Source organism: Pieris brassicae, chromosome 9 (assembly GCF_905147105.1).
Source record: "Pieris brassicae chromosome 9, ilPieBrab1.1, whole genome shotgun sequence".
NCBI lineage: Eukaryota > Metazoa > Arthropoda > Insecta > Lepidoptera > Pieridae > Pieris > Pieris brassicae.
The window spans coordinates 18,663,366-18,735,454 of NC_059673.1; the positions used below are offsets into that span (position 1 = coordinate 18,663,366).

The 72,089-nt window shown below is 34.7% G+C and overlaps 1 protein-coding gene across 2 annotated transcripts; it reads right to left on the reverse strand.

Moving 5' to 3' along the window:
* Nucleotides 1-33,459: 33,459 nt before the first annotated feature.
* Nucleotides 33,460-47,147, reverse strand: LOC123714693 (netrin receptor unc-5-like). Of its 2 annotated transcripts, none has more exons than XM_045669075.1 (10): nt 46,995-47,147; nt 46,095-46,547; nt 41,006-41,184; nt 40,306-40,384; nt 38,972-39,142; nt 38,364-38,507; nt 36,755-36,886; nt 36,126-36,246; nt 35,455-35,528; nt 33,460-34,865 (listed from the first exon to the last, which is right to left on the reverse strand). In XM_045669075.1, the coding sequence occupies exons 1-10, from the start codon at nt 47,062-47,064 to the stop codon at nt 34,708-34,710; spliced, it is 1,581 nt and encodes a 526-aa protein (XP_045525031.1). In that variant the 5' UTR covers nt 47,065-47,147; the 3' UTR covers nt 33,460-34,707. The 2 variants fall into 2 exon arrangements, with proteins under 2 accessions (XP_045525031.1, XP_045525030.1); XM_045669074.1 differs by having other exon boundaries at nt 35,425-35,528.
* Nucleotides 47,148-72,089: the final 24,942 nt, after the last annotated feature.

The window sequence follows — 72,089 nt, forward strand, 5'->3', positions numbered from 1 at the left end:
ATTAATTGAGTTAAATTTTTGTTGTCTTTAGCTTTATTTATTTATACAGAAATCGATTCTGAGTAAACTGAACGTAAATAACAAAAAAATATTCAAAAATCCGAACTCGTCACCTGCCGAAGGCTCCGGCTCAGGTTACCGAGAAATTTGTGATTAAAGTTTAAAAATCGACGCTCAATTATGTATTAATTTTCTTTATTTCTCCATTCGCTTCCACTATATGTTCTAAGCACTGTGTTTAGGGCTCCCTTTTGGCCTTCTTCCCCTTGGTCCAGTTCAAGTTCTAAACATATGCGTCATTATATTATGGGTCATTTGAGTTCAACATTTATTGGTAACAAACGGCTATTTGACAAGATTTGAAACCATTTTAGATTATAATTAGTGTACTACAAAATATTATTTTTAATTCTGTAAAATATACATATTAATCATGAATTATTTCATGATCCCCCAAAATTTTGTCTAGGCATGATGGCGTTGCAACAGTCCCTATGATATACCATGCTAGCCTGTCAAGTCAACGTCATATTAAACCGAAGTTTCTTGTGTGGTACTTATTAAATACCTGTTGGAGACAATTATTGTACAAGGTGTGGTGATCTTCTTTCTACTGACACATTCAGAAGACTGTGTACAATAATGGTAATAAATATGCAAACGACAAATTTCATTTTCAAGTATTCATGTAAGATAAACGTTTTTATAGCGAACGAGGAATACGAAAAATCGATAAGGTTCAAAGAAAAGTAAATAGCACTCTTCAAATGAATTTTTAAAGTTTCTCTTCCCCTTGTTTTTCCAAGGAAATTGTAAGGAACCCCTCAAACATTCATCTGTTTATAAAATAGAATTTTCTAATAATACATTAACATTTGATTTGTAGATATAAATACTGAACACAGAAAAGAATTTAAATTGAATTTTAAAATGAGATACGTTTTTGTTGCAGTTGTGTTTTAAATTACTTTATTTTGTTTTCTTACCTATCTATGTTTAAGACAATTTAACACTGAGTAATAAGATCAATAATAATGTCTTATATTATAACAAAATAAATATGTAATCTATAATGCGTTGTCACGCACCGTGCCACAAATCAATGAAAACGGCGGCAAAATTCATTGAATAGGGCTTCAACTTGCTTCCGCATCCACCATATTCTCCAGATTTGCCTCGAGCGATGTTTCCCTGTTCTCGGACCTAAAGAAAATTCTCGCCGGTCAGAACTGTGCGCTAATGAACAGATATTAGCCGAAACTGACTGAAATTAATTGCTAAAGATAAATCGTACAAAAAAAAGTGGTATCGAAGAATTGTATGACCACTATAATCGTTGTAACGCTCTTGTATAGAATCAGCAAATCAAAGTCTATTAATAAAAGGTATTTTCTATCCTACCTACTTTGAAAAGTTGGACCACCAATATAAGACAAAGAAACAATTGCCGCTACAACCTATATATATATATATATATTAAGTCTGGGCCACAGATTATATATCTGTTTCGTGGTAATTTGTTTCTCTAATAGGCAAGTAGGTCACTCGACACGGGCACTCGGCCGACTATTTGGGCCTAAAGCTTGTCAGTTTCCTTACAACATGTTCTTTCACCGTACCAGCGAGTGTTAAATGCACACATATATAGTCCATGGGTGCACAGTTCGAACCTACGACCTCAGGGATGAGAGCCGCAGTAAACCAACATTGCAACAATATATATGAATATTTTAAACTTTTTTTAATTATTTCTCAACTCTGTGATTATTAGGAAATTCTTAATTAGATGTTTTAATTAAAAGACAACACTTGTGATATTGTACAACCTGTCAAATTATCCCTTACCCTTAATTATTACAAATTAAAAGTGGTTTTGTGGGCGATCAAGATGAAACCAGAAAATCGGTTTCGTTATAATTCTACGACAAAAATATATTTTGGAAGAGCCTAAAACATTTTAAAAGGAGATTCAATATTCATCGTATATCTATAGGAATTAACTTACGACTCTGTGAATTACTTTTTATACATGTCACAGCCAACTAGCTTAATCAGCCATTTAATTAACGGCCTCGTCGTTTAACTAAACGGCGCCGTTTAACTAGCAGCCTCAAAGATATTCAGCCAGTTGATGAAATAGCTAGGGAAATTACTTGGATCGTTGAGGTTTCATTACTTGCCTAGCCTGTTGACTGTTAATTTAAAATTAATTCCGCTGCCACTCTCAAACTCGAAACGAAATTCTTCAAACTGTCAATATGGCATCGGCGAACCACAACTTTGTTGGTGTTTGCCAAAGCTTCATGAAAAACAATAAGTACAATGGAAGTCATGTGACAATAGTAATGTGAATTTGACTTAAGCAATTTCATTTTAAAAGAAATACATTTTATGTCATATGTTTCGTGTTTTTTTATTTCTGCCAAATAATGGCCCGGGCATTAGCCAGCCAGTTATGCGTATATTAAATGTAACAAATGGTACGGCTGAATATCTTTCAGGCCGTTAGTTAAACGGCGCGGTTTAGTTAAAAGGCTAGGCTGTTAATTAAACGGCTACTTAAGCTAGAGTGAAGAAACGGGCTCCTGGTGTTATTGAAGACGAATTATTGAAGAGATGGTTAAGACTAAACTGCACTGAAGGCTGATTTTAATGTTAAATTATTTAAAAGCAAAATCTGCATCTAGCAGAGGTGTAACGGACTCAGATAAAATTGTCAATGTCTTAATAACACACACACTGTAGCTAGTTCTCGCAACTCGGCTGTGCAAAAATTAACTTTTCTCACCGTGTGCGCGTAGTACCGGTACGGCGAGAAAACCAGCATGACTAAAACTCAAAAAGATGACAGCCTGTCACACAGAAGGCTGATCACCTGCCTATTAGAAAAACCGAAACATAAATGTAGGGTTATTGCGCCACTGGCTTTAATACATTATAATTCGAATTACTAACTTTGCTCAATCAATGCTAATATAATTAACGAAACAACCGTTAAGGAAGATAACATCAAAAATAAACACTCATTCAACTGTCACATATCATCGTTGCACCGTTAGATGGTAATATTAGTAGTTTAAGCTCTAATACCCGATAAATAAAGCTTATTTTTGATTTAACGACGACTTGTGACAACTTAATGTCATCTAAGATTATGCAAATCACAAGGCATACGTTAGTGCATGTTTACTGTTAAATCCATGAAGTTTGATTATATACGACCTAAATGCGAGTTAACTAGCTCTTAAGACAGGCGGTATAAAGTCTAACATATAATAGTATATTATGAAGTAACGGGGATAGCAATAAAATAAAATTATACGCATTTTTTATGGGATAGGGGGCAAACGAGTCAACGGGACGCCTAAAAAGACATCCATTTTAGTAGATGCGTTGCCGGCCGGAAATATACTCTTCTTTAAATAATTGGAGTTCGTTTATCAATATTGGTTCTTCTCTGATACGTAGGATGGCTCCTGACACCGAAATGTACGTGAAATATTTTTTGAACTTAACTCATACCAATGCCTAGACTTTTCTATATCTGCTGATATGTCACTCTCTTACCTTCCTCTATCATGCGTCGCACAGCACTGATGTTATCTTCAGTACCTAGTCGCTGTTAAAGGACGTCTGTCACGCGGATCATAGCTGAGATTTCTATGTCCACGCTTAAACTCGTTAAACCAATTTTAAATAGTGGCACGAGATGGGGCTTCATTATAATATACTAATCGCAGCCTATCATAGCTTTGTTATTGAGTAAGCCAACCAACGAAAGTCATAATAAATCGCACAATAAAGAAACGCGAAAACTTTCTCGCGTTAGGTTCATTTTCACGTGTAACAAACAAATGACAAATGAATGCAATATTACGTTACCTAAAGAGTTCTAAAATTGAAATTCATAAAACTTTTCATTAGGAATGTTTCTGACTGGCCAGTTCTAAACGTTTTCAGTGTTACCCACGTAAGAAAATAATTCATACAAAATCAATCAAAATAAAAAAATAACATCACATATATATTTTAGGAATAAAACGCGAGACAGACATTTAAATGTGATATCCAAGCCGTTTGTGGATGCAACATCTACCTTGACTAATGGTGGCATCACTCGCGCCCAAGATGTCTTCATAAATAATCGTCAAAGCGACATTCGTGGAAGTGTAACTGATTTATCCCTGCTTCGTCGTTTTGGTCATTTGTAAATATGATCGGGAATTACATACTTAAATGTCTGAGTATCTGATATAAAGTGTTGTATCTTTATCCGAATATGATAGAAAGAGACTAAAATTGGATTGAGATTGAATATTAGTTTTGGCCGTAATTCTATAGTAAAATGGTAAGACTGATTCTTTATTAGAAACTCGCAGGGCCGGATTTAAGTTCTGGACCTCGGGGCAGCGAAGCATTGGAGGCCCCTGGCCTTATATTATTTTCCAAATAAAATTATCATAACATTAAAATATGGATATCAAAATAAAAGTTGTTTAATAGTGTTTACTGGTCGGAATTGATATTATGATGGGGCTCTCCATTTGTGGAGGCCCCAGGACTCGTAATTAAATATGGCACTAAAAGATTCCTACTACCACTGGTATAAGGCAATTTTAGAATAAAAACAACTTTTCACGTCTAAATTATTATCATATGATTTGTCTTGAGTCCCCAAGAAAAACGTCTTTAACGTTTTAACGTTAATTGTACACTATGTGGTGGTCATGTTCTGTGGTGTAGTGGTTCGATGTAGAAAAACTATATCACAAAGCACCTTATTGGTTAAGGATGAGATGTGAATGGCAATTCTTTTGGCTACTGTTCCCGTTCCCGAATATATGTCGTTATGCAATTATTGCTATTACTGATTTAATATAACTACAATATCATTACTATTATTATTATTACGATTATCTCATTGATCTTAAAAAGGGACAATAGGGACATACATAACTATATCTAATTTTAAAAAAAACACTGTTGAACGTGGCTTGACAAATCTTTAGAGAATTTTCTTTTATCAAAATAAAAGCCATCTGTATTTCCAATTCGTTAATTACCGCTTAAAGGCACGTCACAATAATTAAATTTAATTAAACTCGTATCACTCAGTGGGAATTTTCCAATTTTGTCCTCTAATTAAAAACAGGGTTTTTGGAGAAAGAAAGCAATTCTTTGTTTCGCAATGTTCTATTGATTTCTTTGGTACTGTTGAGAAATGTCGTTTAATTAGTGGTATTACTATAACACCTATATATATAAAAATGAATCCCAATTTCCTTTGATCACGGCATCACGCGTGAGAAGCTGGATCGATTTCGCTAATTCTTTTTTGTTGTGTTTGTTATTGTCACTAGAAGGCGCTTATGAAAGAAAATTGCGCGGAAAGTTAGACCATTTAAGAATATTTAACCACAATATTAAGCAATCATGACTTTTGTTACGAGAGATTTTTTCTATTTCAGTGCATAGCTCTGTTACAATTCAAACTTTTTTCATGTAATCTTATGGCGTTTGACATAACTTTGACAGAATGCTTGCTGCAAATATGATCAAGGAGCATGTAAGTAAAATGAATATCGTTTAAAATAAATGCTTCGATCGGTGTTATTATATTGATAAAATATATAAAAAATAATTACAGTCGCTAATTGTTTGTGGCATCCATCTTGAAAATCCATGTTTTTCACATGGCCTGTTCCATGGCATGTATGTCGCCTGTTCCCATGTCGGAATGCTCCAGAAAAACAAACAAAGAATGTTGTATATCATAAAGCCATTTCAATTAATTATACTAATTTGAAATCAATATTCATAGTTAAGACAGTCAGTACAATGTCTTACGGGTCCGCTTGTATATGGATAAAATGTTCTTTCTGTGGGTAATGCCTACACTACTTTATCGTAATGGCGTATTTGTATTTTGAGGCTCTAGCTGGAACCGTTTGAATGTTTATAATTAATTTTCATTTATATTTACAATAATAACTAGGTAACTTTGTTTATGATTAAGACATTACCAGAACAGCATATATCATCTTAAGTAATATAAAGAAATCGGTCTTCTTTTATTTTTTTCATCTGCTTCTGAATCAAGAGCTGGTTAGTAATTTGTTAATAATAGCCTAGTAGTATTGTTGGCCTAGTGGCCTAGTGGCTTCAGCGTGCGACTCTCATCCCTGAGGTCGTAGGTCAAAGCCCCGGCTGTGCACCAATGGATTTTCTTCCTATGTGCGCATTAAATATTCGCTCGAACTGAGAAGGAAAAGAAGGCTTATCTACTTGCCTCTTATATTGTGAAAAGATCATGTATCAGAACTAGAAATCTGAGGCTCAGAGATAAAAGGTTGTAGCACAACTGATTTTAATATTCTTATTTAGACTTAGGTCGTATTTAACCTCCGCAGCGTTAAAAAAGCTAGTGATAAATAATACGCTGAAAAATAAGAAAATTCTTGATACTAATTTATTCGTTTTAATAATTTGTAATACCATACAAAACTGCTTACAACGTATGAAAGTCTGCATAATGTAGTATTTCCCTTTTTCATAACTTTTCTGACTAACTTTCTCCGTCTGGACAGTTTATATCAGTGTCTGGACAGCCTATACACCTCATCAAACATTTAGATAGACTCCATACAAACTGCGTAGCATTTAACATTAACCTCTATTCTGATAAATTTAAGGTTGAAAATCAAGTGGTGATACGTAAGTTACAGTTAGATTATAAAATTTAATGGATCAAAATATAAATAAATAATTTTCAACAATGTAAGTTAATTAAATTGGTTACAAAACCAAAATCAGACTGATACGTGCTCTAAAATTCCCTATATTCCTGTGGACGTGACACGTGACTCGATACATGTACTATCTTGGTCGATAAAGGCAAAGGATTGATGTGGTGATGGAATCGAATGCAAACCATGGACGGCGAAGCTCTCCAATGCATTACCCAACTCCGCCTATAGACTCCTCTGTCTACCATATGCCGACTGCCAATTATATCTTATTTCGGCCATAGAATGCGCAGAGGCTATGAGAACTTGGAGAAACTGATAGGTATGTGTACCTATCACGATCAGCTCTAAGAGTGGCGCTGGACAGAAACCAGAAATTGTCTGCTCCGGTTTTGACCGTGGTGACCACGACGCGACATGCAGACATAAAGTTAATTTAACAAAATTATTCCTTATTTTTTTTAATCTACTAATCGTAGAAGTCTCCGAGTATAATATAATGAATATATTAGGAATATAATTTTATTTTATTTCTTATTCATTTACTACCAATCGCAAAGTGTGCTTGTCTCTTAATTACAGTATTTTAAGTTTCGCCTTATAGCTAAATGGCGGTCGGTAAACCGTCCCATTGACTACTGACAATTTCCAAACCTTAGCGGTAACGTATAGAAGTGGACAAGCAGTGAAACTGTTTGCTTCGATTTTGAGGGAGACTTGAGAGCTATTAAAATGTCTACGACTGTTGAATGCACTCAGCACAATGCCGTGAGCGTATACGCAAATACTTACCAGTACAAAGAAGTCAGCACATTTCACCACGCTTTTACTGAACGAAACCGTTACTTTTTGTATAGATGTCATTATGTACTTATCTTTATAGAGCCAGTCATATACGATATGTGTAAAGCTGTGATCATGAACTACATAAAAAAATATAACTAAAACAGAAGTCTTGAGTATACCTACACAAATGTGGCGCCACTAGCATAATCTTTCCACAACTGAGCGTTATTTACGGAAGTTTTTTCCGCGCACCACGTGGAACCACTTGCCCACTGATGTATTTCCGAACCGAAGTGTTAAGATATACCTAGTCCAGCCGTAATTTCTGTTACAAATCAAAATACATTTTTTAAAATTAAGTAATGTAATATTATAAAAAATTATACCTACATATTTATAAAGGTCTCAGCGTAAAATAAAATAATATTCTATTTGGCATGGCAACCTTTGGCGATGAATCTATGGATTTACGCTCTGTCTTTAAGAGAAATTTCGCTACTGCTTGGTCCAAAGATTCTTTAAGAGACTCAATGTCGCCGTGTCGTTCACGGCAGGCCTTGTCCTCTAATAACTCACCATAATTTGAAGTCTAAAGGCTTAAGATCTGGGATAAAGTCTGGAACGTTAGTTTCAAGCCAGGCTTGGGTAGTTCGTGACTTGTGACCAGGTACAATATCCTGCGAAAAATCCAAGGTATATTTTTTAAAAAGTGTATTGCCGAGAGATTTCACAATATGATCCAAAACTGTCTTGATCTGATTGTCTGAACTTTTCACTCCTTTTTCACAAAAATGTAGTTTTGTGACTCCTAGCTATAAGACACGCCGCACGAAACCATCAGTGAAGCAGTATGATGACCACGTTGTACCTTTCCGACCACTTCAGTAACTTCTTTAGAACTTTGAGCGTACACTTTATCATTTTGCTTATTGTATTGTTCTTCAATCGTAAAATTTGTTTCATCAGAACACGAAAAACTGTGTGAAGTGGCGCAGAATCGAAAGAAGTTATGAAAATAATGTACGTGGTCCTAATTCAAAATAATTAAAAAGTTGAAAAAAATACATTTTCACATGTAACAGAACTTGTGGCCTGACTAGTTAGTTGTATTTCTCTTTCGTTCCAATGCAACGCCCGTACTGGACTGAATACTCGATCAGAACTGTCCTGCATTCCTTGAACACACTGGTTTTAACAATATTCGTACTTTTATTCGTTAAGTAACTATTCCAAACTATGAAACAATTAAATGATAATAAAAGAAATCGAATTAAAATAAATAAATCTTTAAAGTAATAGAAGAAATCTCAATAACCAAAACAATAATTCTAGTAGAAGAAGTAATAGAATTGACTCGATCAGAACATTTCCTGATAATCCGAGAATATTTAATCTTATATATATACAAATTATTATAATTTGTTACAATTCAATTCGATCTTTAATTTATATAGGTGACCCCATTGATAATCTGCTTAGCAGATCTATTTGAGTAAGCTATTTGCGCCCGTAAGCGGCTGACGATACTAATCCGTTAATTGACTACGCCCGTAAGCCTGTCATTGTAGCACTTATTGCAACGTTTTTGCATTTAAAGGCTTTAGATGTGGAAAGGCTTTGTTTATATTACCGATATATAAACGAAAAGCAAATTACCATAAATGAATCAAAAGCGCATGATAAATGGTTAAAAATGTTATTCTAAAAGATCGCTAGGGAATCTTATTGCTACAGCAGCACAGCAGACAACAGCAACGGTTCACAGCAGAGAGTAGAGAGCTGTTGTAAACCCTACCTCATGACTAAGATTGTTTTCACAAGTCGATCAAGCAACCATCTCATATTACAATATCGGCGAAATCCATTTTTTATTTAAGTTTAAAATGTATTATCTTAAAAAGAATATCCTTCTTAAGCCTGATATTAAGTATAAAAATATCCTTCAGGACTTGGTGTGTACATTTTTAAAGTGAGCCTTCTGGCATGGTGTGAATGTCCAGTGGTTAACTAAAAATTAGGTAAGCGTCATGTCCATTTCCCTCCTGTTCTTAAAAAAAACATTAACAACAAATACAACTTAAAAAGAGATGTATGCCACGCCGCCATAACATTGGATGACGAGCGTCGCGATACAGAAGTCTCGCGGACCAAGATATGGATGTTAATAATGGCCAATCCACCACTGACTTTAGTAGTTCTACCAAATGAGAAAAAGTTATCTAAACTAAACTACAGATTTATGTTATTATATACAGTATCCATAGTATGGATGTATTATGGATATTATATATGTAATGCGATTTTTAAAGTTTACAAAGATATAGTAATCTAACGATTACGTTATACCTTTAGAATTTCATATATAAAGCAACATTAGTGTCAAATTAAAATTAATATTGGCAAGTTTACTCTATGTAACCGTCAAATCACACTTAAACTCAAGTGGTTTTAATCACCTAATAACATCAAGAGAATGGTTATCCGCATCCAAAATAACCACTTGCCACAGTGAACACTTAGTTCTACCAGTTATCAATTATCATGACACTATCTTAGTGGCCATTAAATACGCAATTTTTATTGTTAATTACGTCTTTGTCCATTTAGACATTCCTAGTTCACAATTTTACAATCAAGTAATTAATTTTATTTTTGTTCCCAAACATGACACTTTCAAATGATTATATGAAATATTTATGAATAATGTTATACATGTGTGAAAATGACATGAGAACTTAAGAAGGCGCAGCCTTAACCAGATCCATGTAACTTTCTGACAATCGATTAGCCCGCAATATCGCAGCACACGACTCACTATAAATCCTACACAATCTGATAACAGGAACAATAAATAATGAGAATATTTTGATAAATTCCTTCAAAATTCCTGCTGCAATTTCATTAGTACATAACAAACCAGTTGTTAAATTAACATGAAAGAAAAAAGTATCCTTAATCCTATTTAATTGTTATTTGCATAAAAATAAAATCAATACGGACGGACACACACAAAAACAATCACGAGACGTGTTATGTCTTCAAAATTCCCTTTTAACTAAGAATAAATAATATTTACCGCGTCGAGTGTTAACGAATATAATATAAAATTAACAGGATTAAACGATTATAGGAGTTTTTATTAAATTAAAACACACACACATTTTTTAAAATTATAAATAATTTACTAAGGATTTATTTATTATATCGTCTATTCTCTGGCCACACCACATCACAGCCGAGAGCGTTAATTAGCGTAAGTTGCCAATTTGCGCGCCTCAAATTGTCCGGCTCGTACGCTCCGCAGCACTACTGACTACTGAGCAAGGGCGGATTTACGCTTCAGGCGAATTCCGTTTTAAATGCTTTAAATTAGTGCTGTTAAAATGGAGAAGAAATTGCAGAATTGTACTGCATAGTTCTAAGACATGTTTCGTTTTATATTTAACAGTGGAAGAAATGTTTTATTTCCTGAAAAAATTATAGCAAGTTCCTGTAGGTTTTTCAGTTTCAGAAATAAATATATGTCTGCAGCGTGGGGGCGCCATTTATTTATAAAATTAACAGTACCTAGCAAGACATTTTTATGGACCCGGACGGGAGACCGGCACTATGTTTAGCGATACCGACAGCGATCCTGATCTCAAAATGAGATTTTTTTAGCTTGCCACTACAAGGTGATATCAGCACTATGGGTATTTAAAAAATTATACTGAAATTTCATTAAATAACAGTGGGATCAGATCGGCAGTAGTTAAGTTGATCACCGTCTACGAAAAATCACGAAGTCCGTCTGACTTACGCGAAAGTGCGGCTTTTATAAAATGTATATTCTTGATACTGTTAATCGTTCTTTGTATTAATATTCTATGTATTAATACATTAATAGATGACCCTGTTAATTTCATATCACCTACAAATATTTGTGCCAGTCATATTTTTTTTTCAAAACAGATCGGACCTCATATTACAACTAAAATTAAAAACAAACTTCTGTAGGCAGTCTATAAATATATGACAACCAAGTGAAAGAAGATATTTATTATCTAAAAAGACATCGAATATTTTCCAGCTAGAATTTTATTTTTTTAGTATTTTAGTTAAACCCTACTCTGAACTTCCAGAAATAGTTCAAGTTCATGCCAAATTGGTCCTTCAGTTCCTAGTTTTAGAGAGACAAACGAACAGGAATTCAATTTAATATGCATAGATTTGCTCTATTTGTCTATTTGGATGTTGAAAAGGATACCAGGGCCATCTTGCACGATTAGCTACTTAAAGAAGTTAGTGGGGGATTGGGAGAAAAATGGTCAAGTAATGGAGAACCAGTCGGTGGACGCCTATGCGAAGTCCTTGTATCTTTTGTAAATATGGATGAATGTTTCAAAGAAAACAAAGATTACATGTGACAGACTCAGTCCAACAAAGGAAATTTCATGCACCTTAAGAAGAATTGAAAAGTGTCGATGCAAATCTCCCTTAACATTAGCAAATCCAATCTACCTGTTAAAGTTTCCCCCAGTATCAGTCACAATACTAAAAACCGTCGCAAATGCTAACTGCAAACAATAAACAATTTAAAACCGAATCCGTCATTTTATACTCCCCTATAATTTTCACCCTTGTTAAAACAAAATGACTAAACTCTAGCCCATTGCGATACGGTTCAAAGTATCCAGGCAGGTCATGTCTTCAATTATCAACTTTATACTAAAGAATTACATTTGAATTTGGATTGTAGAGTATCCCTCTATTGAGAAGACGTTAACTTAAGTGTCGCAACGATTTCGGACATGTCAGTTTCGAACACAAAATGTCACGTCACGCTGGTTGAAGTGCGAGGCTATGAAATTGGCGATACACACTATCTATCTATTTGTCAGAATATATGTTGGTTTTGTCGCAGTTTCGTTGTATTCTTCTGAGCTCACAAAATTAGCTCCTTAAACTTTTGAATCTTTTTATATTATTTTTTGTTGTGGCAAATAAAATCAGATCGTCAGCAAACCATAAGTAGGCCAATCTTTCGCCGTTTAGCTTTCTGAATATTCAAAGCGCATACAAAACTACAGGTGTGTCAAAGATTGATGGAACGATATATAAGGTACGGTAAGGTATGATAGGTCAAGAAAACAATTGAAAAATAAAGAATTTCAGCTTTAAGAAAAACAACTAAGGTAAGAAATATTACTATAATAATAAATAAACTAAAGTGCAAATGGGCGGGCACATGGCAAGAGGAACAGAAAAGTGGATTGCAAAAGTACTAAGCTGGTGTGCCCAGGGTACAGCAAACAAAAATGAGGAAGATAACTTAGAAGGGGGATAGACCTAAAAAGTTAAACAGCAAATGGTAGCATGCACAGCATGGTAGAGATTGCAGATGGGAATGGCGGGATTTGGAGGAGGCCTTTGCCAAAAAATGACACTCAGATCCCTAAAAGAACATTCAAATAAAAACGTGTTTAATAGGATCTTATTATTATTATTTTTGGTACCTAAGCTTTATTTCTTTTTCCTATTTTATATTTCTGTCGAGTTTATATTTATTCTGTGTCAGCTTTTAAGGTACTATTACGTTTTTGTAAGCAGTTATTTGTTGGACAAATAAATAAATAAATTCTTACATCATACTTACATCTATATTCATAAATTCTATAGGTGTACCGTTCTCTGTATATATATTATAGTAATAAATTCAGTCGTGGTAATTCAATGGATTAATTACAGCAGTGTGTTGCTAGTAATATACGAATATGTATCTTCCGTAGTATTAAGTGTGTTTAGTATTTAATATTATCAAATTGAAATTTTAATTGAAACACCTTTAAACAACCTTCTTAGATAAATAACAGTTATGACAAAAAAAAACTATATATGTCTAGAATCTAAACAATCGTAGAAAAAACTTAATCTAGTTATTGGAAATTCTCAAGTACTTCGACACCAGTTTTTTGATAGTTACAATAGTAGAAAAATATTTTATTATAACGTATATTTTTTTTAATTCAACTGTTATAATGCACACATGTACATTTTGATGTTTAATTATACCAATCCTTAACTGTATATAAAATAAATATAAACGCTGTTTTGATAGCCCAATTCAATTGTCAGTTCAAAAGAAAGTTCATAGTGACTTCCTTGGGGGTGAATCGAACATGATTTTATTTTTTCTTTGTCTATTTTACGGGGAGTTTCCCTACACAAAATCACAATATCATTTTCCCAACTATGTCTGATTTAGCTTTTGTGTCCTGATATTGCGTACACATATAATAAATGTTCCGCCAGTATAACGAAGTCTAATTCGGTCGTTAGTATATATCGTTTACAATACAACGGATTTAATATCTATCAATAAGATGATAATTTTCGTCATAAAATGAATTCAAAATGTTAAAAATTGGCTCTGTTTCAAATCTTTTCTATCAATTATTTAAATCGTGTATCGATCTTTCAAAATGGATACATAAACTACTCAACTCCACCATATATTTTTACTTCAAGAAATGATGACGAAAAATGGAAAGAAACAATGTACGTTTTTGGAGTTTGGCGACTAGATCGATCTAAAATCAATAGTAATAATTCAAGAGATTATGAAATACCTATTAATTAACACAGGTCTTTCCCAACTGTGTTTACCCAACACAGTGATTTTATATTCTGGGTATCTATTAAATAAATATTGTTTTATAATAATATAGTTGTATAGGTAATTCTGACTTAATATTTGATAAATATACTACCATAACAAATATTACATATACATATACAGTGTATGTCAATTATGTATATTGGATCCATAAAAATCTGGATATTCCTAATGAATGTATGTTTGTAAAAATATTGCTTTGAAGTCGACATAAAACGTTTAAAGATATTACATATATGAACCTGGAACATTTCAATGGAAAAATTCGACACTTTTCTGTGTCCGCCCCATTGCGGGTGTCCACTTAAGCACAGTGGGGTTAATGTGCAAATTGCCGGCTCCCCGCTGTTTGCCGACCTCTTGTGTCATGTTTGCTCTGAACCTTATTGATTATTGCTGTCTGATTAAACCCTGTATATTTTTTCCGCCATAGGAATCTCCAACCGCTGCCTGTATACCGCAAAGAGGACTGTTGTCCTAATTTGCGTGAATAAAAAATATTTAAGTTTTTGTTGTTAAAGTCATTCTTCGTAAATGTACAACATATATATAGAAAGAAACAAAAACGAGTATTGAGAGATAAATATGTAATAAATAGATTTAATTACATATAATTTATAATTCGTTTAAGTCATACCACAGTACCATTAAAATCAGCCACAATCCATCAAAATTTCTATAAATATTGATTAAAGCAAAACCACAACCTATAATTTACAGAGGGTGGGTATCATCTGTTTTGTGTTACTTGTAATTTCTATCATTACGGGTTCATTATTTTTCGTGTCAAGGGTTGGATGATGTGAGGGAACACCAAAAGTCCTACATAATAATAAGATCGGATTAAATTTTTGGATATTAAAATACATAAATTTAAAAAATCTGTGGCACTACAACCTTTTCAGGTCTGGGTCTCAGATTTCTGTATCTGTATCAAGATTATTTATCAATATTAAAATACATAAATTTAAAAAATCTGTGGCACTACAACCTTTTCAGGTCTGGGTCTCAGATTTCTGTATCTGTATCAAGATTATTTATCAATCTAATAGACACGTAGATTTGCCTCACGCACGCCGTCGAGTTTTTGGATCTAAGGCAAGCCGGATTCCTACCGATGTTTTCACCGTTCGAGCGATGTTAAACGCGAACCGACCTTAGGGGTGAGAGTCTCACGATGAAATCACAAGGCCATCTCTCTTTGTTGAATACTAATTGTATTAGAATCCTTAGTTTATAAATTCTACTTCTTATTTATTAATTCTGAACAATGGAGTCAGTAGTCTTTATCTACTTCTTCCGAAAGAGCCTGTATAAATCGTTGCCTTAATTTTCCACAGCAAGCCTTGTAAGAAAACATAATTTTAATATAAAAAGTCTTTATGAGAACTCAAGACAGGGGTAGGAAGAAGCAAATCGCAATAGTTAACACACAAATACTAATTGTTAAAAGCAGTCTTACGCAACAGTACTCTTGGACCAGTATAGTACTTTCTCTGTTTGGATAAAAACAATTGTTTACAGATACACAATTGGTGAAATTTATGCAAGAATTAATCAACAGTTAACTTAGTACTTAAGTGTGCGGTTTTTATGCATATGCGTTTGTCTATGCTAATAACACTTGGTCGAGCAGAAAGCACTTCGTGCAAGGCTTACCTCAGATTCGATAATAGCGATACAGATCTCACACTAACCTATAATATCAAATGTAAGTAAAAGTCTCACATGAGGTCACTATAAAAGAAATGGTATATGATAGCAACCATAGCGTTGGTATGGCCATAACCTTAGTTTTTTTATTAGGTAAGTGACTTATAGACTTATATACCTGACACTTGCTGTCGAATTGTTGTGTCAAACGGCACTCAAAAGCGAGCGTATATAGGTATATATAGATCCTGCCATAACGAGGGTACGAAATTACGACTTCAGGGATGAGAATCGCTGATACCACTTGGCCAACACTGCGCTTTGTTAGAATATCTTTTACGATAATTAGTGTACTTCAAAATCAAATGATATACAATCAATTGTTTTAGTTACACTAAACAACGGCTGACCCAGTTACGTGTTCGTTTAATTAAATACACCACGTTAATTATAACTAAAGCACGCTAACATGTCCTAAGTTTCTGTATTAACAAATCTTATAGTGGTACTTTAAAAAAAATTGGAGTATGCATTTCAAGAAATTCTTATTTTTCAATATTATTAACATATCCTTATTAAAAGTAAAAAGGCTTTTAGATCGCAATATATAAATAAAAATATGTTTATTCATTATAAGTAGGTATATATACATTATAGTGTGTAAGATGTGGAAACCCTTTAAGAAAAAGCTGCTGATGTCGAAACTATTTAAAATGTTGGGAATCTCAGGGATAAATTCAAGGAAATCAAACCTTTCCTTCGCAATATATTTATGAAAATATTATGTATGCATACAAAAATAGTGAAAAGTTAACTAGAATAGAACATACGCACAATGTTAATACTCGGAACAAACGCAGGCTGCAATTTCCCCGTACTATCTAACTATCTAAAATTAGTAATTCTTCTTTAATAAAATCTCACAGGCTCTTTTATCTATGCCTTTTAATATATTTACACTTTTCTTTAATACATTTCGTATTACAGAAAAGTGTAAAACGGCTTACTACAAAGTTAACGATTTTCTAGTTGATAAAAGTGCCTGGGACTACTGCTGGACAGGCATTAATTTGCGATATTTGTTTTAAAATAAGTTTAGTTAAATTTATTGACGTGAAATAAGTGATACTTGTATCTTATGTTCCATAATAAACATATTTTATTTTAAAAAATACCTGTCTCAGAGTTCCCAGCTCTTCCATAACAATATATATATAATTTTTTTTTTTTTCAAAACCTCTTAATATAAGATAGTGCGTCTGTACATGAATTACAATCTAGCCAATACAATAATTATGTTGAAGTAAGTTTCTACAATACTAGTGAATAGATTAAATTAATGTTCATTAACAGTCTTAGTATTCTATAATGTTTTGACACTATGTTCGTGTGTCCGAGACCTCCTAAAGACAATAATTAAGAGAAAATTTAAATTATATAATAGGTATATAAACCGCCAACAATATAAACAAAGCTTTTAAATCCAAACCATAAAATTATGATTTGCTGACCACAAACAAAAACATATACTGCCATTCAATGACTATTGTGTGAAATAAGCATAATAACATGCACTTTGTGGATCGTAAAGTTATTCTGTGGTCAATACAATGTAGGCTTCTGCGTAACGGTAAAACAAAGGATAGGAATCGTTTCATGGGCTCATCTTTGTTCAACGTCGAAATCTTACAATGTCTCCATTTGCCTTCCGTTCGTATACTTGAAGTTAATTCCGTTTAAATCCATAAGTTTCGGTGTAAAGTGGGAACACATTATAATTGGTATATTATTGTAGCGATGGTCGTTATGTAGGCGTCTTGTACATCTCTGTCAGTTTAAGTAAAAATGATAGAAATCACCTGGATTATGAGCATACCATCACGTATATACCCTCACTATCACACCAATACACAGCACAGCCGAATTATTTATTACGTATTTAATATTTTTTTCCTTTCATAAAAATTGGACTATACTAAAGATATAAGATTAAATTAATTGGATTTTCTATATATATACAGAATACACATCACTGTTTTTGTTCACACCTTTTCAGTTAACTTGGTAGAAACCTGGATTATAAGCTCACCATCACACAGCACAGTCGAATTAGGTACTACGTATTTAATATTTATTTCCTTGCGTAAATTTATGACTATATGATTAGTAAAATTGTATTCTGTTGTAAATAATTTATGTAAGCTGTATGAATACGAATATAAACAAATGAATAGTTTTAATGTGTAGTCTTGAACTTTTCTTTGAAACTTGGATCGATTATTCAAATGACACTCTCATACAGAGTACTTAGCCTGAAATATTATCATAAAGCACGCCTTAAAATATTCAAATCTCCCAAGGGGGAAGATAAACGTCAAAGAACGCCTCGACAGCAGTCTTGGCTCTGAAACAACTATTTGGCAGATTTCCTCCTGAATACACTTTTTAACACACTCAACGTATGTGATTACACTACCACTTAAATAAGTACTAAATCTTTTTATTTTTCATGTATCCTTTTTTATTTTATTTTTTGTTCCTGTTTAGTTTTGTCTTAACAACTATATGTAATAAGTATTTTTGCATTTCTTGCCTACCTTATCTAATTTAATACTTTATGCTCACAGTGTTTGCCTGGAAGAGATCGCTCGAAAGCGATAAGACCGCCAGTTCCTTTTCATTTAATTTTCTTCAATTTTTTTATTGTAAATAATCGAAGTGTTAGTAAATAAATAAATCTCTGTATCGTGTACCTTGAAATTATCGTGATTCATCGCATCATCTTTACTCGCCTTAATTAGGTTATTGAACACTTGTATGTTATCTATTATTTGTTGGCTTCTTGGAAGTTAGAACTAGTATTCGATGATTATGATTGAACATAATAAGATAATAGAGCAAAAGTCGTCTAAATAAGCCTGCGATTCTCAAGTCCGAGAGACGTGAGTTCAAACTATAGCTAACATCTTTTCTTCACAAATGAAACGCAGAAAAAGCCTCATTATAATTAGAAATTCCTTCCATGTCATTCCAGTAGTAAGCAGCGAAAACATTCGCATGTAGTTGTAATATTTACGAACGATACCCTCTACAACTTGAAACGAACCACACCTGGACAAGCTGATTGTCGTCGGCATAGTGGAAGCCATGCGAGGCAGATCGCCAACCCGCTGGTGTGACCAAGCCACGATTCTCACGGGTCTAACCATAACAGCGGCGTTAAGAGTAGCTATAGACCGAACCAAGTGGAGGGATACGTCTAGACTACTAGACTGAAGAATACTACTGAGAAAAAGAAGGTATTATTATTGTTTATTTAAATATGACTACTACTATAGATACATTTTTGTCTAAAGAAAATCATTAAACTTTCTTGTATTCGCAGTTACCCACGTTGTTCGACGAACCCGTTCGGCTACCCTCATAAATCATTTTAACTTCCAGCTACCGAGAATACTTGCGATCGAAAATTGCTTTTATAACTTACTGTCTGAGCTTTGCGTGTTTTAACTGGTTTACCTGGTGATTGAGAAAAGAGAAATCTTGAAAATAACTATATTATTATAAATGGAATGATATTAATTAACACTTTAATGCTATAATACATCTTTTTCTTTTTTATTATAAGATAATGTTTCGTCTATATATCAGATTTGTTAGCATAATGGCTTCAGGGTGCGACTGTCGTCCCTGAGTTTGTAGGTTCGAACTCCGGCTTTGAATTTTCTGTGTGCATATTAAACTAATATTCGCTCTTACGGTAAAAGATACATAAAAAACCGACATACATAACACCCAAAAAGTCGGAAAGGTGTGGCAGGCTCAGTAGGCTGAACCTATTATGAGAAAACCATTTATTACGAAACGTTAAAACGCTTGTTTGGTATGAATAGTTTAATTTAGTTTAAAGATTTTTTTTGTTTTTTGGTTTTTGTTGCTTTTTTTTTGTTATCGCTTGTTTAATTTTTTCCCTTGTAATGTTCTAATATAATTGATGTGTATGTGTGTATGTTTCATCCATATCCATTATAATTAAATAAAATTGATATTTTTACAGGAACAAAACCTGTTTTTGTTTTAACATATTTATTATTTATGACTTTGTCGTTCATTACTCCTATTTTGTTTATAGCATATTCTTATTTAGCCACTGATTTGATATTTCATCCCTCAGACAAGTCCCTCGCATTTGTCAAGCCTTGAGAATGAAGTTTTTGGTCCGTTTTTTCTTAATAATAACTGCCATTAATTAGCAGCAGGTTGATATCATATCCCAGATTGACGGTAAGTGCTCTTTGTAATCGAATTTGCGCAATTGACACGTGTCATTTCGTGGCACGTCTTTAAACCTTTAAACTTTTGGTCATTTCAATTTCTTTTTAAACTATGAAAAATGTGTAGCTTCAAAGTTCAAAAAATGGGTTTAGAAATTCATTATTATGACTATACTATTTGTAGAAGTCCTAAAGTGAAAACAATGAGAACGTAAGAGAACAATCCACAGCTAGATTAACTACTGGTAAAGTAGACAAAGAAAAGGCAGAAAAAGAAAAATTAATCATAAGAGAATTATCACGTCAGGAGAGCTGAAAGTTTTAGCCAATAAAAAGTAAACATAGAATATAAATAACAAAAGTATTCTTAATAAAGTTGTCGCGCGGACGCAAAGTTAATTTCCTGTTTCAAGCGGACTTAGTAAAAATGAGAGACACTTCACCAGTGGAAGATGAGCTATCTTTTCGAAGATCAATGAATTTTAAGATCACATTAAAACGCACACTCACACACACCTCACCCAATAAATTATTAGTAAATTGTCTTTGTTAGTACAAAAGTTAATCAAAATGTTTATTAACTAAATTTTCTAATTTAAATATTATCTTATTGTTTAATAAATAATCGAACATTTATACTCTCAGCAATGGCTTGTATATTAAGTCATTAAAACATACACGATTTAAGGACACCACTGTATCTTCGATACATTTCATTTTACGTTTCTTCAAGTTATTTTTGTCAAGTATTCAGAAAATATTTGTCTAACAAAACCTAATTGCAAAATATTTTTTAGTATTAACAATCACATGAAAAAATTTTTACGTTTCTGAATCACTTCTTAAAGCGATGACTTACTTTACTTTACTTAATATCCTATAACCCCTAGGTGGGGCAGAGGGCGTCCACAGTGAGTCTCCATCGCGTTCGGTCTTGAGCCTCGTGTTTCACCTCGCTCCAAGTCTTTCCGGCTCTCTTTGCCTCGTCCGCAACTGTTCGGCGCCAGGTTTGTTTGGGACGGCCACGCTTCCGCTTTCCTTGCGGATTCCCATCAAGCGCCTGCTTGGGAATATGATTGAGATCCCTTCGGAGTGTATGGCCTATCCAATTCCATTTGCGTCGCTTGATCTGCTGGCTGATCGGGGTTTCTCGACAGCGCTCCCAAAGTTGCTCGTTAGAGATCTTTTCAGGCCAGTAGATGTTCAGAATACGGCGAAGACAGCGGTTAACGAAGACTTGGAGTCGGTGCGAGATGTGTTTGGTGACCTTCCACGTTTCACACCCATAGAGCAGCACAGATTTGACGTTGGATCCGAATATTATATACATCTTAAAGCGATGATAGCAGTGAATGTTTAAAAAATGTAAATAATAATATTTTAAATAATAACGTAATTAACATGTTATAAGTTAAATTTGTCACTTTATCTTCATAACTTGGCGAAATAGTCTATACATTCGACATAACTATGCTTAGTACTGTACTGTATGTATTTTATATATAACAAGTTAGTAGAAAATCCAGAGTTATGTAATACACGTTGTGTGTCCGTTAGAAAGGCTTGGTTCAATTTTAAATTGAAAAATCGTTTATTCATTTAGTTCACACAATGTACACTTATGAACGTCAACTTTAGAAATACATATAAAATGCTTCTAATTTTACATTTACTGCTAGTTCTTAAGTGTGTAGAACGCACGAGAAGAACTGACCATAAGGTCTCCGCCACTATTTAATCGCCCAGGTTTTCATTTTACACAATGTTTCTAAAGAGCTGCAATCATTACACCATGTTCCATGTAAATAGTTAATTAATAATTATAAAAAAACAAAGATTCAAAGATTAAAAAAGCATGCTCGTACATTTCCGTGGGAACAACACGCAATGAACACCTCAAGATGGTCTGACGGTAAATCCTCCTCAAATTACTCTTACTCCTAAAGTCCTCTTGCTATATTTTCGTGTGATCTCGACATCCAACGTTCCACAACTGAGCGTATTTTAAGGCAGTTTTTCCCACCACTATGTGGAAGTAGCTGCCCACTGAATTATCAAGAAAAGAGCGTACCAATCCGCCTTCTGGCAATGTGAATGGGAGGTATCACTTAACATCAGGTGAGCCTACTGCCCGTTTGCCCCCTGTACTATAACAAAAATATATCTTGACCACTTAAGGTAGCTCATTCCACGCTGGGTGGTATCCTATAGAAAAATCCGTGTTTTATTAGAAGCGACGCGACAGTAGCGATGTTTGTGAGCCTTTATTGCGGTGCCTCCGCCCTGTCACCGGCGGTTTGTTTTATTAGATGAATTAAAATCACACCGCTTCACGAAAAACTGTTTTTTTTTTTGTTGATATGGTAATAAGCTTTGAACAGATGTGGCTCATTTGGAAATAAACATACCTACATACACATAACCTATGCTACATTAATAATTAATTATTTTTATAGCATAGAGGGGCAAATCATCCTACGGGACGCCCAAAAAGGGCCGTCATTGCGGCCTATGGATACCAATTTTAATGTGTCCATTGCCGACCTTTTGGAGGTCGTATCTGCCAGGGATGATCCCCACCGCTAGTCTGCTAGTTCAAAGGAATATAAAAGTATATGAAGAAGTAGACATTGGAAAATGAACTATAAGGTTCACGCTCCAGATTTGAAAATATTATGATATTTTTATCTATTCGATGTTTTCTATATACCAGTATCTAAATAAATTTATAATCTTTTAGTTACCCTTTTGTTAATGACTACAGGAAACAGGAATATTTTATATTATATTAGGAATATAATAGGGAAAAAATCCCTGAGGTTGTAGGTCAATACCTGGATGTGGACCAGAGGACTTTCTTTATATATTCGCTCGAACCATGAAGGGAAACATTGAAAGAACAGGCTTGCCTTAGACCCAAAAAGTCGATGACGTGTGTAAGGAACAGGAGGCTACTTGCCCTCATCACCTACTTGCCTATTAGATTGACGAATAATTATAGACAGATATAGATATCTGTCCAGACCTAAAATTTTTGTGGCACCAGTATTTTTTTTCAAAAAAAAAATTCACGGTAATTATTTATTCTTTAGCTTATAATTTATAATGTATATATTTGTAAACAAACATTTTCGATATCATAGCTTGATTTATAAACTTCTAAAACCGCAATTACTCGAAGTATCAATAGACAAGGCTCAAAGAAAATTATGTCTTTTCAAATGTAACAGATTATAGAGGGAAGTAATGATGCACTTTGCTTGTCAGGGGTTTGTCAAAGTGGGGAAATCCGGTAGTTACAGTCCCTGGGGACTAATTTTGTAAACTTCGATGGAAATCCAGAACAAATCGCGTGATTAGTTTTCTATAGACAATTTATAACTTACAGATCTAAAACCTTAAGTTAAGATTTTAATCTCAGTTGTTTTTCATAATGCAATTATAAAATAACCCATTTTTTATTTATAATAATGTAATAAATATAAACGACAATCTCTAATAATAAAAAATATCGCAGTTTAGTTATTCCATAGCCAAATAAGTTTAAAGAAGCTTATTCACATTATTAATATACATATCACTGACATGAAAAAAAAAAAGTTAAAAACATATCACGCCACTATCGTACACTATTACTGCATGAAAGTCCATCTACTAAAAAACTTCGCAGGAGTATTCGAAACGCGTCCACTGTTATTGATTAAAAAAGCTACGAAATATTAATTGAACACTAATCCCGAACAAACTTAATTATAAACACGAGCAGATCGAAATCAAAGCGAATCGAACGACCCACTCGTTCGGTACGTTCGTTGCCGGCCTTTCAAAAATTGGCCTCTTTTCTTGAAGGACCCTAAGTCGAATTGGTTCGGAAATACTTCAGTGGGTAGCTGGTTGCAAACAGTTGTGGAACGATGTATGATAATGAAATTCAGCTGCCTTAATCGGACCAACACTCCCCGTGGTAAGTGAGGTCAAAGGTGCAAATGCTGTATACGTGTTGTGCTAATACACTAAGTATTGTTGAACAGTATTATTATTTATCAAAGCAAATTGAGAATTTAATTATTCAGTCTTACTTAACTCCTTAGGGGATTGTTAACAATTTAACATAAATAAAAAAATATTTGCTATGTAAAGACAGATTCTATTCCATAATTATTTAAAAATCCCTTTTTATCCCGTATCAAAAAATTACGTTACGATTTCCCCTTTGAAAACTGTATTTTATATTCATACTATTAATTCCTCAGTTGACATTTCAATTACAACGCGTTCGCACAGATAATGCATAGCAATGCATCTGACATGCTATAAGTATCAATGAGCGCGAATTTCTAAACGTCAGATTCGAATTTCGAACGTATCGAATTTCAAATGTGTTCGATTTGGTGACATGTCACGTGGCGTCATTGCTTTATCTACAATATGGCGGATATTAATTCTCGGAGCTGAACTGAAATTGAAGCTTAAATTCAATTCAATTCTATACCAGAAAACGTTTATAACCATATTATTTAAACAACGTGCCGATTCTTAAAAGACTGGCAAGGCGCCTATGAGAACTGTGGCAGATTGAGTATCCATTGGCGACGGTAATTAACATCAGATGAGCTTTCTATCCTATAAATACAAATACTTTAATTAATAATTTTATTAATCCTTGCTGTTGTTACTGCTTCATTAAAATCTATGTAACAAAATATTTCTAACGACATCACGTTTAAAATTGTCGTCCTTATGCTTCACTGGATCTTGTTGTTATTACGACTAATAAATATTTTTTTAAAACATTGTTTAATAACAATTAAATGTCATTATACAAACTTCGATACAGTTGGCTAGTTGTAATTAATAGTTAATTGTGAATCATTTCCTGTATTGTCGATTCATATGAAATATTGAAAACGTTTTTTTAATTTATGACTTTTTTACTTTTACCAACAATCTAATCTCCGACTATGAAGATATAAGTTTTTCACTATATTATATAATACTATATATTATATTTCAGCCTAGGACGGCAAATCTTTCTTATTTAAAGATTTGCGACTTAAAACATACTGTACCTTAAAAAACCTATAACCTTTTAGACATCAGATTTTTGTATATGTTTCGTGACCATTAAAGTAGGTAATCAGCCTTCTATGCCTGTTAGATGCCATCGACTTTTGGCTGTAGGGCACGAAGTTTTCCTTCCCGTATTGTTAAATGCGCACATGCAGAATGTTCATTGATTCACTGCAGGGGTTCGCACTTACGACATCAGGGATAAGAGACCACTGAAGCCACTAGGCCAAAACTTCTCATATAGTATATACCTCATATTGTATGCGGGATATGCCTACAGAGCACAGTCCGTGTGCCGTCACAGATTAGATATCTACATTCCCAAAACATACTAGTCTACCACTATGGTCACAGACGTCAGCTCCGCAATGTTGGTATTGCTGTTACTCTGTGGCCTGGCATCCGATACCAGATATCCAGTGTTGACGAAACTGTCTGTTTAGGTATAATATCCATATTAATAATATGTATATCATAAGCCTTTAATTAACTATAAAACTACAATAAACAATTACCTAGTAAATGGGTTTATATACTATACAGTATATGAAGTAAATTAATTAATGTTAAGCGTAGAACGGAGGAATGAAAGCCGAAATTTTTTTAAATAGTCAAAGATAGGTTTTTCTGTTACACCTGATGATAAGTGATACCGCCCATAGACACTCATATTGTCAGGGGGCTCTCAAGAGCGAGTTCGACATAGTGGTGGTGCGTAGCATAAACTGCCTTGGCTAAAACCAATACCTACTCGCGACATGGAATAAATAGTACCAAAGAACGTTTATATACCATTTGCAGTAGGTTGACACAGTGTAAGGCCTGCCGAGGAACGACGATTAGCCTAGATTGATTAGATTAGATAGGCCATACACTCCGAAGGGATGCCAATCATATTCCCAAGCGCTTGATTAGAATCTGCAAGGGAAGCGGAAGCGTGGCCGTCACAGGCGTCGTACAGATTAGGCAAAGAGAGCCGGAAAGACTTAGAGCGAGTTGAAATACGATGCTCCAGACCGAACGCGATGGAGACTCATTGTGGTCCTTGTTTTTATATAACATATTCAGCAACAAACAAATTCGAGCAAAAAATCGTGAATAGATTGTTTTATTTATTAGTCATCGGGTGTCGAGCAACCCAGCACTCTAAATTTCTACATCTGTTTCACCAGATCGAGATCAAGGCGTCCATGCGTCAGGTCTCTCTCCCTGAAATATGGCGAGGGGGCCGATGGCTGACCATGCGTGATACTCGTGAACGGGTGCTACTTGTGGTGACTGGTCGAACTTAAATTCGTGTATGCGGTGATGTTATTATTGACTATGTATTTGCGTGTTGTTCCCACGAGATTTATTGACGATAATAAGTGTACATTGTGTTACCTATATGAATAAATTATTTTTGACTCTGACTTTGAAAAGATATATTTGTCATAGGATTGAAGACTGAATAAAGCTGCAGTTTTTTTTGAGTTTAATGTAGATATTTCTCAAACGAAATGATCACTTTTCACAAGTGAAAGATTCTGACAATGACGTCGAGTGGAAGTGTAATGGGTATCTTCGTGATGTTTTCCTTCTCAGTATCACGTGTTACTTGATAACACAGTAACAGATATTGGCAGTTCGTACGCTCGACCGATTCTTGGATCTGTTGTATTTAATAATTTAAAATAAATGTTTATTATGCTTAGTCTATGTTTTTATTATAGCTATACTAAGACATCTCAGTTGTGATTTTCTGGCTGAGTTCATTACAATGTGGTTGCAGTAATGAGCCTAATTGTTATCACTAATTACACACTGTCAAAGCGAGCGACAGTCTTCCGGTCGCAACCAATCAATCAATTATACACGCTAAACATTCCCCTGTAATTGACAGATTTATCAATAAATATATGTTATGGCCCGCGACTTTGTTCGCATGGATCAACATATATAGCCCTGTCCTATTGTCCAATGGATTTTGTAAAATTTATTGCCTGTTCGTTCTCGTCCGTTCTATGTATAATTAGAAGCATTTAATATGTATTTCTTTATTGATGTTCATAAGTGTATATTGTGTTACCTAAATACATACATAAATGATTTTGAATTTGAACACATTTCACGTAGTATACATTAATTACAGAAATTGAATTCTAGAGTAAATTAATATAAATAAAACAGCGTATATAAATACGTATGTAAATTTACTGGTTGAGGTCAGGTTAGGTAGGCCTCGTCTTACATACCTGGACCAAATCCAGATAATCCAGGTACGAGAGAAGGGTCAAACTAAACCATGACCGACGAGCATGCATGGTGAATGTCACGAAAGAGGTTGAAGCGCGTGAGGTAGGTCAGGATCATAGCACGTCGAGATCCGTTGTCCCTTCGAGAAAATGGCGTTTATATATAAAAATATAATAAATACATTGCCCGCTCCGCTGACACACAAAATTTATACAGGAAACGGGCTGTTAGCTCTATCATTATACAAATTTGACCAAGATTCCTACGGGTTTTATATGAGTAATTATAGAAAAGCTAAGAATTATATTTTAGTTAAGTTTCATGTATACATATGTAAAGATTCTGAAACTTTTCACACCATATGGAAATTCAACCTTTGGGACAAGTTCCACAGACAATATACGGACAGCAATGTTTAGTGTGCAAACTGGCTAGCCACATATTCATTAGTATAATTGTTCCGTCAGTTTGCGTGTTGAATCCATTATATTAATTCCTACCTGGGCCAGACTGAACTTCCTCCTTGATTTTGGTTGCAATTGCGGGAAATTGCGAATTTTGTTAATTATAGAGGTATGAGCAGAATATTGAGTGTATTCTAATAGAGAATTATTATTATATCACACATAAAAATATTTTTAAAATGAAAATCACTAGTGTGGAGTACTAGAATTCCTTGATTAGGGGGAGTTAGTCTCTTCCTATTGACATCTTAACTTCACTTGACAATAATTTCTTCAAAACATTTACAATTTTATAACTAAACTTTAACTAACGTTAAATATTTAGATTTTGTTTTTTTTGTAGATTCACTAACAATTTTATAAAGTTTTGAATCGTTAAAGAAGCTTTGGGTGAAGAATGTGTGTTTTTTGGTTACTTTATACTTAGTCTGGCCATAAATACTGGTACAATAAAAAATAAATAAAATATTACTATTGAATTGAATACAAATGACAGATTGCCTTTATTTGATTTTTCTCATTTTGGCGCCAATACATTGTACAATATTATGCGATATTAAAATGGAGTGTGGTGTATTCACCAGAGGACCGAATCGCTGTGATTGCATTACACAAAGCACGCTCCATACGCTTGGTATTAGTAAAATATTTGTGTACCGGTCTATTAATAGGTACAACGAGACCTCCTCTGTTTGTGACAGGAAGAGATCTGGGCGTCCACGTAGTGTTCATACGAATAGGGTGGTAAAAAGCAGGAAGGGGAAAAAATCGGAATCGGGAGATGAAGGTAGCACCTAGAACTATATCCCGTATATTAAAAGATGCTTAGGACTTGTTGTCTACAAGAAGAATAGGGTGGTAAAATCGAAACAAATACTGACCTGGTACGCAAAGGAGGTCACAGAAAAAGTTTATATTTTACGGATGAGATTTTTTTTACAATTCAGCAACATGTTAACAAACAAAATGATCGCATTTATGCTCAAAGCTCGAAGAAAGCTTCCCGATTTCTTGACAGAGTGCAACGTGGGCACTATCCGACTTCAGTGATGCTTTGGTGGGGTATTAGCTATGAAGGAGTGACTGAGCCATACTATTGTGAAAAAGGGATCAACACCTCGGTACAAGTGTATCAAGATAACATTCTTGAGAAGGAAGTGGAGCCCCTTAACAACACCATGTTCAATAACCAATAATGGTCCTTCCAGCAAGACTATGACAAGACAAGTCATAAAGCTCGTTCTACGCAGTCTTAATTGGAAACAAACGTTTCGGACTTCATTAGAGCTGAAAACTGGCCGTCATCTAGTCCCGATCTTAATCCGCTAGATTATCATTTATGGTCAGTTAGAGAGAACAGCTTGTTCTAAATGTCGTGAAAATTCGATGTTGGGTACATCCATACGATTGGAAGTGAAGAATTTTCCTATGGAAAGAGTGCGTGCTTATATTGATATATGTCCTCAACGTTTAAAGGACTGTATTGCCAATGGAGATGGCATTTCGAATAAGCTTTTTATATTTTAAATTGTTTTATATTTATGTTTTAAACTAACACTCTGTAAAATTAATAAGTGTTATTTGCAATAGGAAAAATCATTTTTTCTTTCTTTTTGTATTTATGGCAAGACTAGATATACTACTATATACTAGACTATATGACACAGCGCTTTCTAAGACAGTACGTACCACGACTTTATGGAACTGCTTTACCAATACCTGCTGCTGTATGCAATACCTGTAGTATTTCCGAATAGTTACGACTAAGCTTTTAAAATAAGAGCGTACCACTAATAGGTCGGCAACGCACTTGCCTAGTGTTGCAGTTGTTCACGGGTGGTAAGCACATGCCCGCACAGTATGCCCGTTCATTTTCTTTTATACTAACAAAATTATCTAATTAAAGCAACACGAAATTGAGCATAGCTTATAAATTAGTGCTCTTGAAAGTTTGACTAATGGCATGCACTGTTACAGAAATAACATTTTGATTTGTTACTTCAAGTTTAAAGTATCTTTATATCTTACGATACATAGATATTTTTAGCACTTATTTACTTAGAACTATTTTTATTTTATGTAACTGTTTATTATTCAGTGATTCTTTAATTAAAAATTTAGCCAAAATCCCACCATATACGACAAACATGTACTATAAAAGACGATATTATGTAATGTATGTCAATAATTTGCTTGTTGGAATTTGCAATGTGTGAGGTTGTGTGTAGTACGTAGTTTTGTAAACTTAAAAATCTATTTGATTTATTTCCTATTTCGCGTTTGTAATATAGAATAAGTCGAGTCTCGTGTACTCATTGTATAGGTAAAACTGAATATGAAACAAAAACTTTGATTAGTAGATTACACAACATTCGTAATTCCATTATTACAATTAATAATGAAATTGCAATATTTAAATGTCATATTGCTTAGGTCTGGTAAGCTATGCGTCTCCCACTGGTCAAGGCGAGAACCACTCCGAAAATATCCTCATGATATTTATGCGTGAGTCAGTGCCTGCTGGCCTGGCGCTGGCTGGCAAGATCCGCGTTACCCCTTGTGTAACAACTGATATATTTGATAATTCTGTGGCAGAAGTTTACTTGTCTGTTTTTGTTAGATAGCCCATCTCGGAATACCCTCATGCCACTCTTGAGCACCAGCATTTTCGAAAGTCGGATAATCAATTTGTAAATGAACCACCGTTTTGCCATTTCTTTACAGTAGCAGGGCTGTGAGCCCAACCATAACATATAATGTTATCATAACATAATCAATCTAGACTATACCTATATTACCTAACTTGTGTAAAATACATAACAACTAACACTTTTTAATGTTACTGGAAACTGCCTTTGTGAAACACTTGTGTGATTAATTTTCTGTGAATTGATGCATTTTTTAATATAGAGTTCTATCTTAGAACAGACGTTTGGACACAATCCTACTAGATATTGAGTGAGCAGCCTTTCGGTCCAGGATGATTGAACCGTGTAAATGCAAGACATGGCAGGTTCAGTTTTTTTAAATTAACATCTTCAATCGTACAATTTAAACAGTAACCCAAAGAGCCCACAGGTATGCTTACGCACTAAGGTACCTCGACAAAATGTATAATCTAACACGATCCGATCGTAAAAAATCGTATCATATAAAATCAATGTTGCTCAAAGGTTTGAGATTACATTTATTGGGTGGTCGTAATGCATTTTATTTTTACTCTCACTTGTTAGGTCAAGTATCGGAAGTACTCTGGTTACTGTTTGATAAGAATATTTTTAGATAGTACAGATTTATGAGTTGTAATTTAGGGCGTTTTATCTTAAGCTAATCAATTAAACACTTGTATTTTGTTGGTGAAGGGTTTACAATGTCTTACAAAACTTTTTAATAGATAATCGGCTTTGCTTGCGTATATACTGAAGTTATATCTTTTATTTTTATTTTTTATGAGGTGAAAATGCGCTTGCGCAGGCCCGCGCCAAGGATGTCGAGCTTGACGCGAGGACTGTGGGGCTGGGTCTACACTCAAATCCCTCTGCTATTCTGAGGGGTAGCGAGACCCGACCCACTAAAAACACCTCAGCCCTTCACACGCCCTTAAGATGGGCCCTCGGGGTTCGCCAGGCATTCTACCCAAGCACTGAAGTTATATCTAAGTTATAACTAGTTATACTAATTTAATAAATTCTCGTGTCACAATGTTTGTTTCTATCTTCTCCGAAACGGCTCGACCGATACTTATGATTTTTTATGCATATTCAGTAAGTCTGCGAATCGTCTACCTTTACCTTCATTCAAACCCCTGATTATAAGGGGTGTCCACCCAAAAAACAATATTTTTATTTTTTAGATATTTTTTTCAATAATATGATACAGCATATAAAAATACATATAACCCTTAATTGTCATTGTTTTTTATTATAGTCGCTAGGTTAATTTTATTGAACTAGAAAAATGTTTCCTGAAAATAACATACATGGCGAAACGACCTTTGCCGGGTCAGCTACTATTATATAAGAACATGTGTAAGCTAAGAGGTCGAGATTGATCCCCGGTTATATACTAATTATATGTAACCAATTAACTTTGTGTTTATTATTATATATAATATTCTATTGATTTTATGTGTTGGAAACATAAACAAACGGTATTTACAATATTCTTAACCTACATAGTAATAATAATAATTAAAAATTGATAAGTAAAAAATTAAATCAAAGTTACATTCTGACATAATTAAAGGTATTATGGTAGGTACTTATTCGTTAAGCAAGAAATCACCAGCTCTAGGGTCTACTCTGACCGGTACTATCCAACCGCCCAAGAGTCTCTACTGCAAAGGGAACAAAATCAAAGAGAAAATACTCTTAAATTTGAGGTGTTTATTATTTTCCGCCTGATCTCCGGCCGCGCCAGGTTTCGTGCTTGTCCAAGGTAGATAAGGCGGGTAGGTGAGGCTGTCCCATCCTCAAGGAACCAAAGACATCCCAACCGGCCGCTTGCCATTGTTCAGCGATTGCTTAGTTTTAATTCGCTTTCGAAGATTCGTCTGTAATTTTTAGACTGGAAAATATATCGGAAGCGGGACCAGGTGTAAAGGAAGAGACGTTAACCTCGACCACTCAAAAGGTTGGGAACCTTTGAGTGGCCCAAAGGCCCCAGTTGCTGCCCATAATTTATTTGGGCACGAAAGTATGATATTATCGCAGTGGTTGTAGTCGCTACGATTGGATTAGCTGAAAATCAGTGTAGGCAAAGCAACGGTTAGCCTTCATTTATGGGTTTAGTTTGTGTAAGGACGATTGTAAACAAACAATTTAATCATTTTATTAATTAAAAAATTGGACTAGTCAGTTTTAGCTGTTTTTTATTTATTTAATAAGTTCCTGAGAATTTATAAATCAATTAGCAGAATAATGCATATAACTTTTACTTCCTTCCAAGATACATCAAAAACGGTTTAGTAGTTTTAGCCATAACGCTGTTAGCCTGGAACAAGATATAGGTATGTTTACTATATATTTTGTATTATGGGACATGAGGGAAACGTTTAAGCGGGTCACTTTGAACAAAGTGATAACTGCCGCCTTTAGACACTTGCAACACCGGGGGCTAGCAGGTGTGTCGCCGGGCTTTCAGGGAATGGTACGCTCCTTTTTTGAAGAACTCTAATTCGTATCGAATTGGGAGTACTAAATACAAATCTACTGCCAGCTGGTTCTAAAGAGCTGTTGCGCGGTTGTGGAACGCCAGACGTGGTGATAAAGAGAATGGACTTTTACATTCTGCCTCGACGACCAATGATTTAATTCAGCCTCAGGTATTGCTTCAAACATCCCTGCAGAACACTTCCCGTGATGAAATGCGCTAGAAGATGCTAAGGGGATAACCAACTCTACGCAAAGACAAAGGATAAAGACAATAGGAAAGATGAAGGTTGTTCACGATTTATGGAAGGAGCTGGTATTGGGTATATATGTAATATAAAAATTACGATAAACAAAAAACATACAACTTGAATTTGTACACATTTATTTTATACAAAATATCACAGTTATACAATTATTTACAAACACTACTAGAAACATTTTGTATATTAAGCCCTCCACTACAATTTTTAAATGACAAAAGCTTGTCTTAACGTTTATGCGGAGAGCGTCAGACATCAGCTCGATATTCAGTCTTTAAAAAAATGCATTTATTTAGGCAGCAATTTAATAAGCTTTCGTTGTACATTAAACTAATATTAAAATAACAAAACCCTAATTAAGATTAACAATAAATTAAATTAAACATTTTAAGAGACGCCAAAATTCATACAAAAATTAGGAAGGATAATGCTTACAACAACTACCTCGACATACGAGGTTCATTAATTCTTGTATATCAAAAACAGTTTTCCCTATTAATAGAAATGACATGACAATCCATTCCTACAGCTCAGTTGTTGTTGTTAAGAGTTTTTAGTAAGTAGTTTAGTAGTCTTCTTCGTTACAAAGTTTTGTAAATGTACAAAAAGCAAAAACCGCGAACCCATCAACAATGCTTCGAAATCGAGGGAAAAAAGCCAACAAAAGTCTATTCTGAGGTGGGAGAAACTGTTAGTGTTAGTTTGCGATTCCTCGTATCTCAAATCTTGCTTATCTCAAAGCAAAATATCGCTTAATCGGTTGCTCGTATATCAAGGTACTATTGTGTATATTAGTACGATATAACAAAGATTTGGATACAAAAACCCTAATTATTATATTATATACGAAATTAAAATAATAACAATTAAAAAGCTACTGATCCGTTGTATATAATTCCAAGATTTTTAAATGGAAATGACAGGAACAGTTGGTTTTAGTGACGAACGTCATTCTGATAATATTACAAACGTTTTCTAATATATTATAAATCTGTTTCGTCAATGAAAATGCTTTTTTCCAGCAGATCACGTCATCCTTCAGTCCATGTTATGATAGGCACGAGGTACAAAACTTCTACTTCTGTTTTAAGCAATGATAAACACTTATTTAAAATTTATTTGGTTCGGTCATATTTTTTATGTAAAATGAGGCAAACAGGTGGTTCGCCTCATATTAATACCGCCGCCCATGGGCAGAAGGCTCGCAAGTGCCTTGCCTATCAAATTTATTTAGAATTTTTCATGAAAAAATTGAAAATGGCATTTAGCATAAATACAAAAGGAAAATTTCTGAGGCTTTAGCTTACAAAAATGAATATCAATTATATAAAATTATTTTCCCCATTTCTTTAAAAGAAAACAATAATTTTACGTACAATTAAAATAGACGAGTTCACATTTATCTATGAATCTATTTTACTATGGTTAAACATATTTTGTCCCTATAGCTCTCCATGGTGTGAGGCGGTAGGGTGACAGCAACATCGACCTTTGACAGCGAGGGCGATGACGTCACCAATTCCGCCAGTTGTGACGAACACTCGCTGGATCGTGATGTCATTGTTCTAGCTATAAAAATATTTAATGTAAAGACTACATACAAAAATGTATAAAAAATCAATGGCGCTACAACCTTTTTTAGGTCTGGGCCTCAGATTTCTTTATCCGTTTCATGATCATTTGTTAATCGAATAGGCAAGTAGGTGATCAACCTTCTGCGCCGTCGACTTTTTGGGTCTAATGCAAGCCGGTTTCCTCACAATGTTTTCTTTCACCCTTCGAGCTAATGTTAAATGCGCACATAGAAAGAAAGTCCATTGGTGAACAGCCGGGGATCGAACTTACGACCTCAGGGCTGAGAGTCACACGCTGAAGCCATTAGGCCAACACTGCTCTGTATACTACAAAAATGTATATTTACGTTAAATCTAAATAAAGTATTTTGTCACTGTCTGTAATTCAGTTTTACAATAAAAAAAATGACGAGACAGTCATAACTATAATTACATCGTAAAAATCATAAATGATTACAAAATGTTCACGAATTTCTTGAGCTTTTAAGCAGTATAATACACTCAAACACAGATGTAAGAAAGATGAAATATTTTTGATTTAATATATATCTTACAGTTGGTATAACAACTGGATGCGGAGTCACCTGAGGGGCTGTAGGGCTTCATCTCGTAGTGGTTACTCGAATGATGAGTGCGGTTGCCGAACGGCGACGAATAACTATAGAAAAAAACATGTTTTTAATATCACAACGTGTTTGTTTAAACGCTATATGTACTGTGGAAAAAACATTGTTGGAAAAAATGAAAATCTTAGTATAAACCTAACGATCAGATCTGTACACTGCAAACGTCTGGTGTTCCACAACACACAGCTTTAAGGCATTACTGCCGAGCTTTCTGAAACCAGCTATCAGTGGAGGTATATCCAAATCGATACGATTTAGGGGCCTTTAAGAGCGTACCATTTTCTGGAAGGTCTGCAACACACCCCTAAACCCTGGCATTACAGGTGTCCCTGGGCAGCGGCTATCACTTCAAAGCCTACTGTCGCCTGTCGTATAGAAACCAAAAAAAGCTAAATACCAAACCCCAATGTTGTTATAGACAAGCACAGTTGTTACAGTCTGTAAATAACAATTGCAAAACAAGCAATCATGCTAGTACGAGCAAAGCTTGCCTGGATTTTATGCGTTTAAATTTCCTTACCAAATAATTGCTAGCGGCAAAAATATTTTATAGTTTGTATTGAAAAAAAAACTATATTCCCCGTACAAAGTCATAACCAGTTATAAAAGACCTATATTCTAAGACGAACCTGTCCCTCATCTGTGGCATGTCATACTGGTTATCGGGTCGTTGCATCCAGTATTCGTTACACGTTCTTGTTAGGTCTGGTCCGGTACTTCCCTTGTCCCGAGAGTAGGTTTTGGGTAGTCCTAAGTTTAATTATTATGGCTCATTTAATCGATTAAACTTTTTTTATTGAAAATGTATATGGTTGACGTCTATGAGCAGTATATGAGTAAGAATAATTTATTTGTAAGTAACGCAAATTAATAAAGCCTCAGCTCTATTAACAGAGCCGTAAGGCTAAGTGTAAACTTAGACAGTGATTTTGGATATAAGACAGACAAACAGAAAAATAAAAAGATCTTTTTTGTGTCCTCTTGTTTTCTAATCGCCGACACACGCTTCTGATTTGTATAAAGAAATACACAGACACTCTATATATAATGATAAATTACAGATTAAAACGGATATTTTTTTTAATATGGCAGAGAAATCTGGTCTTCATCTCTTTTTCTAATGGCCGCTACTTGTTTTTAGCTTAAATAAAATACACGGACACGATATATGTAAATATATTTATAATACAGATTAAGACACATATAATAACTTGATTAATAAATAAACAAGAAAAATATTACACTGTATTTAACTCACCAGCTCTTGCAGCAGTATATCCAGGTCGCGCCCTGTACTTGCACCATACATACAAAATGACACCTCCAGCACATAACATGGCTATTGTGATTCCGATACCCACGTACATTGTCAAATTATTTTTGTATAAATCTGAAAGGTTTTCAATGTATCAATGATACGAAAAATAAAGATGAAGACAAAACATGAAGTGCAACATTTATTACTAACGAAACATAGAAAATAATAATAACCAAAAAGGCGTTGTGGTTGTAAGTGGCCCTGGCTCAGCATTATGCTGTAGAGCAGACGTCTTCCACAGCGCTGGCCATTCGGCACTTTACACCTTAACCATCCTCTATAGTTTATAGGTTATGGGTTTATATTTGTTTATTTAAAGAAATCAACTTTGACACAGTTTGTCTATATGTATTTTTTTTAAAGAATAATATAAAATACATAGTTGCAATATTTGTAAATATGTGAGCACTATGTATCTACATAATAATATAGTTATCTGCTGCATTGTATTCTATAACACCATGCGTATTCACATATATTTGTCAATATTATACTAATATTTGTTAGTTTCCCTGCTAAACTGTTTTCGATGTTTATTTATAAATATATTATATTTTATTTATGTATACCATTAAAACAATTAAAGGTTAAAACTCTGCAAGTACAATTATATTCACAATGTCTAGAAAAATGTACTCAAAAAACACATTGCATTCTTTTAAAGAAACCAAGATCTGTATTTTAATTAAAACAGCGTTAATAGAGACTTTTTGCAGCAACGCTAATTGGTTATTATTCTGAGAAGTACACAGCAAGATTCTTTAATTGACCATTTCATTTTCCCATACAAGAGGAATGTGTATAATTCATGTTCACTTATGTGAATTGATTTAAAGATTTCATTCCGCTCGGAACTACCGCGATATAGGAAATCGCGTTGTAGACTTTATTAAATTCAGTTTTATTTTTAACACAGTTCAAACAGGTGCAAAAGTACGCAAAGCTGATTACATATAGACTTGATAAATCTATCAATACAGAAATATAACTTGAGGAATCTCCGCGTTATATGGGGGACGGAAAACGCGTTAAAGGGGTACAGGGGTATGTTGTTTTATATATGACTGAATGGCTATAGAAAGAAATTTGTGATACAAGAAAGAGTGCGTTAGAAGCTTCCGAGTTTTGTAAAAAAGCAACATTCTGTTATCAATTTTAATCCTTTAGAAATATTCACCTTTGATAACTTTTTTGATTTAGGCATGATTAGGTTGCCTTGATGGTGCAGATATAAATAAATAAGAGATGAAAGCAGGAGAAGATATTCGTAGATTCACGTGTGATGCTGAAGCATCGGAAATTCGAGGTTTTAGTGAGGTTCATCTGGCTCGCTTAGGAAAAAGAGAGTGTAAATTGACAGACCCAAATAGTTTGGTGGTGATTGGTTAAACGGAATGAAGTGTCGCATGTCTGTGATTGGACATAACGAAACGAAACGCCACCAAACACAACACTCTAATAGGTACGGATAGAACGGTGAATAGCAAGATGAAGTTGACAAAGAATTTTGTACACTGTCATATCAAGAATAAAAAAAAAAAATACTCACGCATACCAGAAGAACACAAGCCGTCAACACACGCGGCGTGTTGCATTGTGGAGCCAGTTAAACAAGATCCAGAACACTGCCGACGTCGGACTCTGACACAGTCCTCGCTGCAGGTAGACCAGGCACTCCAGGGGTACCAGGAACCTAGACAATATTGTTCAGAGTTTCTTGGTCTTTCTGCTAGATTGCGTTATTACCAAATAATGATATAGCCCAAGATGGAATACATAATATATACAAAAAAGTACAAACATTTACAAGAGGAAAAGTTATTATATACATTTAACTAAGTAATACCTAATTCGACTGTGCGTACATACCCTCATTTTGACACTATCATAGTGAGAAAATGAGGGTATATACGTGAGGGTGTTTATGTGGGGTGTGTTCATGATGCAGGCGATTTAGCACTGTAGATATTCCTAATACTCAATAAGCATATTCCACGATAGTTATGATTAGATCATTGTTTTCAGACAGTTTAAACCTTGGCCTCCAGATCCGTATTAATAAAAACACATGCAATTTATGCCAGAATTATAAGAGATATCGTTTGACCTACATTTTTAAACAAGTGAATCCTGTTATTCCAAATTCAAATTACTTACCATTCTGGCACTTCAGACAGTCGTCATCACTCTGCGAGGACTGACCCCTACAAGGCGCTCCCCCATTAACCGGTGCTGGTTCAGAACACGTCCTGGTTCTCCGCCTTCCACTGCTCTGGGATCCACATCGGCACGGGACCCAAGGAGACCACTCTGACCAGCCTCCGTTCACTACAAAATGTTCTTACTTTACTCTATCTATAGAGAAACTCAAAGGTGACACAATGACATAGGTAAGTCATCACGAGTTTTAGGTAACTTAAAACATTTCGCCTCACTCGATGTTTTCAAACTATATGCATAGTTTCAATTTGACGCCTTTTTACAAGTGTTTCCAAAATGTGGGTAGGTACAGATAATATAAATGTAATGTTTGTTAATTATTAGAGTAGTGTTGGCCTAGTGGCTTCAGCGTGCGACTCTCATCCCTGAGTTCGTAGGTTCGATCCCCAGCTGTGCACCAATGGATTTTCTTTCTGTGCGCATTTAACAGTAGCTCTAACGGTGAAGGAAAACATCGTGAGTAACCCGGCATACCTTAGACCCAAAATAAGTCGACGGCGTGCGTCAGGCACAGAAGGCTGATCACCTACTTGCCTATTAGTTTAACAAATGATCATGAAACAAGTCCTAAAAAGGTTGTAGCGCCACTGATTTATTTATTTTATTAATAATTATTGTAAATTCAGGATTGTAAGTCAGCAATAAAAGGTCTAACAGATAATCTCGATATTTCATAGAATCTATAACATCAAACAATGCTTTGCTTATTAAAAACGATCCAAGCATTACTAAAACATTGTGACAAAAGACGTCAAACAATGGCCTATAGACGTACCATCGGTGTTATTGTGATAACTTGTACAGACAAAACAGGCACTACAGTTCCTGTGACTAAATAGTTACAAAACAGAAGGATTACAGCAGAAATGCTGTTGACCTGTCATTGATATCCTAGAAAACTTTTAATAACGCAAAAGTTATTTGAAATCCATCATGCAGCAGAACATATTTTAAAATATGCTAAAAGTGTTCTGTAATTTACTTAATTTAAATAATAAATGTAGTAAAATATATCTTTGTAATGAATATTTTGACAGTAGACTTATCGAAGTTTTAGAGGTCCTTTTCAGTCGTATGATGAAGGTCGTGTCACCGTAGCCTTCCTAAAATTCTTATGGAATTCTTCTAATTCTTTCCTTTAATTCTTATTTATTATATTTATACAAATATTTGAAGTATTAGGCAGAAATTACTAGGACTTTGTTAATGTAGCATCCCTTAGCGCAGCTGTTAGAGATCCTACTGATTAGAACGCAGTGGTAAGTACTTACCATAAACGGACAACACAGCCATGTCTGACTCTCTTCTACCAGCGATGTTCTCTGCTATACACGTGTAGTTAGCCATGTCCTATAATAAAGAATCATTTTGAGTTTCAAAATATATTTTATTAACTATGATAAAAAACATAATTTGATGTTTATTGGTAAAATTATTTATGTCAACGAACCAATTTTCTATAGTAATTTGAATTGCAATCTCTGGCCTAAATAAAACTCAAAATCATTTTTTTTTTAAATTTCTAAAAAAGAGAGTATATCCTTATATTATAAATTTTTATAGTCAGTTGACTAAACGGTTTTGTGTACACGTTAAACAGTTGCCATATAATTCGAACGAAGACCGAGTCTTGGCGGTGCTATCTCTCAGCATCTTCTACCGCATTTACCACTGAGAGTGTTAAGGAGTTGGATTAATACCTGCAGCAGAATTTCAACATCTGACGTCGAGACAGAATTTTAAATTCTACCTGACGACCATAGAAAGAGCGTTTTTCAAACAAGTTTTTGCCACGCACGACTACTATGCGGAACCAGCTGTCAACTGTGGTATATCCGCTCCAATTTGACTTGGTGTCCTTTAAGAAAAGAGCGTGCCAATTCTTAAAAGGCCGGCAGCGCACATGCGACCTGCTGATAATGGGCGGTGGGTATCACTTAACATCAGAGGAGCCTCCTACCTAAACCCTACCTGTAATTTAACTTTCGGAAGAACCAACATCTCATCAGCGGCGTCCACCGGAACGCCGTTCCTCAACCATTTGATGGTAGCTGGTGGCGCAGCAGGCGGTGGGCTGCAGCGGAAGGTGGCCTGTTTTCCCGCCTCCACAGTGACGGATTGGGGATATTGGACAAACTGCTTCTTGATATCTGGGGACAATATTGATATATATTTAAACCACTCTTTTAAAATAAAACTCTGTGTCACTTGTATCTTAATTTTTTTTGACAGAGGTATGTATTAAGGATTTGTCCTTACAGCCTGTTTCGCTCTGATAGTCGTCAAAGTAGCACGTGACTTAAAAAAAAATCAGTGGCGCTAGAACCTTTTTAGGTCTCTTCGTCAGATTTCTGTATATGTCTCTTGATCATTTGTTAATCTAACTAACAAGGAGGTGAGCCTCACAGGAAGCTGTGCCTGACGCACGCCGTTAACTTTTTGGATCTAAGACAAGCCGGTTTCCGAGCAAATGTTAAATTCGCACACATAAATAATTTCATTGGTGCACAGCTGAGGATCGAAACTACGACCTCAAAAATGAGAACATTTTTCTTATTTACATCTGGCTATTTTAAAGAGACAAAATTCGTGTTGTAGACTCCAAGATGCGTTTACACGATAGAGACCTAACCCTTTTATCGATAAAGCATCATCAGACCATCCCAAAGCCACGTCATCGACAGTGAACATTCATCACACAAAGTGCTCGACTTAACGAGCGGAAATCATGTTTCCTTCAGTTAATGGTTCCGTTCCATTCAACCCCAAGGGTGGGCGTCTTGACTGCCGAAAATTTTTTAAACTGCCTGCAATTATCGGCGTGTTTTGTTTTAGACTCTTCAAATCTGATTAAATTTCGAATTTAACGCTATACCTAGTTGTACATGATTAGAAATATTGAGAGACACTAGGTAACCATATGTAGTGCAAGACGAACAATCTCTTATCAAAACTAACTCACATATTGGATCACAAATAAACAGCGCTATGTCAAAACAATGGTTGACATAAATACGGCAAAATGCATACTTAACATTATCCTTGATTAAATTAAAAATGTGTGCATGTACTAGTGTACACACGTAAGAAGCGAAACTTATGACCTCATTTTTCGAAAGATTATCTACTATATGCATCATTGCAGAAATTGGTTACATAAAGTTAAATAAGATTAAGTTAGACAAAAGGCTTTTATTATCATAGACATGAATACAAGTAATGCAATTATTTCATTTTACTTTATTACTACTAAGATTATTACTGAATTTCATTAATTGTAATAGAATAATTACCATCATCGTTATTATATATTTTATTTATTAATGACTTCGAATCAACCGTGGTAAAGACAAGAAATATATGGCGCGTAACGGGAAAACGTGACGCGTAACGGAATGGTGTGACGCGTAACCGAAAAATGTGACGGTAATTTCTTTTACAACGCCGATAAAGAAGTTTCACTTCAAAAACAAATGGTGGAAATAAAAGTGCAACCAACCTTAAAATTAAAAAGGACATTTTTAAGTGCACTCACACACCCTGACTATTTAATGGCCTTAATAACTCTGGTCTTCTGTACTGACATCATTAAACGCGTTAAAAACTTAATCCAAAGTGTAATAATTATAGTTTTATATTTTATGGTAGCTTACAAAATTTAAAATCGAAACATCAATTAGAAGGGACTTTTAGAGCAATTTATGTTATATTAATGAGAGAGAGAATGTGTGTCGGGTGTGTTTTTGTGTGTAAGAATGTGTGTTATAATCTTAATTTAGTGGCATATTTTAATGTTTTAAAAGAACGTAAAAAAAATTATCATAATTGCAAGTGTCGGTTGCGTCAAATACTCAACCCTCAAAAAAAAATTGTAAAACATAAAATACAACTCTCAGCATGACTCTATCCTGTTGATACATTATAATATTATCATGTCATCACAAAACTTGTTGAACCAGTCGCCGTTACCCCAAGTTTTAACGACTTTTCGATAAAAGGACTGCATTTAGGCACTTATCAACTTTTGAAGAGCAGTCCAGACCTCCATTAGCTGGCACACAATTACAACACACGATGTTATAATCGTATATATAAAATCCATCTGGAGGGAGAGAACATTCTACAATATAAATATATATAAACTTTTTTTAGTTACTCACAGTTGTATTAATTTTGTTTATTACATTAGTTAGTATGTATTAGATAAATATATTCCCGGGTGTTTTATAATTATACAATGATTCTCTTTCTAAGTTAAGATTTTGATTAAGATATTAATTTTCTTTAAGATTTAAGTTGGTAGATAGTAGCGGTGCTTTCATCAACGAATAAGTATCACAATACAGCGAGGTTGACAGCGTTAAAGGTACACTGCCACAGAGACTAAACATTTTTAACTTCAATTAATTTTCCATTTATAAAATTTATTATTAGCCTTTATTAGTCTGTGTGTATCCAGAGCGTCTCACTAGCATAAGAGTAATAAAATCATGTATGTTTAAACATTACACGCGCTTTAAACGTGTATGGATGAGAATATTCCCATATAAAGCAAAAAGTGGAGACAATTAAGGTATTGTCTAGAAGAAACGCCTCCTTACAATGAATTATTAAAGGGCCCGAACTGGTCTTGCAACTTTTCTTAAGACTGAGGGTTCTATCTTTGCGAGTTTTAAGAGTGAACAGTCGAGTATAAAGAAACAAATGAATTAAATAGTAGTATATTGTTGGCCTAGTGGCTTCAGGGTGCGGCTCTCATCCCTGAGGTCGTAGGTTCGAACCACGGCTGTGTACCAATGGACTTTCTATCTACGCATTAACATCTGCTTTGGCTTTGAATATTGTTCAAGTGTTTTATTTTATAATACGTAGCTGTGAGATTACTTATAATAAACTCTTTTAGTTCCTATTTAGATAAGACCAACGCTCTGGAAGATTCCTAAATGTCTTCCTCTAAGATCGGGCAGTCTAGTCTAGTTAGTAGTTTCGCGCAGCGTCTAACAAAGTACCGATTGCAATTACGAACTAGCCACAAATATATTTCTTCCAATATATGTAGCGTTGATTACTTGAAACACAACAACAAAATACTTCGTTATTACGGGGTAAGCTTGCTAAAGGCGTTATTGCTAGTGTAGTAATCCCTATTTAGTAGGTTCATATATGGCAGTCAGAATGACGTACAATTTTGTCACCAATAAAATTATTTGATTTGCCATCAAAATTGTCTGATACAATTAAAGTTCGTAAATATTAAATTATTACATCACTTATGTGCTACCGTTTAATATATTTATAATTGAATTCTGATTGATGGCTGGATAAATGTAACTTAATCCGACCAGCTGCATCACTCACAATGCGTGTTAAAGATCGCTATCTTTTAAAATTGGAAACTTGAGACACAATAGCTTTTGAAACGCCACTCAATGGTAACCACTACTTATTCCTTAACTTTAGCAAAGCTTCGATATAATAGATATATACTTAGCAGTAAAGATGGTAGCTTTAGCAGGCAATAAAATATATTTTTAACAAGTATCCTAAGGATTATATGATGTGTAATTAAAACAATTAAAAAGTTGGATAGACAAAATTACGGATACAGCAGGTGGTACATAGCAGAGTGGCGCAATCCTCACAGGAGTTGCGGGATTTGGAGAAGGCCTTTGTACACAGATATCTTAAAAGACATGCTAGAATTGTTAAAGTATGTATATAATGGGGAAGATTTTCCGATTTCATAAATTGTTTTACAATTGGAATGCTACATACCAAACATATACTTCAATTCCAAAATATTTAAAAAATAAATGTCCGTGGAAGCCGGTATAAACAAAATATATTTCCTCATCAAAGCATTACTTTGTATAATAAGATAAATGGTGAGGAGTAAAAAGTCACGTGGCTGGTTAAATTTCCGAAACATGTTAACTAAATTTCACAATTTTAACAAAAGCAAATTTATTTCTTTTCATCGCAGCGTAATCTTAATTAGACAGAAAGAGAGCAAAGAGTTCTTAGTTGAGAAAAACCATAATTTGCTTTAACTATAACTCTATAACAATAGATTGCAAGACTTCCGCTCGCCATAATTTATTATTATTTTAAAATTTAATTAACGAAAGTACATTTTTATTATTAAAGAACTACCTACGTCGAAAAATACATAACTGAGCATTTGTTGTAAAATATTTATTTATGAATAAATAATAGGAAATGAATTTCAAACATTTTGCGAAATTTTCCAGCCATTCCCATGTAAACACCAAAATATATATTTCCACAATTACATATAGTATAACACGAGATGACATAAATGCCGCTTTGTTGGCTTTTTAGGTTAAGACTGAATTACATAATACGCATTATAGGATTTAAACGAAGCCTCTTACTAATGTAACGTAAAAATCGTCAAATGTCAATAGTATCGGATCTGTTTAAAATCGACATAGTACAATTTTAATCTAATGAACGATTATACTACGCCGATTAGTAAACAATAAGGTTTAGTAGGGAGACATAGTTAAGCCTTTCTCAGAGTCGATTAATAAATGTCTTTATAACCGCGTAACTCTAAAAATATAATACCTTAGAAGCTTACAGTAACAGGAGGTCAAATTAAAAGATGGGAGAACGATCTACCAAATGGTTGGAGAACTTCTGCCAAGGGTAGAGAGACGTGGAAACAATTGGGGGAGGCCTATGTCGACAGACAACCTGACCATAGTGTTCATAATAAATTTATTATTTTGCTGCGTACGTTAAGAATACGACTATTTTCTAAGAATAGCATGTAAGTTAAAAAGGTAACACAACATACCTTTTTTTAGCTTTCAAATAGATTTTTTTAAACTCGTAAAACAATATTTTTTTTATCGAACAAGGGGTAAACGGTGGCTCACCGTTCTCATTTATCTACCACTCTACAAGACGAAAGTAATAATTACTCACCAATACACTATTTCCAGTACTAATCTGTCTCTTTCCAGTGTGGCATAAGAACAATTTGACAGACAGAGACGGATGAGCACTTTAATAAACAATTGTATATACTCACAAGCATATTCAATGAAAACAGCCTGACTTCGGATCCTTCCTTTGCTATTCCACGCGTAACAATCGCAACTGTACTTGCCACCATAATATTCATCTATTTCATTTCTCGTTACATTTAACTCGGCCTCGACAACCCTAACACCATTCTGGGGGTCCACGTGCTCGAATTGTACAGTTTTTTCTATTCTCACATCATTGCATTTAAAGAATACTTGTAAGGCGTTCGCAGCCCTGCAAACCAGGGTTGCGGGCTTCGTTCGTTGTACGTATGAGTTCTTTGGATCGAGTAAAAAGATTGGTAAGCCATCAACGGTTTCGTCGTTTTCTGGTATGGGAATATAGTCGTCCTCAACAACTTCTTGCTTAAAGTCCGAAAGGTAAGGATCAAAGTTAATAAGACCGTCTGGATGAATGTATTCCGGTCGGGTTTCTTTTTCCGTCGTTTGGTCTGTACCTATAACGATATTCTATTATAAATAAAAAGTATTATGCCTTGCATAGGGCGAGCTCTTGAGATTAATTTATGGAAGCGAAAAAGTAATTTTATCATTAGGGTACATATTGTGTAGTAATAGATATCAACTAAAAACCTGAAATTTGGTGGGATATACCAAACACAATTGTATTAGTTATAACTAGTAACATGTTATCTACACTAACTTAATGGGCTGATTCAATCGATACATTTTGCTAAATAATACGATGAAAATATGGGACACTGTTCCGGATAGAACTTTCAAAGCTCCCGAAATAACGAGCACACGTTGAAACTGTCATTACGTTATAAAACCTAGCATTTACAATAAAAAATGTCAACCGACATTCGACTAAGACTCCTTTAGTTGGATCTCGAGGGAAAATCCGAAATCAACTTTCTCATCCTTATTCCGGAAATGCTCACCTCCATTAGTAACTTTTCCATATGAAACACTTATCACAAGAATGATTCTAAACACATATTTTTGACACATCACTATTAACTATAACCACTATCACATTTCACTAAGATTTCGTAACGTAAAAACAATGATAAACCGAGCGACACATCCACCCGCCAACAAGGCCCGAGGCGTACTAAAATTTATTTATCAATTTCATTCATTCGTCATTCTTCATTCTTCTTTGAATGAATGTGTTTTCAAATAACTGTCAGTGTATGGTGTATCTTAAATTTTTGAGCGTTGTAATTATGCTTTTCGAGATAATTAACGGTTTATCGTCGGCGTGTAAGATTTCACTTTAATAGCGGAAATTATCAATTTTCTTTCCATCTTGGGGTGCTTATCGCGAATAAGGTATTATCTGGATATTAAATTGAGACGGATTAATGCGGCCGAGTAATTATGTTGCTAATTATTTTAAAAGTGGTAAAATTTTTAAATATATTTTTATTTTTTTTTGTTCTATAAAATGACTATTTGTTAGGTCATATAAATAACACATGTATGAATGTACATTGTACACCGTCTTAATGTTTTTTTGGTTATATTATCTACCACAGAACTAATAAGGTGAATAATTATTTATATTAAAAATTCTATTTACAAGAGATTTTTTATGATTTTAAGTAAAAATATTTTTCAGTCCGATTGGTTTGTATATTTTTTTCATATATTCAGTTTCCTGACATCGAAGAAGTAAAATATTTAAATTTGTCAGCTTAAAAGTTTCATAAAACCTATGGATTACCGTATTTATTTATTTTGAGGTAAGTAACGCCATCTGTTGGTAAATGTAACAAACAAGAAAGAATACTATTGTGTTCCCTAATACTCTCGGAACGATAAAAGGATTTTGCATGGCCAGTAATCAGTTACATTATGTACTCCATAGATGGCGCGCAACAACACTTTTGGCTTGCATTCGAATTAAAACTTCGTTTGATATCTAGTTAACTATTAGGCGCACTGGGTGGCGCTACAACAAATTATTAATACTTTTTGAAGAGTGAACTGTTATTATCATATTTTAGTGTTAGCCACACTGTAAAGATGGCGCTGAAAAATTGGTATCAATCCTTATCTAAGTTTTTCTGATTTGGCATCACATTTGAGATGGAGCTATTGCAATTTCTGAAAATATGTTTATAAGATATTTTTTGTTAAATAGGACAAATATTATCTATTTTTATAACAAGAGTTGTTCTGTCATATGATTTTTTCTCATAACTGTAATTATTTTAGTACTAATAGAATTTTCTTAATAATCCGTTTTAACATACTTAAAAAAGACTGAAGGACGTAATCAATTTGACTTGTATTTTTTGTGTATGTTCAAGCATCATCTGTGGATCTATCAAGATTGTCAAAGTGTTACATGACTCGGTTTACCACCGAAAAGGTTCCATATACAGGATTTTGTGATCAGAGCTTGCAAAATATTGTGAAGTTATATCTTATAAAAAGTCCAAAACTAATTATCTGTATATCACATAAGCATATCTTTTATTAATCTACATCAATAAATGAAAGGGTTTTGGATAGGAAATGTACCTGTGCATTGTATTAATATAATAAGTACATATTTTATTTATTGGAAGTCGGAGACAATCAATGAGTATATATACATAATGTAATTCTGAAGTTTAGGGAGCGCCTTATGGATTTAAAGAATGATTAATATGGAGTCAGCACCGACTTCCTTATAATAGCCTATTTTAATGTTTCCCAACGTGGGGCCCATGCCACGGGGGCAATTCTGTTGTTAAGGGGGCTATTAAAATAATTTGTAATTTGAATTTCAGTTTATCATTACATGTTTTGAAAATTTACTTACTGTTTTTCGTTAACAATATCCTAGTAATTTATTCCTCTCTCTCTTAATCAGCTCCTCATGTCTGAGCATCGTTGTCAGTAACTAAGCATCTAGAGCGGACTTTCTGTTTCCATCGGTTTCTATCCAGTGCCTTATGACAGTGCACAGTTCCGTGAACGATGAGTCTTTCACTTGATCGGTCCATCTGGTTGGTGAACGGCCACGTGATCTTCTGCTTTCTGTGCTACCAACCACGATCAGTTTCTTCAAGTTATCATCGCCTCTGCGCATTGTATGGCCGAAATAAGGTACAATTCGCTGTCGGTATATGGTAGACAGGCGAGTCCGTATATCCGTTTAAGTTTATAAACTGAACAATTATTTATATAAAAATTATGTGTGGCACAAATAGGGCATCACTATATGATCTTCATATATATGTCGCAGTAAAGTAGTTAAATCATAAAGTTAATTGAATCTCTAGACAATTAATTAAATGTCGATATTAAATCAAGTCACTAACGTCAATAAATCAATGTCGAAAACTTACAATTACATATTTTTTTACTTAGCAATCAAACATTAATTTAAAAAAGATTTCAGATTTCGGAATCTGTGTTAAGATCATTTGTCAATCTAATAGGCAAGTGGAATGAGCTTCCTCTGCACACACCGTCGACTTTAAGGGTCTAAGGCAAGATGGTTTCCTAACGATATTTTCCTTCACCGTTCGAGGTTATGTTAAATGCTGACATAAAAAGAAGCATACATTTATTACGGAGTAAAAATTCAGAATTTCAAATTCAGAACAAATTCAGAAAACCGTTCCCGCCAACATTGAATATTGATTGTACAAAAGGCGAACCGCAGCGTATTTTCTATTCTCAAAATTATTCCACAGCCAACGATTCCTTTTGAAGCGTAAAAATATGTAAGTAGCAGAAACGGTCACATTTGAAAATTATTATCTATCCCTATCCTTTATATGTGAAATAGTAGTGCCATCTCTCTCTCGAGCGGAAATTCAAATTTGGCGGGTTCGCTCGCCTTTCCGCCGATTTTGAATAATGAACCTCCAAAGGTTGTGCAATCAATTGATATTTGAGTGAGAAAATCGGTGTTTTTAGATTAAATATCACTGAATACATTTTCAATCAGCTGAAAATGTTTTCGTGGAATAATCGTGAATGCTACTTTATATTTTGAATTATGGTAATTCTCATAAGAATTGGTAATGGTTATGAATGATAGTAACACTTTTAAGTACTTAAAAAAGTAGGAGGTTATAATTTTGTTAAGGTTCGTCTTAGTTTGTCTTATGTAACAGGTAAGTACAAACTAATGTTTTATATATTGTTTCAATTTTAAGACTTTCGACTACTAAAGTAAAATTACCTACTACTAAAGTAAGTATACCAAAAACACTAACGCATAAAAATGTTCAATTTATATCACACATTCCTTCATCGGGTTTTTAAATAAAATAAATTTGAATGTATTAAAAATGTTATCATTAAATTAAAACATTACATTTATATACTCATAATTTGAACCAAAAACGCTCTGTGTTTTCTTTTCCGACACCGCCGCCATAGACATCATTCTTAATCCTTCAAGCCGTATCTGCAGCACTGGTGCCACGGAGGATGTTTTCCGTTTTATAAATGTCAATCTATTTGGCAAAGAAAAAAAATGTATCCGAAGAAAATGAAATGAATCATTTATTTCGAAAAACAAATGAACGTATGCAACAATTTGAAAATGGAATTTGGAATTCCTAACCAAAGAGGTGATATTTGAGGTCAACGACAAAACGTCAATTTCATATGTAAGGACCTAGTATACAGTACATATACACCTGATAACTAATAGATAACATTTTCCACTTTGGGGAACTTAACTAAATCCGTATTCGTATAAATCGCTGGACGGTACACTTCAGTTAGTTGAATCCTCTCTATTCAATCAGGGGTTTTAGATGGCACGATACGATATTATCAAAAACAATTTTATCCTGCTTGGACCACATATTGAATTATGGTTACTTTGTTATTAATTGACTGATATAATAAGTAATTAAATGTATGACCTTTTATTGTTTGATAACAAAATATTTCAAATTAACTTAAATTATAATATACTATTTATATCTAGCTCACAGATATATATTTTTTATTTATTTATTAACACTTCTTTACAGAAATATAACACAATTGTCATTATTAAATGAAAAAGAGGGCAACTTATCACTTTCGAGTGATATCTTCCATGCAACCTCGGTGAAAAAAAAATTAGATAAGGTAAGCAAGAAGTGGAAAAATACATCATACATATAGCTATTTAGATAAAAATAAAACAGGAAACAAAAAACTAAACTAAAAACGGATTCATGTAAAGAAAAAGTCCACATAAATCACGTTAATTTTAGATCAGAATAAATTGTATTTTCAATATTAACCTACGTAATAATAATTATTAAAAATAGATAGACAGTTCATAAAAACAAATAAAAAACTTCTTGCACTTGAGGCTCAAGTCTCTACTCCAAAGAGAACAAAGATTTTTTTTAAATTAAATTTATTTTCATAATTCGTCGAATTCCAGTGTGTTCAAAAATTGTTGTCAGCGTTGACAGTTTACTATTTTATATTATAATTAGAGTATTTTATGTTTTAAATTAATGTCTGCATGCAAATTATTTGTGATAGGAACACCAGATTAAAGTTATATTGCATATGCATGTAATGCAATAGTATATAGCCAACATTCTTCCTGATAAATGAAGTATTTAAAAAAAAAAACAACATTTAAAAGCCGGCAACGTATGTGGCCATGCATATGCATATCATTTGATATTAGGTCAGCCTGCCTGTTTGCCCCCAGTCCTATAGACACATAGACACTTTTAGTAAGTGAAATAGGTCCGGAAACATTTCGATAGGCAGCTCGTGTTTAAATAAACAAAGTAAGCGATATATTGAGTATACTGTCTGATAAAAGTTATCGTACATGTAAAGCGCTTCACGAAATGATACTTAACACTCGTGTCACGTACACAAACGAGTGTTGCGGTCCAAATCTTCTTTCCAATTGTTCGAATCTTGGACAATCCACTCGAGTTGCTTAGCGATAAACTGCTTACGGTATTACTGCTCAATTAGATGATTAATTCTATTTTCATTATATTAATATTATTGTTAGGTTCCTGGGTCATATATAAATAATAGAGGATGTTAGTTTTACTCTGTATTAACCTTTCACGTACAACAATATAATATAATGTAACGAATGTATGCAATGTTACTGTTAAAGAGAGTTTGACGTTTGACGTCTTAGTGGGCAAAATGTACAGCCTTGGCTCGTACAACTGTTCTTAATAAAATACATTTATGAATGAGTACCTTCTTACTTAAATGTTAGAGATTTAGTTTTTTTGACATTATTTCAATTATATTAAGTATACATATTCCGTGTATAAGTAACTTATAAAATTACATCTTAGACGATATTTCAAACGACGACGCATAATAAGATTATTAAAAAAAAACTTCATGCTAATCAGGCGTCTTGGGTCGGTTTCGGACAAACTTAAGCTATTTAAAAAATATGTTATGGACTATAAGGAACATAACTAATCCATTCAATTCCCTTTGGATTAGAGACTCTTGGAGCGGGTTAAAGAGCTACTTAAAGATTGTTGAAGATGGCGCCTGGTAAATAGTAACCCCAAAGCTGGTGCTTTCCTTGGTGGTGTCAGCTTCAAATGTGCTACAGGGAGGGTTTGTTTTTGCCGCGCACCACCGCTATGTGGAACCATCTGCCCACTGAAGTATTTCCGAACCGATTTGACTTAGGGTCCTTCAAGAAAAGAGCGTACAAATTCTTAAAAGGCCGGTAACGCACTCGCGAGCCCTCTGGCATTGAGAGTGTCCATGGGCGGCGGTATCACTTGACATCAGGTGAGCCTCCTGCCCGTTTGCCCGTTTGTTTTATAAAAAAAGGGAATTTTATATTCCATAATTTTTATTTATTATTACTATGTAATATGGACTTTGCCTAGGAAAACAAATGAGCTTTGAAAAGGACAACAACGATACATAAATTGAAAGGCGAATTCAACATACTTGGAATAAATTCTGGAGTCTAAATACTTAAACCAAAAGCATGTCAAGCTGTCTTGCCATATCAAATGCTTGCCAGACTTGGAAATATACAGAGAAGATAAAAAGAAAAATAAGAACTTGTCAAAGGCGCCTACAACGCATGCCTAACATTACGTAGAAAAATTAATGAAATAAGACACAAAGACAAGAAGCCTGCCTAAAGCTACTGATGCCGTAAATTATGATCTAAAGCTTAAATGGAGATGAGCAGAGCATGGATCAAGACTGTCTAACGATCTATAGACCATAAGGGCAACCCGGTGGTGGGGAGGCCCCATTAGGAAACGAAAAAGAGGCTAGAGACTAGAGAATAAAACGGCTGGTCGGAGCTGGATTCAACATTCAACCCACTGATTGAGATACCTTGAAATCCCTGAAGGCTTTTACCTGCGGAAGGGTTGTTGCAAAATAATTAGGAAATATATATGTATATAAAGAAAGGAAAAAATTGTAAAATTTATTTTCTTAAATATATATAATAGGTTTTATGGTTCTTTTGCAAGAAATAGAAATACTTTTGTTAAGAGTACTGTAAATACTGTATATTTGTGTGTTGGAAATAAATACACAGTCAGAGATAATTTAGCATTTAATCAAGAAATAATTCCGGTCCAGTTAAAAAAAACATCAATGGCGTTACAATCTTTTTTGGGTCTGGGCCTCAGATTTCTGTATATGTTTCATGGTAATTTGTTAATCGAATAGGCAAGTAGGTGATTAGCCTTGTGTGCCTGTCGCACGCCGACCAAATTTTGGGCCTAAGGCAAGCCGGTTTCCTCACGATGTTTTCCTGCACCGTTCAAGCTAATGTTAAATGCGCACATAGAAAGAAAATCCATTGGTGCACAGCTGGGGATCGAACCTACGACCTCAGGGATGAGAGTCGCACGCTGAAGCCATTAGGCCAACACTGCTCTAGTTTTGAGTTTATTCACTACATAATATTTGTATAGACAAACTAATACACTTAAACTTTCAATTAATTAAATTTAGAGCCGGAATAATTTTCTCAGTTCCAAATTAATTATTAATTTCATTGTATCTATTTAGCTTAAAACTTATTGTATCATCGCCACTCGACCGCGTATTTCGATCAAAGTTCGCCAACTGCGATCCTTCCCACCGCACACTTGCTATTTTTATATTTTTCACCGTTATCTGATTATCTGCTATCGAAAATAATTTCATTGTGTTATAAGCCGATTCGTTTTTACGCCTGGACACCTTTGTTTGTTATATTTTTTTAGTAATTTACTAGATCTTGTTTTATCTTTTTTTATTTTGCAGCTGTGGTATCTAATTTTTTTTTTTATTATCATTGAGATATCTGATAATGTTATAATATATCTAATTATGAAATCGTATGTTTAAGCATAATAATTACTAAATTTTTAGTGTATTGTTATTAACATTTTAAATAAGTTTTTAGTTTATATATTTTATTTGTGTCTTTAAACAAACACGCAGTGTAAAAATGAACATATATATTAAAGGTTTTTCTAGTTTATAGCTTTATGAAGTTATTTTAACAGCGATATTGAGTTTAACAACTTAAGAACATATATTATTTTTTATGTATGGCTCATCTGATGTTTAGTAATACTGCCGCTCACATTGAGGGCTCGCAAATGCGTTGCCGGCCTTTTAAGAATTCGAATTTTTTTTTCTTGAAGGGCCCTAAGTCGTTGTGGTGCGGGACCTTATTGTATACATATATTTTGTACAAACATATATACATACACTAAGAAATTTCCTAATATATATATCCATATATATTACTGCATATTTCTACTTTATATTCATAGGCTAGTGGGGGCCCGTCTTACCTCTGCTATGCTCTTGTTGCAGTGAATAACTATAGTTAACAATTCAACTGTTTACTTTAGAATGAGTCGTACTGACTAAAATAATACGCAATAATGATACGTACACAATAATTTGAGTAACAGGCAATAAATTTGAATCGCAAGACAATCCGCACGGCAGTGATACGATCGCAAGCTCTATATAATCTGCGAACTCTATACCCTTTAACCAATACGTGACCACTTGTATTCACTGCGGGTATTAAACTGTGGAGGAGGTAAAAATAAATGAAAAATATTGAACTCATTATAAATGAGTTGTAAAGTTGTTGTTTCCTTTGGAGTAGAGACTCTTGGGTCGCGGGGTTCAAGTGCCCTGTGCACTGCTAATTAAAGATTTAAGTTGGCGCCTGGTAGTTAGTACCAGTGACCCCAGAGTTGGTGGTTTTCTCGTCATCAAATGAGAGATACTTATGTATCGCACATCGAGGAAATGCTGCCAGTATTTCAACATTGCAACAGGGACTAATTTCGGGACATTTTCATTTAGTTTTTACTTTTCTTTTTATTAATTTTTAATTATTATTACTGTAAAACACTTTATTTATGTTCACTTACATTGCACTAACTTCAAATGGCGGCAATTTTCATGACATTACCATTTAACACTTGGGAACCCTGACAGATAGATTTTTTTACTTAAAAAGGTTCTCAAATCTTATGCATAGTTAATAACGAATAAGCACATTTCTATTTTATTTATTTTTAACATAAATCGTACTTTGTTAGTTGACATGGCTTACAAACCTTATTGGATTAGTGACGTAATTTCGCCAGTAGGTGTATCGTTTATAGGACTAGAACTCCTACCTATTGTGCACGGGACGTCAAACAATTTATAAAAGCATAGTTATCCCACAATACCATATCCATTATTATAGTAAGATCAAGTTTATTCAGCAGGCTTGTCTCATGTCGGCCACAATCGGCTCAGCGTCCAACGTTCCGGAAAATTGTATTTGACGCCGCCCGCCCACGCTAGCCGCCCTCCAAATTAACAGCTTAAGACTAAAGCCCCTGTTATTTGCGATTAATGCTAAGTATGGATTGTGATGCTACGGTATGCCAGGTGGTTATTTAAACAGATTACTAACCACGTTTAATCTTAATATACTGTTTATTACGCTTTTAATTATTTAACAAATATGTATTTGACGTGGAGAGTGGTAAGCATGATAGGTTCGAAAGTTTATTTATTGGATTGAAATAATTAGCGAGTTATTTATTTCTATCCAATTTTAAACATACTTTTTAAAAAAAAACCTCATGCTACAGTGAAACTTCTTGATGATAATGTTATCGTCAGATAACAAGTCCTAATACGAGTGAAAGACTGAAAAAGAGTGGCAGAGACTTTAGTGCCAGTTCTTTTCTTCCGTTCTACGCCCTTAATTTGAGAACCGGCAGTAAATGTAAAATGAGGAGCATTTTTTATGCATTTCTGTTTTTGACGTTCATATGTAGTGGTTAGTGTATGTAACATAAGTGGTGGCATGGTTGTAAGACATATAATACAATACACATGTAATACGGAGATAAGATGTCTGTTAAGTTAGCGTAATGGTTAAACATGGGTTTCTCAGATCGTTTGATATCCGACTGTGCACTTTTTGTTTCTTTCAATGTGCTATTAAAAGCTATCTGTTCAAATTAACATTATCGGTTTTATATGTATTGGAGTGTGAACAATAATAATAATGTATACTTTCGACCGATCTCATACTTTAAATATATATACAGCTTCTAAATTCTACTCCATAGCCCTATGATTATTATCTTAACAATTTTTAAGAGCTTAAGTTTAAGTGTTAAAGTAATAAACTTACTTTAAGATTTAGTTACGAGCTTCACCCGCAGTTTCATCCGAAGGGGATTCGTGTATTTTGGCAAGAAAATGCTCTTCAACGTTAATCGTTATATTTCCGTCAAACATAATACTACGAAACTACTTATTAACCTGTCGTTATGGTTCGACATTCAGTAGTTTAAGACTTTATCACGTTCGTACACATAGCAGATGCCGGGAGCATTTTATATAAGACACCGCTCGATCTTAGCCCATAGGTCTCAACATATTCGATGGGCCTGGTGTTCGTCTATAATATAATGGTTGGCTTACTTACCGATAGCTCAACAGAGTGGAGGATATGCAGCTTAAAGCCAGCAATTAGCGGGACGTGACACAGGACGGAGTGCTGGAAGTTTCTCATTTAATTTTTTAGGTGTCGGAGCCAGCAGAGTGAGTAGTATAGCATTATTACTAACAGTAAAACAATACCGTGTCCGACTAAAATGAACGTTTATTCAACCGCACTGTGTATTGATTCGAGAGACGCTAATCAATTTTGTACTGCTCGTATAAGTATCGTTGGAGTGTATTAAACTAAACTTGTAAAAGTTACGTAGTAGTATATTTAGGAGTTCAAAGTTTTATAGCAAGATGGTTTTTCCATTCATTTTTGTATAGGAGGCAAACGATCCCACAAAGGGAAGTCATCACAGCCCATGGACACCCATTTTAGTGGGTGAATTTGGAGTATACTCTTTTTTTAACAATTGCATGTCCTATCCATCAAGGAAGATCTCCAACGGGAGTCAATTCCATAGTTCACTAGTTGGCATAAGAAAATGTCTTGTGAACCACGTGGAAGACTTTCAGGCATCAAGGCGATGATAATAAAATTTTGAATTAATATGACGAAAAGATATTACGGCAATTGCGTAACTAAGATGCACTTGGTACTGTAATCTTGTGTCTGCATGCAACTTATGTTACTTAATTTCAATTTACTTGATAATTATCGCAATTTTACCTGCGTATTTAAATGGAAAGAATACTTAAAATAAGTATTACTAAAATCTGCACATTAGGCAAGATATATGGCGACCTGATTTAGACATATTAATAAATAAAGCCTTTACAAAGGAAGTGGCGCCAAAACCGCTTAATTAGTCAAGTCAAATCAGTATGCAAATGCCAAAATTCAGTCAAAGAACGCTCTCATTATAAAAGCACCGTGTCTTTAAAAATATAGGCAATTTCCATTGAACGCTTTACCTGACCTGACCATAATGCACAAAATTTAACTTTTATGAACACGATACGAATAAACTTCTGATTCAAGCCAGGACTTAACGCACAACGGACCAAATGATCGTAAGTGCGGAAACTGAATCCAGACTACACGCCTCCATACTGGACACTTAAAGAGTAAAACTATCAAAGTGTCGTCGTTCAATAAAATGATTTTAATTGTTAAAGTGGTTCTGTGTTGCACATAAAATGACAGAAGCCTCTCAGCCTAGTTTTGGAATATAAAAATCTGAAATTTTGGTGAGATTCGATGGAGACCTCTCAAACTATAAGACAGGCCAGACATCGCCAAAAGTAGCGTAATTCAATCAAAAATCAATCGCCACCCACATTGGCTAGTAAAAAGGTTGGCAACCCAATATTTTGTGCTCCGAGGACAGTTCACTCCTGCGCTAAAAACTCAATACAGTATTGCTTTCACAGCGAAGTACCTGCGCGAGAACTGTATGGATGGGTCTTTGGATAATATTCGGTAAGTTACATAACAAATTTGCAGCTCATCGCACCCGGTTTATTCTACTGAAAGATTCGAATTGACTAGTGGATATAATTAATATCTTGTCACTTTGATTTATTGGCTAACTGACCTAGAGTGTCTTGCCAGTTCTTCTTGCCCACACTACGCCCTTGACTTGTGCACTGGTAGGAAATGTAAATTTAGAATAAATTTAACTTTTTTCTTTTGACGTTCATAAGTGTTACTTACTTATATAAATATAGTTATTTTGAGTTTAAGTTTGACAGTGATGTCACAACTGTCAGAGAGCTATTGAACTGTGATTTTTTTACAACTTAAGAACAAATATAAGTTATTATATTTTTGTTTGTACAACTGAAAATATTATTTGTAATTTTTTAAGTTTTACATATATACAAAGGCGGTGAGAATTTTGATGAAACTGATCATGATTGGTAACACAGAAGGCCACGGGGCCATTCCCCAACCAGATGGACCGATTAAATCTTCAAGACACATCGTCTTCAAAACTATATACTATAAGTGATCACGATAGTCATTAGCTACCGACTGAAGAGAGATACCTATATTGTACATTTTTGTTTCAGTCTTTAGGTAATCATGAATGGTGAATGTAAAATGAATGCTATAGCCAATGAACAATAGCAGTTCGCTGTTGATGAGGTAATAATGACCTCCTTATTACCTGTTATAAAACTAGTATTTTACTCTTGTAACTGCTGATAAGCTCAAAAATCACTAGAATTAAAGTTAAAAAAAGTCCTCTTAAAGAAAGGTCACATCCATATAATTCTATTGAGTGCTAGGTCAGCGCAACAAGCCGTGGGCACATAACGAGTTTAACAGAATATGATTTTCCCTCGTCGTTGAATGAGAGCGACATTTTAGCGACTCTTTTTATATTCCCCGAGAGACTCGTGTCGCAGACTGTAACTGGGAAGGGTTCTGATGTACGCTCGCTATAATGGTACTTAAATTAAAGACATTTAGGCTTCCTCATTGTATTGTAAGGTGTTCTAATTGTTATAATATAGTAAAATAAGATCCTGCAACTTAATAGGTACGTCAAATTGAGACTCGTCGTACATAGTTAACTGAAAAGCAAAAGTCTCGGTCAATACGTGTAAGAATAATAAAACATTCTAACATAAACACGAAATATGTGGCCCACTTATGTCCATATTCTCACAGGAAAATCCCACAATGTTCGCGCACTACAACGCCGCAGGGTTCCTAGGAGTAACTCAAAAAACAATTGAAAAACTCAAAAAACCAGCGGCGCGATGTCACTTGCGTATTTCATTGTTTTGACCTGGTTATGTCAAGTGGCTATCGCATTTCGAACGCTATATAATATACGTAGAAAGATACGATTGTGAACCTTATTCCAAGGGCGTTAGAGCCAAATGTCAAGGCTTTTAATCACAAGAACACTTAATTGTGTTCTATTGTGCCGCACAGAACTTTGTGGAAGTGAAATACAAGGGTTTAAAGTGGTTATCGAAATATAATTGACTTATTCGTAATTAAGTAAAGATATCGTTTTTACATATTTTAAGTGCCACAAGTTGATTACTTTGTATGCTATTTTTGGGCTAGAGTGCCTAATTTGTCAATGTTCTTGTCGCGTATGGATTGTTCAAATAATATTAATTGAACATCACGTTTTGGGGTTCTGATTGTGTACTGCAATAATTTTCTGTAAAATATAATTTTAATATAAACAAAATTTCATGGAATTTGTGATAACACGCTATATTAATTGGGTTCATTATTTTTTTATATGATAGGCAGCTGCCATAGTCCATAGAAGCCCATAATGTATCGCCGGATGCATTGCCGGCGTCTAAAGGAAGGACTTTGCTCCATAGGAACGAAAAAACTGGAGTCGATATTTATAACATTTACATATTATAAAAAATAAATGAACATATAAAAAGTATCCAGAGATGGTAGAAGGAAAATATCCTGTCAAATTAGATCTCCCGGATGGATCAGCTCGTGAAAGGTTAAAAAAAAGGAGAGGCCAATGTCGGTAGATAACGTGACCCACTGGCAGGTTATAACTTTAAAAACATCATATAGATAATTGTATGTAAGACTAAAATCTTTAAATGTATGTATATGTTATTATTATTATATAAATAAATAATTTCACGTATCCGTTCCCTACGCTAGCGATTTTTGTGTTCTCTTCGTTTAAATTTCATGATTTCCAGACGTAGTTGCATCAGTTGTGGTGAAGAAAGGGAGGATACATCTCCGATTCAAATATCTTCGGACTTAAAAATCGTAAACAAATGAGAGTGGCCCGACCAAAAGCAGTACGATTTTATTTTATTGTCGGAGTTCCAGGATTTTACATTTAAAGCTTTGAAGCTGGTGGATAACCAAACAAAGCCACTTCGGCATATGCAGGAAGTATATCTGTCCACGCTGTGCACGGCTGACGATTTGAGAGTTGAGAAAAACACTTTTTGAACGGATTAAAGCTATGTATTATTATTAATTATTTACATAATTCTAAATTTTATATTTTCCGACGTTTCGTGTGCTTTTCGGCGTGCGTGGTCACGGTGACTGAAGACAAAAGGTGTTAAATGCCAAAAGTATCACAGCTGCAAAGAATGTTGTTTTATCTGTAATTATTGCCCCGAAGTCGGTATCGACTAAAAGATGACGGGTTTTTTGCAAAAATGACTCACGGTGTCCTCTGTTTAAAATTTAGAATTATGTAAATAATTATAAGTTTTTAATAATAATACATAGCTTTAATCCGTTCAAAAAGCGTTTCTCTCAATGTGTAAAAGCTATTTTGACAAAAGACAATACTATGATTTGAGAGTTAGTAACCAAACTACGCCAATAGCCGGTCAGATTCCCAATGCTTTGCAAACGGTACTCAGTGTTAGAAATCCTGAGGTACTTCATGGAAGAAATGTGGAGTCATTAGAAATACAGGCTACTCAAATCAAAATTATATTTAGCATTTTAAAACGTAGTAAGTAGAACCGTGCTTGCCAGACTGCCAGCATTGCTTTCGACCCTTGCGTAGTAAAAGCAGTAATGACTGAACGCAATTAATTATGTAATCCCTGTTCCCAGTAAAAAAAATACTTCAGTGGGCAGTTCCACATGGTGGTGGTGCGTTTAAACATAATAATTCTACAACAGACATCTTGGAGGACAATTTTCCAAAAAGATTTGCGTTATCTCTCGCCACCATGCTCTGACCGACATATTCTTATGTGCAATCTTTGACACAGAACTAAAGTGGCATGGAGCAAGTATATGAAAATGTTTGGGTGACGATGGGTAATGAAATATAAAAATTGAAAAAAAAACTTAACACTCTTAGAATACATTAAGCTACTATATTAAGCTTTACATATAATACATATTGTATAGATTGGTGGCGAATTGCTGAATTTATTTGACTCTTTGTTTTTTTTTTAATTTTTTCATTCATTTCAAATATAACTATTTTGTTTAGTATGAAAAAAACCAAAATGTTTAAGGAAGATTAATAATGAATAGATTATAACGAGATGTGATTGACCCCCACTATACAGTAACGACTCGTAGCACACCATCAGTAAATAGGATAGCTGTTGTTGTGGTTGTGTTGTTGCTGTGTATAATAATAATATATGTTGTCTATAACGTCCTTAAGTACATGAATAGCAACTCTATTCTACCCTTATTCCAATGAAAAGGAATATATTTTTACGATTCTCGCTCCATCTAAGACGATCCGATGAGTTAGTGTCGTGGAGCGCGGGCGACGTATGCTGTTATATTCAAATTGAACGAGTGCGACCGACGCCATTTTGTTATCATCTCAAAATGGCCGCCCCTAAGCTTCTTAGTGCAAATGTGTTTCCTTGAAGTCTCGTATTTCAGTGAAATAGATGAAATGTTTATGATAATTTGACTGAAACATGAATTCATCAGGTTTTTCTAGAATATTTCTTCATAAGCATAAGTGTTTCGCTCTGATGCTGTTCAGTATTTTGTCTGATTATTATTACTCAGTATTTGCACTTTTTTAAGTAAATACTCATCTATCTTATCATCACAGTGTAAACACTCACTCCGCTCTACGACCCAAAAAAGGTGTCTTGGCACTGCAAATCGAAATTTCCACTGTAAACAATTGGTGAAAATATTTAGTTAGATTTATTTACTTTGTAGAATATTCAAGTCTCATATGCCCCAAGTCGGACAGAGGTCAGTGTAGAGAACTCGGTCTCTGTGATCTGTCCTGGGCCTCTCTTAATTTCACTCACCGTATGATGTGGTAGTATACTTTTAACGCTAGCAACATTTCTTCGCTGTATAGTGCGACATCAGTATACAGTATAGTATCAACGACAATCCAAATAGCCGAACTGGATTTCGAATCTACAGAGGTCTTCCGTATCTTGGCATGACTCTGAGGTTCCAGCATCAGGTCACGCTTATAAGTTATAAAAACTTCTTTCAAATACATAATTACATATTCACACATGCTCAATGTCTATACTACTTCTGTTTGATAGGTAGTTACAAGAAAAAAAATGTTTTGATTATGTACCACAGAAAAATTATTATCTAGTTACACACAACACAGTGGGAGTTGCGTCAGAATTAGCAATAGATGAATTTCGTCACAACCAATTTCTGTTATGAATAATAATATAATAATAATAACTCTGAAAAACAATTGTTTCCTAAATATTTGTAGGTATTCTTTAAAATTTGTTTATATATTCAGAAATTGCATGTTAATTTCGTAATAACCAGGTTGTTATGTCAAACGGAAGTAAATTAGTCAATGATGTTAACACTGTCAACATAACAATCGCGTTTTTTGTCCACACCATTTTGATAGGGCTGCCAAAACATTATAATAATTAAATATGGCATGTCTAAACAAAGGTGTAAATAAAGATTATATATTTCAGCGGGTGATGAGGAGTTATCATTCGTTTATTTCATAAAATTATAGTACAGTAAACCCTCCTATAACCCTCCAATCTGTCGTGTTAGTTAAACGGATTGTATGAGTATTCTCGCGTAACGCGCTTGACCTCATATATTATGTAAAAATGATTCACGTTAATTTTTATCGTTAAAGGGGATTTTAATAGGTTATTTAAATAAAATAAGTTGTGAATAAGTTGTGTATGTTGTGAACGAAATATTTGCGTACGAATAAATGTCACAGTTCAGAAATATAACGTTCGAAATTCAAGCGTTATTAGATATGGGTCATAAACAGAACATTTAAAAAATGTGTGCGTTGTCTCAAAATTAACTAAAACAATGAGAACCAGCTACAATACACAATTAGTACATATGACTGACATGCATGGCAATACTTACATTCGTATTATTAGATATAAACTTTATTATATTAAGATATATAAACTCAATTAATTTGAGAAATAAAGCTTAGACATATAACAACTGAGACATAAACTTTATAAACCTGAGATATAAACTTTATTAAATTGAGGTACAACAACACACAACACGTTTATACTGCAATTCATTTGTTTTATAACCATGGCTTTAAACTCTTTAAAATTGGAGTAGACTTCACTTTCATGCTGCAATAAATAGACAAATGACATCCTGCTGAAATCATCCACAAAAAGCAAAAAATACCTGGAATAACTTGGTCTCCATCCGTCCACACACATCGCACACGCATGTATCTTCTCAAGGACATGTGATTGCTTTGTGAAAATAGTAAGTAGTAATGTTTTCCTTCACAGCACACTGTATAATTGAACTCGCTGATGTCTGTTTTTTTTCAAACTCCAAACCTTCGACAGCACCATTTCTCATGTCATTCATATCTTTGCTATTATATGGCCAAGTCTTCTGTGCCATATCACCTCTGATGTTGGAGTTGCTGAAGCCGCGAAACTTTATTAACCTGAGATATAAACTTTATTAAGTTGAGATATAAACTTTATTAATTTGTGATATAAACTATTAAATTGAGATATAAACTTTATTTAATTGAGATATAAACTATATTAAATTGTGATTTAAACTTTATTAACCTGAGATATAAACTTTATTGAATTATGATATAAACTTTATTAAATGGAAATATAAACTTTATTTAATTGAAATATAAACTTTATTAAATTGTGATATAAACTTTATTAAATTGTGAAATAGAATTTTGAAATTGGTCAGATAACGGTTCAATTCGATGATACGCGATCACTAGGTCACGCCTAGATTACACCTGAAGAAGTTACAGTTTCTCAGGATCCCCCTTCACTTCCCTAAAAGAGATCGAGGTTCATATTCATGATATGAACTCTCTACACACAAACGGCAGTGATGAAGACAACTTCATTATACCTTAGCAGGCTAACAAAATTTTTCAATCACTTCTTTGCCAGCGAAGATGACGAACCTATTTTCTAGCGTACTTACCAATACATACTACTATAAGCGACGTCATTTGTAACACCCTAGAGTATAGTTTCGTCATCTTTTGTTTTTATGACCTCATATATTATTTATTAATTAGGAGCTGAGCTTACTTTGATTGATAGACACATTTGATTAAGAGTGGACCGAAAAGAAATCTCTTCTGTGGACATAAAATAAATAATTTTTAAACTAGAGGGTTTATTTTTTGATTCTAAGAAATACATAGTTTTTTAGTTTAGTTTTTTTAGCCAAAATACACATTTTATCTTTTTTGTGGGTTTTGTAGTATTTTCTGTGGACACTTAATAATTAAAATATCTAGTTATCAGTAAAAATTAAAGCTTTGATCTCTGATACTATTTTTGCCATGATTTTTAATCTTTTTTCTTAATAAATGCTGATTTAAACAAAAAAAACGACTTTTTATTTTATTATTTTTGTCATACTGGATTTGTTTATGGGATATATCCCCCATATACCAGGGGAATACCCGTGGGCCGGAAATCGCGTAATATAAAAAAAATATTTATGTATTCCAAATCAATCACACGACAGCCTTATCCTTAATTCATTAAAATTTATATGATTTGACATATATATGTGTTACACTAATAACTAACAAACAAAATTTTATTATTTATTGGTCCTAAATTTAAGAAGTGGACAGCCCTGTTGAGGGATCCGTACAACAATGGCGGGCACTAGTTATCTATTTAAACCTGGATTAGCACTCGATAAACCGTGATTAATGGCTCTGTGGACGGATGGTAGTGGTAGCAAAAGTATTTCTTAGAAATATAGCGTAAATAAATGTTTGATGTTTTGTAACTGCTAGTGTACATTTAGTTTCAAATATTCAAAATAATATATCAAAGAACTGTTCTTAAAAGGTTAGCAACGCACTTTCAAGCCTTCTGCGAGTCTTGCGAGTGTCCAGCGGTAGGAATCACGTAACATTACAAGGCCTGTTACTTAAGAAAAAGATACTGTTTATGTGGGGTAACACAAGCAGGCTTTGTACGAGCCGTATTAGTTCTTTTATCAGCATCACTTAATGGCTGAAAGTCGTCCACGAAGAAAGTGTCTTTAATGTGGGGTCCATAGGCTCAGGGAGGAGTTGCACGCTGAAACCACTGGGCTAACACTGCTCACATAGCTTTTAGTTATATAATGATATATCAATTATTAAGGTGCCACACCTAACGACTGGATGGATAATGAAGTTGCAGATATTTTTTTTTGATTTTATCGCCTAAAGTTTTGTTTGTCAACTGTACAAATGTGGAGCGTATTCAGTGAGAGGCGCGAAAGGCGTGCGGTGTGCGGCCAACAGATAATGTTACAAAAATGTGGATTTGTCAGCAATATTTATTGCCTTGTGGCTTTTATTTCTCTTAATTAATATTAGCTTCTGGTTGCTTCTTTGAACGAGGATTAATCCCAATTTCACCGAGAAGTACACTAAAAACCATCAAAAACAAAACTAATTTAAAAAAAATATTGGTTTATTTTCAAGAGCCTGGTTGGTCGTACGCTTAGATTAATTCTGCTTCGAGTATTATACTGGTGAAAGTCACTATTTGTTTTAAAATCGTTTCTATTTTTTTGTACATACAACAAGGCTTTATCAATATATTGACGAGATAGTGTTATAATATTTTACTCCATACCGACTCCCTCACTTCGTTAAGAGAGACTGAGTGTCTTTTTTGGTCACTGGTGGTCACGAAATTGCTGTTTAAAATATTGATTATGGTTTTTTTGTGATGATAACTTCAACTCCGCAAAGTATGAGGTCTCCTATTTTGAAAATTATTAATAAGTAATGTTTTTTACTGACGTTTATAATTGTACATAAAATTACCGAAAAATCTTAATTACATTTTGATGTTTGATTTTGGTGTTTTGGTATTTTATTTATTTTATATTTTGTTCTAAGATATAATTCTATTTCATTAAACTTGAGAGTCCAACAGTGTCATATGATCGTCTTAGTCAAATGAGAGGAGTCGTAATACCGTTCGGAATATGTATTCAGTATTTATACACCTACGTACTGTACCTAATCTTAACCCGTTTTATATACAGAGTGTTCTTTAATATTAAAAATTAAAAGTTATACTCCTAAAGTAATGAGTTATCTGATAGCTGAATAGTAAAATGGACCAACAGAAAAAACAAACCCAAAATACGAATCAATTTCTTTTTTGACCGCAGTGACCTCTTACATGAACATTGTCGTCTATTACTCATACCCAAGGTCTAATCAGAAAAAAAAACAAATTCCGTCTGCAAAACCAACCTAGGAGTTCTGGTACCTCTTCTTTTCTCTTCTCTTCTTACCTCTTTCGAATTTTTATATTTGCGATTATAACGGATTGAACAGAACCTAATCCGAGCTGGATATATTAGGTAGTGAACTAATCAATTTAAAAAAAAAGCATTGGTCCGCTGTTTTGCTGGTAATTTTTCTGCTTAACAAAAATTCTAGTATTTTTATTTTATTTCTTTATGTAAAATTATATTATACTATAGGTTAACATATATTGTTATACACTTTAGATAAAAGTATTTGTAACATATACCGTTGATATAGTATTATGTATGATGTGGTTAATAAATAAATAAATTATAAATAATATTCTCATATTAGCGCAGGCGTAGTTCATTATTTATATTAAAAAATAAGTTGCAATCATACCCCTCTCGTTATTTTAAAGACTTACTCCTTAAATTAACTAGTTACTTAAAGAGGTTCTAAAATGCGACTTAATTCCAGAATTTTATGAAGCTTTTTACGAATTTAAAATGAAAATATGTTTATAATGGAATGTAATCACAGGTATCACTTATTCCACTTCACTCATCGGCAAAGAAGACAGAGGGTGTAGGCCTCTCTAAATATATAAATGACGACGACAGGCGTTTATGTTTATTCTAAATGTAAGGAATTTGGATCGTTTTTATAGATTTAATTATCACTGATGAACATAGGTATAATTAATACCAATTCCTAAATTGTGAACGCTGCGGAAACTATAGCAATGATGTAAAACACTTTATATAGAAGACATAAATATCTACAAAAGAAAATTGCGATAACACATGACACTTTTTGGATTTAAAAGTCTATTTACCTAAGCTTTGGAACCGCAAAGCACATCTGGTAATTAATAAATTGTGAACCCCTGTACGTTAGGCAGGTTTATGTTAAGACAGTGGGAAACCACATGCGACACAGCACCTGACGATATTGAGAATTAACAGATTCTAGAGATTAGCCCTCGGATAGTTATAGTTTTAATACATATAATTAACTATAGTTAACTATCTATTACTTCGAACAGATAGATATACCATAGTTATTTTATTTAAATAAACAAATCTGTATCGCTACAACCTTTTTAGGTCTCAGATTTCTGTATTTGTTTCACACCATCATACGCAACATTTAAATTATGTTTATGTACTCTTATGTAACATAGTATATAAAATCAAACCTGATCTGTCGATGTCGATTTCTGTGTGATATCCATTTATCGAGGCGTTAAGCACTACGAGGAATATAGGCCAAAAATACATTACAATTTTTAAAACCATTTGTGCAAGTCGAACAAATTGAAATACATTTGAAATCGTTAGAATATTGACAGATTTCGAAACTAATGGACGAGGTTATTTCATATTTATGCTAAACAACAGTTGTAAGCACAATAAAACGATACACGCGGTCGGATTCGATTCAAATTCGATATCGACACGAGAACGTTTTCCACTCGAGCGGGTATCGAATAAGTTGATTACTTAGGGTTTTGAACTATTGTGCGAAATTTATAGTAATTGAATTTTTAATACTTAAAATGAAGAGGGTTTTATTATTTTTCACGTTTACATTGCTATTTGTAATCGATACGATTTAGCAGAAACAGTTAAATGTTAATATTTTGTGTTGTGCTGTTGAAAACGTTTTTATTTACAGCATTGTTTGTTGGCTTTTGGAGCAGTGTTGGCCTAGTGGCTTTAGCGTGCGACTCTCTGACGTCGTAGGTACTATACCTGGCTGTGCACCAATGTACTTTCTTTCTATGTGCGCATTTAACATTAATTCGAACGGTGAAGGAAGACATCGCAGGGAAACCGGATTGCCTTAGACCCAAAAACTCGATGGCATATCTCAGCCACAGGAGGCTGATCACTTGCTTGCCTATTAGATTGACAAATAATCATGAAAGAGATACGTAGGTGCTGAGGCCCAGACCTATAAAGGTTGACTGATTTCTTTATTTATTACAAGTACTGTATGAACTTTTTTACACACTATAAGTCCATATACTGGTAGCTGTGGGTCTGTACCAGTAAAAGCTACAAACAAATAATCCACCAATTCCAAAACTGAACACCAATAGTGAATGCTTCCTGCTACATTCGCGATGTAGATTTCCATCGGGACCTTAATGTAATGTAACATAACATTCGAACAAGCTCACAGGCCTACAGGCTCCAAGGGCCTCATAGCCTAGCGGTTTTTGTATGTGACTGCTGTGGTGAGGGGTACTGGGTTCGATTCCCGGTGCGAGTGCAAGTTTTATTTTAAATTTGTTCTCGGCCTTTGGTAAGGTTGTACGGTACCGGGCGAGTGCTTAAACCGTACATGGAGGGCACGGTCGAATTTCTATAGTATGCAGTCGGCATCGAACATCGAAAGGAGACTGTGTAGGTTTAGAATGTAGCAATACGTTCTAGGCCGAGGATGGAAATTACAAGTGGTCAGTAATTCAACACTGGGAACTACTCGAGGTGGTTTTAGTGGGTATTGTTCACTCAGTCTCTGAATAGCAGAGATTTTGGCGTGGGTCGAGTCCCACATACCCCTGCAACCTTTGAGGGCAGGGGATGCACAAATGCATTTCCATCTCGGATATCAAAAAAAAGGCCTACAGGCTCCACCAACACGTGAATGTCGAGTCTAATCAACTTCTTGACACCAAGTAAAAAGGTTATAACAATTCCGATACGTGTAATTGCTAAACAGTGGTGAGGGGAATAGCTAGAACAGAATGATTTCCCCTTAATAGAGACTGTAAGTAGTGTGACACTTTTTTATGTTAAATATCCTTCTTTGTAAATTAGGTGTATTTTTAAAATCTCGCTCATGGGCATTATCAATGCCATGAGTTGCCTTTTAAAAATTGGTAGGATCTAAGTTTTCTTGGCGTCGGGACGTGACGACCCCATCGCCCACTGGTGAAATAACCTGTGACAGAGGTTATTTCACCAGCGCAATCAGTCAATCCCTTCCTAGTGGGAGTGCCATGCTGTTGCCTCCTGGCTTCAGCCAAACGGGCAGGCACGACCGGGGTAGTACCACTGTCTTTCAGAAAACCGGCGTAAAGTGATACAAAAGGTTCGCCTTCTTGTACTCGCGTTTCGTGCGGTGAGAAAGATTCCCGGAGCCCATCCCCCCCCCCTCTACAAGAAATATGAAGGTGCAGAAGAATCAGAATCTACCCCAGGGGGGTACCACACGCGCTTGCGGTGGAGAATCCCCCTCTGGGCGTCCACCACCGGGACACTCAGCACCCGGTGGTGGACGCACAGGCTGCCCTTCGTATACTGGGGGGGGGGCAATTCTGCGCTCTTTAAAAAAAAAAAATATCGGTCTCGGGGCAAACGGAGCAATCCAACAAAGGCACCCCCATCCACACTCACCGTGGATTTCACAAATATTAGGGGGCTCAACTCCAACATCCACGCTGTCCACTATCATTTAGAGACTGCGAAACCGGCCTTGCTCTTTCTTACCGAGACTCAGATTTCCTCCCCGGCTGATACTTCTTACCTCTCCTACCCGGGGTACAAATTGGAACATTCATTTGTGCCGCGGGCTGGAGTTTGCGCGTACGTCAGAGAGGATATCTGTTCTCGTCACCTCGGGACGCTTGAAGGAAGGGACCTATCTAACCTCTGGCTGCGCGTAGACTGCGATGACCATCCGCGATTCTACGCATGCCTGTATAGGTCCCATAGCGGAAATACCGAAACTGACCGACTCATTGAGCACATCCAAATGGCTACAGATTCCCTGCTCGAAAGGATTCCTACCGCTGAAATCGTGATACTTGGCGATTTTAACGCCCACCATGCCGATTGGCTCGGCTCTGAAACCACCGATCACGCGGGAAGATCCTTTCACGACTTTGCTTTAGCCTACGACTTGACGCAAATGGTCCCTGCGATTACGCGAATACCAGATGTGGATGGTCATAAACCTTCTTTGTTGGACCTTTTGCTGACTTCACATCCGGAGACCTACCAAGTCTCTGTTGACCCGCCATTGGGTTCATCAGATCATTGTGTGGTACGGAGCATTGTGCCGCTCACGCGCCCTTTACGGCCTAGCTTTGCGGGCTGTCGCCGTGTGTGGCACTATAAGTCAGCAGATTGGGACGGGATGCGGTCTTTTTTTGCGTCCTACCCTTGGGGGCCCATTTGCTTTTCGTTGAGTACTCCGGATGCCGTCACTGACTCTGTCGCTGATGTGGTCCTGCAGGGCATGGAACTTTTTATTCCATTCTCTGCGGTGCCGGTCGGTGGCAAGTCCCAGCCTTGGTTTAGGCGTTCGTGCAAAGAGACTTTGCGCCGTAAGCGTGAATGCTATAAAGCCTGGGCAGAAGCGGCGACATCCTGTGATGCGGCTATCGGCGAACGTAAAAAAGCATACAATTCAGCCTCTAGGTCCTTCAAACGGGAAATCGCTAAGGCAAAGTCAGAGCATATTGCCAGGTTTGGTGAGAAATTGGCCCACCTTCCTTCGGGAACTCGAGCCTTTTGGTCTCTTGTCAAAGCTGTTTAAGGGAATTTCTGTCAGCCCTCTATTCCACCACTGCATAGGGAGGATGACTCACTGGCCCATACTGCAAAAGAGAAGGCCGATCTTCTAGGCTGTCTCTTTGCGTCGAACTCAACTTTGGATGATCAGGGGAAGGAACCACCGACATTATTGCGGTGTGATACTACGATGCCTGAAGTTACATTCCGGCAACGTGCTATCCGTAATCATTTATTTTCCCTGGACATCCATAAGTCGAGCGGGCCTGATGGCATCCCCCCAATTGTGCTGCGTACTTGTGCTCCTGAGTTGGCTCCGGTCCTAACGCGCCTTTTCCGGTACCTGTACTCCCTCAACACTGTTCCGAAGTGC

What these genes read in the sequence shown, in the direction of transcription:
- LOC123714693 (XM_045669074.1), bottom strand. Translation starts at nt 47,064, where the DNA reads ATGTGTCAAAAATATGTGTTTAGAATCATTCTTGTGATAAGTGTTTCA. An exon ending in TGGAAAAGTTACTAATGGAG is followed by an intron (nt 46,548 to 46,994) that starts GTGAGCATTTCC and finishes ATATCGTTATAG; the next exon opens with GTACAGACCAAACGACGGAA. An exon ending in CTGTCTGAAGTGCCAGAATG is followed by an intron (nt 38,508 to 38,971) that starts GTAAGTAATTTG and finishes AATATTGTCTAG; the next exon opens with GTTCCTGGTACCCCTGGAGT.